The 60948-nt window shown below is 41.7% G+C and overlaps 2 protein-coding genes and 1 long non-coding RNA gene across 3 annotated transcripts; 2 read left to right on the top strand and 1 right to left on the bottom strand.

The window, feature by feature from the left end:
• Positions 1-15603: 15603 nt before the first annotated feature.
• Positions 15604-16191, bottom strand: LOC110674198. Its single transcript, XR_002498727.1, has 2 exons — positions 15886-16191; positions 15604-15790 (listed from the first exon to the last, which is right to left on the bottom strand). It is a non-coding gene; the product is annotated as an uncharacterized LOC110674198 (long non-coding RNA).
• An 8341-nt stretch (positions 16192-24532) lies between these two features.
• Positions 24533-26954, top strand: LOC5565926 (exocyst complex component 5). Its single transcript, XM_001650252.2, has 2 exons — positions 24533-24699; positions 24763-26954. The coding sequence occupies exons 1-2, from the start codon at positions 24667-24669 to the stop codon at positions 26872-26874; spliced, it is 2145 nt and encodes a 714-aa protein (XP_001650302.2). The 5' UTR covers positions 24533-24666; the 3' UTR covers positions 26875-26954.
• Positions 26955-53057: 26103 nt separating this feature from the next.
• Positions 53058-60711, top strand: LOC5565959 (serine protease easter). Its single transcript, XM_001650251.3, has 4 exons — positions 53058-53330; positions 53500-53823; positions 53906-54014; positions 60019-60711. The coding sequence occupies exons 1-4, from the start codon at positions 53270-53272 to the stop codon at positions 60635-60637; spliced, it is 1113 nt and encodes a 370-aa protein (XP_001650301.1). The 5' UTR covers positions 53058-53269; the 3' UTR covers positions 60638-60711.
• Positions 60712-60948: the final 237 nt, after the last annotated feature.

Here is a 60948-nt window from a genome sequence, read left to right on the forward strand (position 1 = left end):
TTGGTCAAGAAACAGTTTATTGAACAGTATTTAAAATCTGTCGCAATTTTAATACATTTTCCAATTTCCGTTCTCGAGAATTTTGGAAGCGGGGTCCATGACTGGTCCTGGCTGGAAATATTCATGGGGAGAAACTCGACCCTTTGCTGCAGGAATTTCATTAACAACCCTTTGGTAAAGCATAAATTTTCCGAGGAAAATTCTGCTAAAAGTGAACTTTTTCAAAACAACTCTTTTTGATTGGAATATTTATCAACAACTCTTTGTCAAGTAAAATCATTCTAAATAACTCTTTGCTCCATCGCCAAACCAAACCATTTCATTGAATTCATCAAGTACAAGGATAAGAATGGTAAGGAGAGGCAGATGGTGTATATTTCGCTGGCGTTAGTTTCCAACAGGTCGCCAGTTGGCGCTGACTACTAATCCGTCCACTGAATGTTTTTAAGTTGTTGCTTTCGCTTCGTTGCTCTCTGGTTCCGTTCGCTACTCGCACACTGCTGTGGCTTTCACGCGCTCTTCTTTGCTGCTCCGCTGCTTGATCCGTTCGTTATGCCGTTCGATTTGTGAATGAGCTGGGAGCAGAACAACCAGTGGTTTTATTTGCTCGAGCTCCGTTCACCGATGGCGAGTGGTGGGGTTCTCGCTTGGTTGTTTCGTCACTCCGTTCGCTACTCGCACGCGATTGGTTATTGCTTTCGCGCTATTTTCGTTGATGGTGTGATTCGTCGCTGAGAAAAAAAAACTGCAACTCTTTTGATTTTTCATGCAAAATGACCTACTTTGATAAACTATATCTCAGTTATTTATGGACCGGTTTGAATGAAATTTTCACAAAATATCAGACATTACTTAAATTTTAACATATATTATTGAGTGATTTTTCCAATCACACGTTGAAAAGCAGTAACGGTTTGACTAAAGTGAATTTTTTGACGATTTTTTATAATTGACATAACTAAACATATTGAAGGAATAGCTTCATGGTATCTTCAGCAAAGTTTCAGATTTTGACGAGATGAATAAGTTTGCTGAAGACAGTTTTTGTGTAAGGCTATCAGATTTTAAGATAAAAAGTTTTGAATTTTTCGTCGAAAATTACAGTTTAGTCAAACCGTTATTACTTATAAACTTGTGATTGGAAAAATTATTCAAAAATATATGTTAACACTCAAGTTACATCTGATGTTCTGTGAAAGTTTCATTCGAAAATATTTCCATAAATAACTGAGAGCTAACTTACCAAAGTTGGTCGTTTTGTATGGAAAATTGAAAAAGTTTCAAATGCATGTGAATAAGTTGGGGCCTTCCTTAGCCGAGTGGTTAGAGTCCGCGGCTACAAAGCAAAGCCATGCTGAAGGTGTCTGGGTTCGATTCCCGGTCGGTTCAGGATCTTTTCGTTGTGGAAATTTTCTTGACTTCCCTGGGTATAGAGTATAATCGTACCTGCCACACGATATACGAATGCACAAATGGAAACTTTGGCAAAGAAAGCTCTCAGTTAATAACTGTGGAAGTGTCATAAGAACACTAAGCTGAGAAGCAGGCTGTGTCCCAGTGAGGACGTTAATGCCAAAAAGAAGAAGAAGAAGAAGAAGAAGATGTGAATAAGTTCTCAGTTTATTCGACAAACCAGCTAAATATTTCATGGGTGCACAACAGCAACAGGGTAGCGGATCACAGGGATTTAGTTGAAATCTGGAAACGTAGCTCAATTTTAAAATCTTGAGCGATTTCACAAACCAGATTCTGGATTAACAGCTCAGCAGGCTTCTAGCAGCGAGGTACTTCTCGCTAAGCAAGTTCGGAGGAGCTCTTACCAGCTCGAAAGCGGAAATGGAATGAAACTGAATCCAACGAAGGCAGCATGTTTTATAACCTTGGAATAGCAGATCATGCTCCTCCCTTTTGTGCTCTTCGCTTTCTGATCGACCAATCTGGGAAATGGGTATGTGCTAATAATGTGTTGGGCTTGGAATTACTTGAAAATTGTGGAGAATACTAATACGTGAGAAATTGGTCGAACATGAACTGTTGGAATGATTGGAATTCCCTAAATATTCAATACGAGCTATTGATAATCAATAGTTTTCTTTATTATGACGGTAAATTTCGGATCCATGGGTGCCAAAATTATTACAATTGTTCAATGAGAATGTCTTATCAAAAGCTTTCTAGATATGTCGCAATTTTGTTACATGGGATAATTTTCCTAAACAAAGTGTTCCTATAAAATATGGAACATAAAAGGCGCTGTTGGAAATGCCACTCTATTTTACAATTGTTGTGGAATGTTGAGCACTCACCCCGACGGCACTGCAGCAGCGTCCGCGATTACAGTCTCAAAATGTTTAGTCATAAATTATTCATGACAAATGAAATTTTGTATGAAGCTGTGAAATTGATTTAGGAATATTATAAGTCATATATAAAGTCGGAAATATTTCTCTTTTAACTCTTTTCCACAAATTTGATGGCTCTGAAAAGAACCGATGGCTTTGTTAGCTTCGATGTTGTTACGGATAAATAACACTGCTCGGACCAGCAAAACTCAGGGGGCTTCTGGTATTTGCTCCTAACAGGATTGCTTCTTGACCGCCAATGATGATTTCATCACGAGTCGAAATTTTGAAGCACGGGTCAACAGCTACTCGGCCGATGAAATTTGCGGCAGCGATGACGATGGCTGGGTGAACGCAAACAAGCGGTGAACCACAAAGCGAGAATGACTCGCCCGACCGTGTTCACAGTTCGACCGCAAATTCACCTGTGGACTGCTTCCTCTTCTTCTTCTAGGCGGCGGCAGCGCTGATGGGTTTAGCTTCGGACGGCATCTTCTCTCGCTCGCTCGACAGTTTGATTTGAGCGAACCACGACAAACGGGGGGTTCATCGCTGTCGATGTCTGTACCTGAGAAGCACGCCCGGTCAAAGCAAGCCGATCTGTCGCCTGCTGTGATGCGAGCCAATCGGAGAGTGAAAAGCAAATGACGTCAAATTTTCTCTAGCCACCCCTATTTATAGATTTGCTTGAAATCAACGTTCTATTTTAAAACAGTTATTTAACTATTTGGACAGGTATCTGGGATTCAGTAAGTGAACGACATGAAGCTTTGATGTCTTATCTTTCGATTGAGGTGCTAATCAAGAAATTTCGTTAAGCCAGGAAAAAGTTATAAACGTTTAAAATATTTCATGCCAGCGTAACGCTCTTGGTTTTGAAATTCCAATTTCACTCCTGTATAGAGAAGAAAGACGTACTTCTACGTCAAAAAAAACTGTAGCACTACGCTCCCCATCATCAACATCATCATTGTTTCTCCTTCCACCCATTCACATCTTCTTGCATCTCATCAATCTACGCGCATCGTTCAACAGAAGATGTCAGCGCATGAGGCACGTCAAATCTAGAATAATACACTGATCTAAAAAATCGGATTTTATCCGAAAGTGCATCTAAACGAAGATCTGAGAGTGTCCGCCCCCCTCGTGTAATTATTAATCCTGTGCAAAATTTTCTAGATGTCCATATTCCTGGGCCATTAGGATCAGCATGGCCGTGCCACATTCCACCCAAGAATAATAGAGCCGAAGAATATTTAGATGGTATACTTTTTTGCCAAAACATTTAGTCATCGCAAGATATCCCAGCGACGCTTCATAGGGGTGATCGGGGCAATATGGGCCACCTAAGGAAAACGCCATGAAATGCATAGAAAAACAGCAAAAAATATCGTTTAAATGCAAGTGACTTATACTATAAACTGTTTTCTTCCATGTTATGTCGATTTTTATTATTAACATATACTTGCAAATTATTTTAGGAACGTTTTTGAAAACCATGTTTTTCTTCGTGTTCACCAACCATATGGGGCACTATGAGCCACCGGCGCGGCAGTATGAGCCACCTCATTCAATCATATGATTTTTATTTAAAACAATGTAGAGAAGAGGTAATGATAAACAGTAAAATATAAGAACGGAAATTTGAGTACCGTCGATGGGGGTGACAATGGGTCTGGGGGGTGAGATTGGGTCAAAACGGGAAAATATGATTTATGAAATATTTCAGCTAATAACGCTGATATTATTAAAATTTATAATTCACATGTTAGGGAACATATTATTGCACGTAATTAATCACAATATACATATAAAAAAATATTAGTTTTTGTTTAATATATCAACAAACTTGGATGTTGAAACTAGACAAAATTTACAACATTAAATTTCTCCTGTGCAAAGTATAACGCATGTATTTTATCATCTTTTGTTCTATAAGTAGAAGGTTGAAAGTCTTTTCAATACAACTCGCATGTATTTTCCGGAATTTATTTGATTTTTACACAAAAATATCATTTTTTTTTCGGTACGATGTCTAAAACATTAAAAATGGGGGTGAGATTGGGTCAAGGAAGAACGATGGTGAATGAAATCACCAGTCTACTTTTTTGTCGTTTTACGGTGCCATGTATACTCTTTCTTCATTAAGATGTGTTTGTTTTTTCAAAATACAGCATCGCTGAAACATCAAACAAGTCTAGTTGAGGATTCCGTGCATTGAATAACAATGCAACGCATTTTGACAATTTCTCAATCCAGCAACTGTTTTTCGTGCTCAACAACATTGTTATACTTAATCAAAGAGTTTTTTTATTTAATTATTTATTGGTGTTTTCATATTATAGAAACAACTCACGGAAGTATAAATGAGTTGTATCGCTGACATACCGATGAAATTATGATGTCAACATCTGCCTACAATGTATTGATCGTGGAATGTCGCACCGACATTTAACTACTTGCGAAGGTTTAAAATAATCACTGTTTCTATTAACTTTTGGGGAAACTGATTGACTTCGATCAAGTTTGAGCCTGCTGAAGGGTGTCAAAGCACTCTGATGGTCCACCTCAGCCCCTCTCCAAGCCAGTCATCGTATGCTGAGCAACATCCTCCATCAACAGTGCGTGCAGAGCCAACCAACCGGTCGAAGCGGATGGTCAGACGACCATTGCGGCTGGATGACTACCAGTTGGACGATTGAGTTATGTGGTGAGAGTCATCTTAAAGCAGAGGAAGGTGTTATGATACTGAATTTTACCCAAATATTATTACTTTGAATTTGTATTGTACAACTGATTAAAAATGAATAAAGCTGGCAGCATTGCCATTCGTTCGCGGTACACCGACAATTAAAAACAGTAACTGAAGAAGTTCTCAAGAACACAAGCTGAGAATCAGGCTTTGTCCCAGAGGAGGCATAATGCCAAAAAGCAAAAGAAACTGGACACATTATAATATCCGAGGAAGCAATAAAAACAAAAAATCCACTTACCTTCCAAACAACTGGCGACCTCCCCGCCCAGCTCTTCAAATGTTTTCTCCATTTGGTTTTGCTGTTGGAAGAAGGAAACAAGATAATTTCTGCAGATTGGGAACTAACCCCACTTTTTATGACATGAATTAAAACATTATCCACTAATCTTCTTTTAAAATTCTATATTCAATCCCCTTCTTAATAATCAAACAATCACTGTATTCTTTAGTTTCCACATGTTTCCACTGAATTGATTATGAGGCCGTTTAATTTTTTTTTTTTTCATCACGAGACGAACGCCATTTTGAGGCACCACTTCGGCTGCACATTCGCCGGGCGCCATCAGCGCTTTCAGGCCACTTTTTTCAGCTTTTGGCACTTACTTTTACAAAAATACACACTCTCGGATGCTCTAGCGGATGATGGACAAATCGTAAGAGACCGTAATCGTAATCGCGCCCGCGTAAATGGTCTAATCCACCGGTGTACTAAATTTGCTCGGTCTGAGAATTGTGACACTTGAGCGGGGCACGCTCCCGTATGGTCGCCACGTGATCTGGACCCAATGTGATGGATTTTACTAAGGTGGCGCAGATGATTGATGCGTGCCACTAGTCCTCTCTTTTATTCTCCCGCTGTTCTTATGCAGCGCAAATAGTGACGTCACTTACTGTTTGTATTGCTTGATCATTTTCACCCCGATCTCGCTTCACTTGATATCAGTAGGTGAATTCCGGCAAACAATTTCTTCGGAGAGAAGACATTTTCTTGTTGGAGATAAGTAGTGTCCAGGGCTGGCATCAACTCGCACAATGCGCGCAAAGAGCAGAATTTAACCACTGCACAAAGAGGAGACAGACGCACGCAAAGTGTAACAACACGAACACAATGAGGGCACGCAGTAGGAAAGAGAGTGTAAGCGATTACGCAAAGAGTAATGCTGACGGAGTGTGTTGGCAAAACATGCTCAAAGTGTACACAATTTGGCTCTTTTTACCTTACACTGTAAACTCGGCAGTACCCATTAATGTATAAAAAATGCCCACTTTTTCCTGATATATGGAGCTGTCAAAATAACGGGTAATTTTTAATTTCACATAAAGAGTATTTTTTGCCCATTTTCTTGTTCCAAAGATATACTCTTTAAAGGGTGAAAATTGTCTTCAGCTCGTGCAGAGCAAATGTTTCTCAACATTAGAATTAAAAGTTTCATTTGTTTAAGTTTTTGTGAGGAATCTAGGACCAATTGGCCGAAAAATGCAAGGAAATGCAGGTAAATGAAGCGAAATATATTTTAAATAGCATGAATGGGTTCACAAAATAAAATATTTTGGTTTGAACGCAGGAAATACACCGGAAGCCTTATCGGGACTTGGAATTTTTAGCCATGTTGACTTCGAGACGTTCCGGCGCCACATAATATGAATCAAGGTCCAGGAAAAAGAATTCATTTCGCTTCCAAAGCTATGTATATGCTGATTGAAAGCGCATCAATTTGTATTCGATGTTTTTATAATAAATAAAGTTAACTGGTGTTATTAAAGTTATTTTACATTTCTCAGCATCCTTCCTTCTCAATTAACCGATATCTCGCATTGGAAAATTTAATCAATAAAAAGGGGTAAAATTTACCCGTTATCCAAGTTAAATCAAATCCGAATAATGGGTAAAATTTACTCCTTAAACTGACGTACAAGCCGTTTACTCTTTAAAGAGTACAGGCCCTTTACTCTTTTTATGAGTTAAACTAGTTTCTTTCAAAGAGGGTACTTTTTTACCCTTTAAAGGGTACTTTGACCTTACAGTGTATAACATGGATATTTTTAAAACGAGACCAACGAATAGATGTCGGATATCGATGTCCGTAGTTGTTTTGGAATTCAAGATGGCGACTTCCGGTTTGTGAAAATCACTTTGAACCCATGCAATATGGGTATTTTTGGAACGGGGCCGACGACTGGATGACGGAAATCGATGTCCGACGTCATTTTGGAATCCAAGATGGCGACTTCCGGTTTGTGAAAAGCGCTTCAAACCCATGCAATATGGGTATTTTTGGAACGGGGCCGACGAGTAGATGACGGAAATCGATGTCCGGTGTCGTTTTGGAATCCAAGATGGCGACATCCGGTTTGTGAAAATCACTTTGAACCCATGCAATATGGGTATTTTTGGAACGGGGCCGACGAGTAGATGACGGAAATCGATGCCCGGTGTTGTTTTGGAATCCAAGATGGCGACTTCCGGTTTGTGAAAAACACTTTGAGCCCATACAATATGGGTATTTTTGGAACGGGGCCGACGAGTAGATGACGGAAATCGATGTCTGACGCCATTTTGGAATCCAAGATGGCGACTTCCGGTTTGTGAAAATCACTTTGAACCCATGCAATATGGGTATTTTTGGAACGGGGCCGACGAGTAGATGACGGAAATCGATGTCTGACGCCATTTTGGAATCCAAGATGGCGACTTCCGGTTTGTGAAAATCACTTTGAGTCCATGCAATATGGGTATTTTTGGAACGGGGCCGACGAGTAGATGACGGAAATCGATGTCTGACGCCATTTTGGAATCCAAGATAGCGACTTCCGGTTTGTGAAAATCACTTTGAGCCCATGCGATATGGGTATTTTTGGAACGGGGCCGATCAGTAGATGACGGAAATCGATGTCCGGTGTCGTTTTGGAATCCAAGATGGCGACTTCCGGTTTGTGGAAAGCGCTTCAAACCCATGCAATATGGGTATTTTTGGAACGGGGCCGACGAGTGGATGACGGAAATCGATGTCTGACGCCATTTTGGAATCCAAGATGGCGACTTCCGGTTTGTGAAAATCACTTTGAGCCCATGCAATATGGGTATTTTTGGAACGGGACCGACGAGTAGATGACGGAAATCGATGTCTGACGCCATTTTGGAATCCAAGATGGCGACTTCCGGTTTGTGAAAATCACTTTGAGCCCATGCAATATGGGTATTTTTGGAACGGGACCGACGAGTAGATGACGGAAATCGATGTCTGACGCCATTTTGGAATCCAAGATGGCGACTTCCGGTTTGTGAAAATCACTTTGAGCCCATGCAATATGGGTATTTTTGGAACGGGGCCGACGAGTAGATGACGGAAATCGATGTCTGACGCCATTTTTGAATCCAAGATGGCGACTTCCGGTTTGTGAAAATCACTTTGAGCCCATGCAATATGGGTATTTTTGGAACGGGGCCGACGAGTAGATGACGGAAATCGATGTCTGACGCCATTTTGGAATCCAAGATGGCGACTTCCGGTTTGTGAAAATCACTTTGAGCCCATGCAATATGGGTATTTTTGGAACGGGGCCGACGAGTAGATGACGGAAATCGATGTCTGACGCCATTTTGGAATCCAAGATAGCGACTTCCGGTTTGTGAAAATCACTTTGAACCCATGCTGTTGGAACGTTTCGGACGTTTTCGGAGTTTCTGTAGCACGCCGTTTTATAGGTTAAGCGAGCTCCAACTATTTATTAAGAATGGTTATAAGTAAGTAGTTCAAGTAATACATACAATTCAACTTACAATTGGTCTCCTAATTTTAGTTCAACGTTAAAGCAACAGGATGACGGTTCGAATTCACGATCTATATCTTTCTACAAATTCTGACTCTGCCTTGTTCGTGTGGTACAAATAATGGTTTAGAGAAGAATGGTTAGCGGATATTACGACAGTGCTATCTGTCAAGGTTTGACGGCTTGTCACTTGATAAGTGTTTGTGACGACGAGCAGGGTTGCCTGCGATCGGATTACAGTGGCGTAGGTTTGACCCCAACACATGCAATATGGGTATTTTTGGAACGGGGCCGACGAGTAGATGACGGAAATCGATGTCTGACGCCATTTTGGAATCCAAGATGGCGACTTCCGGTTTGTGAAAATCACTTTGAGCCCATGCAATATGGGTATTTTTGGAACGGGGCCGACGAGTGGATGACGGAAATCGATGTCTGACGCCATTTTGGAATCCAAGATGGCGACTTCCGGTTTGTGAAAATCACTTTGAGCCCATGCAATATGGGTATTTTTGGAACGGGGCCGACGAGTGGATGACGGAAATCGATGTCTGACGCCATTTTGGAATCCAAGATGGCGACTTCCGGTTTGTGAAAATCACTTTGAACCCATGCAATATGGGTATTTTTGGAACGGGGCCGACGAGTAGATGACGGAAATCGATGTCCGGTGTCGTTTTGGAATCCAAGATGGCGACCCGGTTTGCGAAAATTTCTTCAAACCCATGCAATACGGGTATTTTTGGAACGGGACCGACGAGTAGATGGCGGAAATCAATGTTTGCCACCATTTTGAAATCCAGTTGGCGAAATCCGGTTTAAAGTGATTTTCTCAAATCTTGGATTCCAAAATGGCGTCAGACATCGATTTCCGTCATCTACTCATCGGCCCCGTTCCAAAAATACCCATATTGCATGGATTTGAAGCGCTTTTCACAAACCGGAAGTCGCCATCTTGGATTCCAAAATGGCGTCAGACATCGATTTCCGTCATCTACTCGTCGGCCCCGTTCCAAAAATACCCATATTGCATGGGTTCAAAGTGATTTTCACAAACCGGAAGTCGCCATCTTGGATTCCAAAATGGCGTCAGACATCGATTTCCGTCATCTACTCGTCGGCCCCGTTCCAAAAATACCCATATTGTATGGGCTCAAAGTGTTTTTCACAAACCGGAAGTCGCCATCTTGGATTCCAAAACAACACCGGGCATCGATTTCCGTCATCTACTCGTCGGCCCCGTTCCAAAAATACCCATATTGCATGGGTTCAAAGTGATTTTCACAAACCGGAAGTCGCCATCTTGGATTCCAAAACGACAACGGACATCGATTTCCGGCATCTACTCGTCGGTCCCGTTCCAAAAATACCCATATTGCATGGGTTTGAAATGATTTTTGCAAACCGGAAGTCGCCATCTTGGATTCCAAAATGACATCAGACATCGATTTCCGTTACCTACTCGTCGGTCCCGTTCCAACAATTCTCCCATATATTCCAATAGAAGCTCTTATAGAAGCATTCGGTAGGTACTCAATGAGCCACACAATGAGTGTGTGTTCACCATTTTCCATCAACACTTTGTGTCGAAGGATGCATTGCAGCGAGAGCAGAAACACAAAGAGGCGTCAAAGAGGAAAGAACCAGTGAGAAAGTGTAGCTGTCGCACTGCACTCAAATTCATGATCAACACAAAGTGCGCGCTCTTTGTGTTTTTCTGTTTTCACTGAGGAGATGCCAGCCCTGGTAGTGTCAGCCCCCTGGTAATTGTGATAGAGTTAGCCCCTTGAACGATCTTGACAATTGAGTGTGTTTGTAGATGAGTGTTTCAGTATGCGTTTCAGACTGACGAAGCAATAATGTTGATAGGTTGATGTGTTTTGACTATGGATTGTTTGTTTATATATTAGTCCGTACTAGCTCTTTGAGCAATAAAGAAGTGAAACGCATTCCGAGTAGTTGGCTTTCATTTTCTTCTATCACGCGAATCCCGGGACGGTAAATGTCCAGTCGGTCGGTTTTATAGTGTAACCGTGTCCACTGTGCCTGGGTTTTCAACAGGTTATAGGCCCAGATGACGAGAAGAAAATGAAGTGATAGTGTCTAGTCGAAGTGACATTTTCGCGCGAAGAAACTGTGTTCATTGTGAACGTTCTGATTGTTTTGTTTTCCCCGGCGGATCGAATGTCGTAGTGGTATTGCAGCAAGAAGAAAATTATGCCGGGAGAAGTGCCGTTGGCGGGAATGTAAGGTCAACTGCGGAATCAGCACGGAAAGTGTGAGAGAGTTTCATTTGAGGAGGAGTGGCAGTAGCTGTTGTGCCGATTGTTGTTTGGAAACATCGTTTCACTGCGGATTCTTGTTTGCGTTTGTGTGAGAGCCTCAGTTGATTCGGAAGGAAAATCACACAGTGGTCCAGAAGGGTATTTTGTTTGAGACGATTTTTGAGCAACGAAAAGTATCGAAAAAGACCGAACCGAAGATAGCGTTTGATCGCTTAAATGATTTCAATTGGGCCACTTGGAGGTTTCGGATGGAATTGATGTTAATGCGAGAAGATATCTGGTCGACGGTGAAGGATGCGAAGCCCGAGGATGCAACATCGGCGTGGACGCGAAAAGACGAGAAGGCTCGAGCGCTCATAGGGCTAGCGCTGGAGGACAATCAGTTAAGCCACATCATGGATGCTGGAAGTGCAAAGGAGATGTGGGACAAGCTGAAAGGGTACCATGAGCGAGGATCACTATCCAATAAGATCCACATACTACGGAAATTATGTTCTATGCGCTTGAACGAAGATGGAAGCATGTCCGACCATCTGATGGAGACATCAGAGCTAGTTCATCGTTTAGCAAGGATGGGAGAGTCACTCAAAGAACATTTGGTTGTGGCGATATTGTTGTCAAGCTTGCCGGAGTCGTATAATCCGCTGGTTACTGCTCTTGAGGGTCGTCCAGAAGAAGATCTGAAACTGGACTATGTCAAGGGAAAGCTGCTTGACGAATGGAGGCGGAAAAGTGAAATCCGGAAACAGGATGATGAAAAAGCTATGAAAACTGCAGTTCACTTTGAAGACCGGCGAAGTGGAGTTTGGACGTGCTACTATTGCGGAAAAGCTGGCCATTTGAAAAGGAATTGTGTTGAATGGTTGAAAGAAATAAGAAGAAATGCAAAGAGGGAACGTGAAAACGAAGAAACGATGGCTGTACAACAAGATCTGGATCCGAGAAGCGGAGGAAGTAATAATCGAGGAGTCTGCTTTACGACAACTACCGAAAGTGATAAGTCAAGCGATGTAAGGTGGATAATAGACTCTGGTTGCACGAAGCATATGACGAGTACAACAGCAAGTTTAGGCTGGTGGAATCCTTGTGCTGAGAAGGTTTCATTAGCAGATGGGAAAACAGTAACGGCCAGAGGAATTGGACAAGGAAGAATAACTGGACGCGGATTACGAGGCACGTCAGTGGAAATTAAAGTGAAGGAGTTGTTGTACGTTCCTGGATTATCCGCTAATGTGTTGTCGGTCAGCAGGATCACTGATGAAGGATATAGGGTAACGTATATAACTTGGACATGCATATAATTTGGACAGGCTAGCCGTTCTATGCTCATTACCCATGAGATGGTGGCGAATATATGGACGGGAAATCATGTATTGCATCATTAATACACTAAGCTACTTATTAATGACAACCATTTTCATAGCAATCAGAAATTGGCTTCAAAAATATCAAAATTTTAAATTGTATCAACAGAACATCTGTGAAACCTACGAATGCAAGAGGATGTGCATCTCAAGAACATAAATTAAATGCAATAAAAGCCTTCAGAATTGGCGTTCATAAAAAGTTTAAAAGTGGAAACATAATGAAATATGTCTAAAATTTAAGCAAAGTTCATCTAAAATCTTAACATGAGTATATAAGGCTTACATCAGGTGATGTCCAAAATAGATTATGGTTTTTGTTCAGTTGATATAATTTGGTCATCCGATGAAACACACTGGAAAGTCGCATGCATGCATACTTGCAGGCGTTTTTCGTGGATCTGATGATATTTGATTACATTTAATGATATTATTGATTATCACTGATATACACATCCAATAAGCGAAAAAATTCATAAGTCACATGTAAACTCTTGAAATTTTATGATATGATCATCTTTTTAAGAAACCGTTGTATGGATATTGAGATAAAGCCCCTGTCCAAATTATATTCACATGAGGGTGTCCAAAATGTATATTAGGTGTCCGAAATGTATATTAGACAGTCCGCTGAAAATCGCTATTTTTGAAGCTAATGCTACAGTTTGTAAGATTTTTCTCACCAGAAACTCAAAGTACAATAGGACATTGAGCACATCAGTAACATTACACAATAAAATATTAGTATCTAATGCAGTTAATCGATCGCCGTTTCCAGACATATCCTTAGCCTGTCCAAAATACATAATTCACCCTACTGTACGATTTGGTTTGAGTGATTGTCACATAATGGATGGCGACACTGTGATTGCTGTGGGTGAGAAAAACAACGGCTTATATTATTTGACGCAGTAGGTGTAGTGCTTCGAGTCAGGAGGAGAAGAACATTGGTAGAGTTTTGAGCTGTATGTTTGTGTGGGCTGCACTAAGGAGGAGTGTTGGAGATAAGTAGTGTCAGCCCCCTGGTAATTGTGATAGAGTTAGCCCCTTGAACGATCTTGACAATTGAGTGTGTTTGTAGATGAGTGTTTCAGTATGCGTTTCAGACTGACGAAGCAATAATGTTGATAGGTTGATGTGTTTTGACTATGGATTGTTTGTTTATATATTAGTCCGTACTAGCTCTTTGAGCAATAAAGAAGTTAAACGCATTCCGTGTAGTTGGCTTTCATTTTCTTCTATCACGCGAATCCCGGGACGGTAAATGTCCAGTCGGTCGGTTTTATAGTGTAACCGTGTCCACTGTGCCTGGGTTTTCAACATTTCTTCCATTAAGCACTAGCAAGAAAATTTTCTTTTCTTTGAAGAAAATACGCGCCGGAATTCGTCTACACGATTAATGTACCAGTAACAATTACACATACTGCATGATTCGTTTTAAGACACTTGTTTAACAGCGATGTTTTCTCCTAAACTTAGAAGCCGAAATTTTCACACACGCTCGTTCAAATCTACTCAAAAGAGAGTAACTTTGACTCACTTTTGAAGTTTCAAGTTAGCTGTCAAAAGTGAGTAACTTTATTTTATCAAAGTGAGTAACTTTTTACTCAACCATGAAAGAAAACGACCTTACTCACTTTTGAGTAAACACAAACATATTTGACTCACTTTGTAAACGTCAAAGACTTGTGAAAATTTCGCGCGCTCGAACTGACAAATCCTCCGTTGTGAAAATTCTTCCGTCGACGTGATGTCGGACTGTTTTCAAAAACAGTCGAGACAAAAGCCGAGCCGACACAGTAATGAAGTTAGTTTGCTTGAAACTCCGCTTCGGAAGTCCAACCGGCGAATTCCAGATTAGTGCTGCGAAGTCAATAATCCTGATATCAAGTGAAGCGAGGTCGGAGTGAGAATGACCAAATCCTGGTTTTGATCGAACAACCGCAAGAAAAGAGAAAATAAACAGTAAGTTTTACCGTCGTACTTTTTATTGGACTAATTATCAATTCTTTACAGTCTAACTGGGAAGGCTACTGGCTCGGTCAAACTACATCCTCCATGACTTTCATCAATCCCCCAGAGATTTATAACATCCGGGGATTCCAGAGCAGCGAAAATTTCAACACAAATATATTTTTTTTTCACTTGTTATCATGTATTATTCATATAGTTATGTAAGAGATAATAAATAAATGTTATGCTCTTTGTATATTTCTTCTGATTTTATGAATAACATATTACATTTATTTCCAAAAATATTATTTCCTGAAGTGAGTGACATCTACTCACTTTCGCAAATTTCAGATTAAACGAAGTGAGTAAGTGTTACTCCCATATTGACATTTGACAATCCCGCATAATTGGGAACCATACAAGAGTCATTTCCCAAAACATCCACAACCATTTGTAACAATACCAGAATAATTTAGTATGAGATGCAAATTAACAATAAAGCAACCCTACCACGAACGGGTTTCACAGTTTCATAAATGGTAATTGGAAAAATAACAGTATGGGGAATAGGCGGTTAAGTTATGTAACCATAAAAAAACGACGATTTTCTCGAACAAATTTTTTCGTTTACAATTTACGAAACGGTGGGTATACTCTCCATTTTTTGACCTGTTTACTGTAAACCAAATAATGTTGATACATTTGAACCATTAAGTTGGATTCAAACCGAATAGTGTATGTGTTATTATTCATATACGGTGTCATACAGTACTTCCACTCTTTGATGTACTGTTCTTTTGTGCTTAAAACATAAGAGACAATATCCTTCTTCGCATCGGATTATGGATTATGCAATGGGCAAAAATAGATTTTTATACATTTTGTTGCGTTAAAGCGGTAATGCATATAAATTAAAAAAAAAAAGTTTCAAACATCAAAACTAAAAGTTTGAAACGCAACAAAACGAACAAAAATACTATTTTTGCACTTTGCCTAATACATTTTCCGACACGAATATGACAAATAAGAAACAATCAAACATCTTTAAATAAATGAATCTTACTTTTATTCAGCTGTAGGATTAAGCGTAGAATAAACTTGCCATGCTATTGTATTTTCAATGGGTTATTGTATTTTCAATGGGTTGATCGATTTATTGCTGCTTAAATAGAAGTATGATTAACCGAACACAGCTTCCCCTTCTAAATGCAACATGATCGCATCGGATTCGACGGCTAAACATTCTGAGGCGGGTGATTGCAATTTTCTCCGCAGCAAAACTCAGCTCTATATGGGAAAATCCTCCAGATGGGACCTGTCCTGCCGGTGTGAAAAGAAATGAAAATGTGATGGTAAATAGAGACATCGAGTTTTGGGCATTTTATTTTAGTTATTGATAGGATCCGTAAACTTACCTGATTGTTATTTCCGATGATTTCGGCTGATCCGGTCGCGATCAACCTTACCCTATTTGAAATCGAATTCCGTAGTGATTCTCCCATTGGGGGCACATTAAAGGCAGCAGTACGACCACCGTTCGGGCTAGTTTCACATAATTTTCTTTTGATAATAGCTTTAGCGCACCCATCAGAATCTGTATTACGTACCAAAATAACCGGGATTATTTTTGAAACATTACTTTCAACACATTTCAATACTTTCGATTTGTGCAATCAACCAATTATTTTTTTTTTATTTTTTTCTCAGACAAACCAAAACATACACGCTCTAAACAGTCCACAGGTTTTTGAATATAAGTATTTCATGCAGGATGAATAAAAGAATTTTTCATTTGAAAAAAGTTAAACAATGCGGATTGAATAACAATGTTGTTCAATTTTATTGTTAAAATTGTGTGAGAATGCAAATTATTGTTAATCACTGTATGAAATTCACTCAGTCGCTGTAGTATTTTTCAGATGTGTATTAATACTTGGAACTATTTGTCGAACTGTCGGATAAGAGTAACAAATAGTGATAGTTATCTGTGTAAGTTTGATCCGCAAAAATAGGCACAAACAGAATGACAAATTGTGATCTTATATTATAACAATATTTCGCGTGCATACATCTCTATATAATTCAACATTGTTTGGACACTGTAACGAACTGTCACTATTTGGTAGGGGTTACGAAAAACGTTTTATACAGTCGAAAGTTTTCGGTCTCATACTGTCCAACATCAAAGCAAATGTTTGTGGTACACTAACTTTTACAGATAAAAGAACCATACTGTTCAGAAAGTAAGGCAAACCATAATTTTCTATGCGGGATGTTACTCTAAAGTGAGTAACGATGGTGTTACTCACTTTTGAGCAGTTCCACTTTGTTCCGAAGTGAGTCGAAATCTACTCACTTTTGAGTAGATTTGAACGAGCGTGCAAGTCTTTGACGTTCACAAAGTGAGTCATATGTTTGTGTTTACTCAAATGTGAGTAAGGTCGTTTTCTTTTATGATTGAGTAAAAAGTTACTCACTTTGATAAAATAAAGTTACTCACTTTTGACTGCTAACTTGAAACTTCAAAAGTGAGTCAAAGTTACTCTCTTTTGAGTACACGGCGAAATCAGACTACCCAAAAAAAAAGTTCTTTTTACTCAAATTTGGGTAAACTGCATTTAGTTTTTATCCACGGTTGGGTTGTTTTGCTTCTCTCGCAACAGCAATGTTGTCAAAAACAGAGAGAGACGCACCGATCCAGCGTCGAAGTTCAATGGAATAGAGCTTAGTGACATTTGAACACACGTAGACTATCATACGCTCGTCATACACAGTTTATTTTTGTTTTCCTCACAGAAACTTGCACACGCTTTCCAGACTCATCAAAATGCATATGGAAATATTACCCAATTTGAAAAATTTACACCCGGATTCTGGGTGTTTTTCGAGACAGAGTGCATATTGTTTTCCTCTAAGGTTCACAACTACATCTACACTGATAAAAATCCACAAGCTCGATCTGTGTGTTTAAAATTATGGATCGATTCATGAACGTCCATATCGATTTGCTATGATTTTCTTGCAAACTTCGTGTGTGTTACACATGAAATTCCTGTGTTTTGCTTCATGGATTGATTCATCAACCGACAACAGGGATTCCACATTTTTTCCACATAAGTTCCCGAAGCTTTCTCTTCAGATTCGTATGTGTCAACCTATGGACGCATAGATCACTCCAACACGGATTCAGTGTGTTTTGCTTATGGTTATCTTGTGTCATAATCATCATGTTCAAGTTGGTCGATTCATTGATTTGCGCAATGAGATTGTTATGATGAAATCCATGAGCTACACTGAGAAAAATCTACACGTCAAGGTCGTGTGTTTTACTTATAGATTTGCGCAATGAGGAAAACCACATGATTTGAGTGTGGTAGCCATATGGATTTCATCATTGATTTCACGGTATAATAACATGTGTATCAACATTCGGTTGTCATGTGAAACAAACATGAATTTCCAAATATTAAATCATGAAAACCAACTGATTTGCTTATTGAATTCGAAATGTAGTAGCTTTAGATAGTCATGTGTGATAGAACATAAATGTCAAGGGACTGAAAGAAGAAATTTGGTAAAAAAACTTTTGCTCCCCAAAATATGGATCCGAGGCTCCTATGCTTGTCGCAAGCTTTCTTGATTTTTTTTTTCAAACTTGTGAGCCAGCAACAAGCGGGGCGCCGCAAATCCATAATTTGGGAAGCCAGGGATAACCATATTCCATATTTTTCGAAACTGAAAGCCAGGAAAATCTGTTAGTGGAATCCGATTTTTCTACTAAACTATACATTATAATCAATGTTTTCTTATAGAAAGGTAGAACTCTCGTATATCGGTCAACTTCACTAATAAAAGAAAAATCGAACTCACAAATTTTCTACTAACACTTTCAGCTTCAAAATTTGCTTCTTCTCTTTGGAAGCATGATGATGACTGTCGTTCGACACGAGGTCCAACCGCAATTCAGTTCACTATGCATCCCATGGGTTGATCACAAACAACTTAGAAGCTTTGAACATGGAAATCGATAGCATAGCTCATGGATTTTATCATAACAATCTCATTGCGCAAATCAATGAATCGACCAACTTGAACATGATGATTATGACACAAGATAACCATAAGCAAAACACACTGAATCCGTGTTGGAGTGATGATCTATGCGTCCATAGGTTGGCACATACGAATCTGAAGAGACAGCTTCGGGAACTTATGTGGAAAAAATATGGAATCCCTGTTGTCGGTTGATGAATCAATCCATGAAGCAAAACACAGGAATTTAATGTGTAACACACACGAAGTTTGCAAGAAAATCATAGCAAATCGATAAGGACGTTCATGAATCGATCCATAATTTTAAACACACAGATCGAGCGTGTGGATTTTTATCAGTGTATGCTATCGATTTCCATGTTCAAAGCTTCTAAATTGTTTGTGATCAACCCATGGGATGCATAGTGAACTGAATTGCGGTTGGACCTCGTGTCGAACGACAGTCATCATCATGCTTCCAAAGAGAAGAAGCAAATTTTGAAGCTGAAAGTGTTAGATGAAAATTTGTGAATTCGATTTTTCTTTTATTAGTGAAGTTGACCGATATACGAGAATTCTACCTTTCTATAAGAAAACATTGATTATAATGTATAGTTTAGTAGAAAAATCGGATTCCACTAACAAATTTTCCTGGCTTTCAGTTTCGAAAAAAATGGAATATGCTTATCCCTGGCTTGCCAAATTATGGATTTGCGGCGCCCCGCTTGTTGCTGGCTCGCGAGTTTGAAAAAAAAATCAAGAGAGCTTGCGACAAGCAGAGGAGCCTCGGATCCATATTTTGGGGAGCAAAAGTTTTTCTTCCAAATTTCTTCTTTCAGTCCCATGACATTTATGGTCTATCACACATGACTATCTAAAGCTACTACATTTCGAATTCAATAAGCAAATCAGTTGGTTTTCATGATTTAATATTTGGAAATTCATGTTTGTTTCACATGACAACCTAATGTTGATACACATGTCATTATACCGTAAAATCAATGATGAAATCCATATGGCTACCACACTCAAATCATGTGGTTTTCCTCATTGCGCAAATCTATAAGTAAAACACACGACCTTGACGTGTAGATTTATCTCAGTGTACACTAGGGCACCCATAGATCGTTGCACGCCTGACCTAACCTCGAAACTCCATATAAAAAAAATGTCAACAATTCCAGCAGTGAATGTCAACTCCATATAAAAAAAAATCTAAACAATTCCAGCAGTGAGTGTCAAAGAGCAGGACAGTCAATTGAGCGTTATGAAAGAGGGACAGAGAAGGAGAATTTTTCGTGACGTCACCATTGGGCGTGATAACCACTATGACGAGCGTATGCTAGTCTACGTGTGTTCAAATGTCAGTAAGCTTTATTCCATTGAACTTCGACGCTGGATCGGTGCGTCTCTCTCTGTTTTTGACAACATTGCTGTTGCGAGAGAAGCAAAACAACCCAACCGTGGGTAAAAACTAAATGCAGTTTACCCAAATTTGAGTAAAAAGAACTTATTTTTTGGGTAGTCTGATTTCGCCGTGTACTCAAAAGATAGTAACTTTGATTCACTTTTGAAGTTTCAAGTTAGCAGTCAAAAGTGAGTAACTTTATTTTATCAAAGTGAGTAACTTTTTACTCAATCATAAAAGAAAACGACCTTACTCACATTTGAGTAAACACAAACATATGACTCACTTTGTAAACGTCAAAGACTTGTGAAAATTTCGGCTTCTAAGTTTAGGAGAAAACATCGCTGTTAAACAAGTGTCTGAAAACGAATCATGCAGTATGTGTAATTGTTACTGGTACACACTTAGAAAATATCACCGACTCCGGTAATTTTTTTACCAGATTTTTTTTTTTTTTTTAATTTGAGTCAAAACGCAGCTGTCAAAATATTACAAATCGTTCGTGAATGTTTACCGAAGGATTTGTGAAATTTATTACCGAACGCATTGTTCACATCTGCAGGCAGTCAGGATTGGATAGGATGATTAAAAGAACAAAATAATGATGGCAATTCATTCTGATAATAAAATAACCTAATTTATTCCGAGATCGTTTGTTTATTCGGTTTTATATGTTTAATTTTTTATAAATATAATTTCACTGTTAGCCTACTGAAAAGCACTAATTTCACTGTAAATCAACCTTTGAGCAAGCTGCAAATTCACCACCATAATACACTTTATGAAAAGTCCTGTGGGGCATTTGCAGTTATTCACCCCTTCTAGTGAACAACACTGGTGCCGATTCCGTCTTGGATGGGTTCAGTCTACAAAAATATCAATTTAGATAATTGTGCGGTAACACTTATTCGATTTATTTACCTCGAACAATGCCCGAAAGTACATTTTTCTTTCTCACAGTTCTTGCACAAATAAACATGGCGGTCTGAAAATCTCAAATTACCATTTGTTCGGTAAAGCACTGTAGCACTAGGTACTGAAGTACGGTATAATTTTACTGGCTACGGTGAATCTAAACGATTTACAAGTTTTTCGGTAAATGAAATGACGACTTCGGTGAAAATGAACAAATATCCTTTGAATTTTCCTAATTGTTTACGGTTTTTCGGTAAAGCTTGTTAGGAATACCGAAACATCAGTTGAATATTTATTTACAGTACGTTTTCGGTAACAAAATTTACCGAACAACGAAATAATATCTAAGTGTGTACATTAATCGTGTAGACGAATTCCGGCGCGTATTTTCTTCGAAGAAAAGAAAATTTTCTTGCTAGTGCTTAATGGAAGAAAATGTCTTCTCTCCGAAGAAATTGTTCGCCGGAATAGGGTCCTAAAGCCCTGTTTCAATGTTAGTACCAAACGCTTAAGTTTAGAGCAGAAACACATGTTTACTCAATTTTTAATTGATTTTCATTGGTTTAAGTACAAAAAACATTTTTTTATGATTTTGTCACACCTTTTGGTTTAAACTCAAATGTTGGGTATATTTTGTTTTCCGTGTCCCTTCCGAAATGCCAGATAGGAACAACCCCAGTGTTCAAACTATATGCCCTGTGGCATTTTTGCCGAAAAGGTGAATGTCAAACAAGATCACAAGTGTCAAGGTTCATATTCGATACCATTTTTAAAATTGAAGTTTTAAAATGTTATAGCCGTTATTTGATCTGGAAAACTTGCTAAAGTAGTTGCAATAACATGCTCTTTCGTATTATTAAATAAAAACAAGAATTCATTAAACATTTTAGGACCCAATTCACCTACTGATATCAAGTGAAGCGAGGTCGGAGTGAAAATGATCAAGTCCTGGTTTTGATCGAACAACCGCAAGAAAAAACAATACAAACAGTAAGTTTTACCGTCGTAATTTTGATTGGTAGCATTTACTACAAAGCTACTGGTAGTTAGCTTCAGAGGTTGCTACACATGCTTTGAGATTGCGGAATTGAATGGAATAATTTAATTTTGAGTAAAAATCATACACGCAAAAAAATTATGTGGTAAAAACTACCATTTTAGGGGGTTAACTTAAGCGCTCGCGCCGGCAATTTTCAGCAGACCAGAAATGCGCTTGATTTTACCATGTCCGTAGTCGGAATCAGATTGTTGTAATTTATTTCTGTCAAATGTACCAGTAAAGTGGTGGGATGTACCTTAAACATAGTAAATAGGTCTGACATTCCATGATAGTTTCAAGAATGGGCGTAGTAAGCTAAAATAGTTATTTTTACCACAGATTTTTTTCCCGTGTAGAAAAACGATATGAGTTTTGATATTTCGGAAGGTATTTTGAGTTTTGCTTAGGAATTCTGAAAACATTCGCCCCGCCAATGCTGAGATTACGGTGAGATTACCGGCAGTAGCAATTTGTAATATCCGTGTGAATTCTGGCATTACGATAATTATGTTATTTTCTAGGAATTTTTGAATGTCGGTAGGAATTCAGGCAGGCTCGGGTGCCGTAGGGCATAACAGAGCCGAAATCTTTTCTTTTTTTACATTGTTTACATTTTGAATATTGTATTTATTTTAAAAACTGTGTTAGTTTGGGGAAGTATCAAGGTTAGTGAATACATTTATACAACAGGAAAGAAAAGGATTTTTCGGGATGTCTTAAGCTATTTAGTATACTATGTTGATGGGACCTAGGTATATGCCAGTAAAGGGCAAAGGGGCAAACATTCATTAATGTAACCTAAAGCACAGACAAACAGACGTAACACTTAGAACAAATTTCTTCAAAATCCATCGCCCAGTTTACACTATCATCATCTGGTGAGCATGTTGCACAAAAAGGTGTTTCGTGCAACAAGACCGGCAGATGGCGGTAGTGTGAAACGTCAAACGCGAAGAAAAACGATGCGCGCGCCTCTGGTTGTCAGATATGTAACATAGCGAATTTGAAATTATTGTTAAATGAGTGGTCGATGGAAATGGCGTCAGTGTTACGTCTGTTTGTCTGTGCCTAAAGGTTCTTAGATCAAAATAAAACATGTCTGATTATGATTATCGTTACAGACAGAATGAGGATTTATTCAAATTAAAATTCATGGCTTACTATGATAACAAAAAATCATGGAAAAACTATATGAGTTTTGATATTTCGGAAGGTATTTTGAGTTTTGCTTAGGAATTCTGAGGTTACGCCCCGCCAATTCTGAGATTCTGGTAACATTATCGGCTGTAGCAATTTGTAATATCCGTGTGAATTCTGGCATTACGATAATAATGTCGGCCAGCAAAAGATGTTCCGATAGCGACATTCTTATTCTATGGTGTATTATTGTACGGAGATTTCCAGATTGGACACGGCGGTTCTAAACCGCCGTTCCTCAAATCGCCGTCCAAATCGTCGGTCGATGAAAGAGAGAGATGTACCTATTCGAAATCGACTGATTCTCTGACATTTTTGTATACACCGTTGCCGTTGGTGAAACACGTACGCGAGATTGCCTTTTCACAACCACGATTTTTGTGTGGTTTGTTTTGATTCCTTTTGACAATTTTGTTTATGTTGCTTATGCTACGAGCTGGAGGGAAGCATATTTTGAGGGGCGTTTTGATGTATATTTGGAAAATTTTATTTTGGTAAAGTTTTCAATTACTTCAATTTCAATCAAATATTTAGAAATGTGTTCGAAACTGGACTTCAATGTAATGGATACATCTAGAATCGTCTATTCACAGATGTTTTATGTGAATTGTGAGTAACTGCGAGCCACAATCCTATTGAGTTAGAGGATACCCAAGTAACCATGGAGCATTATATAATTGCATATATAATGCAGCTGCATTGCCGTAAGCCTACCATTAAAGTAGTTTAAAAGTGGAAAAGGGCACTTTTACAGTTAAATTAATGCAAAAGGACGATAAAGCAATGAAGCAACTTATAAAGTAATATCAATGCAGCAGTACAATTTATAAAGTGATGTTAGTGCATTGATACATTTGTAATGTAGGGTTAATGCTTTATTGCTTGACAGCTCTTGAAATTTGTTGAATGAAAGCAATGTTGCATCAATGTGTTGATATGCAGTAGAATACGTGCAATGTTATAATGCTTGTGGTTACTTGGGTATTCATATCGCCTGAATGTATTGGAGTGCCCCTTGCAATTTACCGCTGATTTCAAACCAGCTGAAGCAATATCCCTTCAAATCCATCTTCCAAGGAAATTCACAATATTTCTATTGTTAGCGGTTATGACCGAAATAAACAGTCGTTACCCTTACTGGATAACTGGATACACGCAAAAAAATTGTGCGGTAATAACCTGTAAAAACTACCATTTTAGGGGGTTAACTTAAGCGCTCGCACCGGCAATTTTCAGCAGACCAGAAATGCGCTTGATTTTACCATGTCTGTAGTCGGAATCAGATTGTTGTAAATTATTACGGTCAAATGTACTAGTAATGCGGTGGGGTGTACCGTAAACATAGTAAATTGGTATGAATTTCCATGGTAGTTTCAAGAATGGGCGTAGTCAGCTAAAATTAGGTCCAGATAGGGCGAGATGGGCCGACCCTGGCCTTTGTCTGTCACATCAAGCGGATGAAAACATTGCGCGCATAGCATTTTTCAGCGCCAAGTTGTGAATAAATCGAACGACCGAAATATAAACAAACTGCCGTAGGAAAACAGTTTTCCATACAAACTGATCGCTTTCTAGTGAAAAAGTGCAATTTTCCTTAAGTTTGAAATGCTTTCTCAGTACGTGGAAGAACTGGAACAGGTTTGTAGCTTCCGTCAGATTGCAGTGTCCGAATTTCGTTTCTAATGATTGGCCATTCTTCAGGACCCCTTCGAGGTGGAGGAATTCATCGAACGTCTCTGCTGGCGCACCAACAACGAGATCGGCTCGGACCAATTCGACCCGGACCTGCTGCACGAGACGTTCGTGGAGACCATCAAGGATCTGAAGATCCTCCAGGAGCGGCAGCAGCGCAAGTGTGACAAACTGGAGGACGCCCTCAAAGACGAGCAGAAAGTGTTCGTCAAGGCGATCGATAAGTTTGTGGCCAAGCATCAGATCTCGGTGGATTATTTCCATCAGCTGGACGAGAAGATCAATTCGGTGGCCGGGAAGGTCATTCACCTGGGGGAGCAGCTGGAAAATGTGAACATTCCGAGGAGCCGTGCCGTGGAAGCGCAGCTCTTGCTGAGTCATATGGGGGACTTTTTGATGCCGGGGCCGATTGTGAATGACGTGTACAGCGATAAGGGGAGGCTGTTTGAAGCGGCGGATATCATTCAGAAGCTGTACATGATTTCGCAGGATTTGCCTGCGAGTCGATTTGCCAATGCTAAGAAGAAGATCGAGGGCAAATACGACGAGATCGAGATGCAGTTGATTGAGGAATTTGCCACGGCACAGAAGATGGAGAACATCGACCGGATGAAGGAGATTTCGACAATTCTTTCGCAGTTCAAGGGTTATTCGCAGGTTATTGATGTCTATATCGAGCAGAGTCAGGCCGTCACCTATGGAGGACGGGACGTTTTTGATGGGATTGTCCCTTTATGCCACAAAAACTACAAAATAATTAAGCAAGTTTTCAACGCACCGGATCAGGTGATGAGCAAGTTCATTCTAAACATCTACCAGCTGAAGATCAATCAGTTTGTTCAGACCAAGCTGGACGATCGGAAGGACGAAGGAAAGTATCTGAAGACGTTGTACGAACTGTACTCAAGAACATTGAAACTTTCGAACGAGTTGCAAGAGTTTATGAAGGAATCCGACGACGATTTACTTCAAAAACTCACGGCCAATATTTTCTCCTCACATCTGGCATCCTACATTGAGGTGGAAAGCCGCAGTTTGGAAGCGAGATGTCAGCTGGAGCTGCGGAAATTCTACGAGAACAAAAACCATCAGAAGAAGCAAGTTGAGAGGTTCCACGAACTTCGCCGCGATATGCAAGCTTTGATCGGAGCTCGTACGAACATTAACATTGCCCAAATAGAAGACTACGGAGGGGAAACGTTCCTATCGGAAGAGTTGGCCATCAATCTCCTGCAGCAGTCGTCTTGTGCCTTAGAGCGATGCTGTCTACTGTCCAAGGAGGTTGATCTTCCCCGAAACATCCTCAAACTGGCCGACATCTTGCTTAGATTCTTACTTCACGAGCACGTCGACTATGCCCTCGATCTGGGACTGCAGGCAATTCCGATCGCCGAGTGTAAGTCTACGCCACAGATCTACTTCTTCGACGTGGCCCAGAAGTGCAACACCATCGTCCATCTGCTGGAGAAAACCTACAATGCCAGTGTGATTCCCAATGTCCTTTCAACAGCCCAGTACACCGATTGCATCCAGAAGAAGCGCTTCTACCTTGAATCTATCGAAACCAAGATTGAAACTGGTTTGGAGCGCACCTTGAATGCCATCTTTGGCTGGGTCAAAACCTTCCTGCAGAACGAGCAGAAGAAAACGGACTTCAAGCCGGACTCGGACGTAGATACCGTGGCCTCGAATGCCTGCCTGTCCGTCGTTCAGTACGTAAACCCGCTGATCACCCTCATCCAGCGGACGATCGATGGCGAGAATCTGTCGGCGGTCATGACCGAATTCGGCGTTCGCTACCATCGGGTGATCTACGAGCATCTGCAGCAGTTCCAGTACAATACGGCCGGGGCGATGTGCGCCATTTGCGACGTGAACGAGTACCGGAAGAGTGCCCGGCCGCTGCAATCTCCGCTGGTGACGCAGCTGTTCGATGTGCTGCACGCGTTGTGCAACCTGCTGCTGGTCAAGGTGGAGAACTTGCAGGAGGTTTGCGGGGGAGAAACGCTCAACTATCTGGACAAGTCGGTGGTGATGAACTTTATACAGTTGCGCAGCGATTACAAGTCGATTAAGATCTCGAACTCGCTGAAGGGCATTTCCGATCAGCGACACGTTTAGGTGAGTTATATTATTAATATCGTTAATATCAAAGTTATATTCCAAGTATTTATTATGAACAATAAACAAAGTATATCACATTCTGTTGAAAATGTTATGTGAAGAAATCCTTTTCGGTATTTATAAGTAATACTCTAGAGATATTCTTTATGGAATTCTTCGATTGATGATTTTTAACTTTAACTACGTCTTACGGCAATATACTGGGTGCCAATTGAAAATCTAAAATATTGCGACCGTCACGAAATTACGTAAGATTTTGAATACTATTAACTCATTTATCGGTAGGTTTTCAATATTTTTCCACCAATTGGTCGGAAATTTATACAACATTTTACTCAAATGGAGAAAACTTTTGATTTTTGACGATAGACTATCGAAAATTGGGAAAATGTCGACCCCTTTCTTACGCAACCAAACCCACGATTCTTCTGGGTTGGCAAGTGCACTACAAAAGCAGACCGATTTCTGCTCCTTTGCGCATTTGTCTTTTGACGTTAACTACGTCTTACGGCAATATACTGGGTGTCAATTGAAAATCTAAAATGTTGCGACCGTCGTGATATGATGTTAGATTTCGAACTATAGGAAGGCTGCAATGGACCAATGCACGAGTTCACTAATTTGACGTTTGAGCGGTGCCGAATTCACTTATTGCCATGGTCACGTAAATAACACGGCACCGCTCAAAAGTCAAATAGTGAACTCATGCATCGGTTCATTATGACAATCAGGCGTTGCAGAATTCGCTCTAATTTGAGTATGAAGCACGATCAAAGCAAGCAGAGACAAACATCCCATCTGTTGCGGTCCACGATCGTCGTTGTATCGCAAGGTGTAACAAGTCTGTTAAATTGAAGCAGCGAGCGAGAGCTCCAATGAGAGAGCGATGATAAAATCCATTTTTCTCGCTTGTTTACCGTTGGGGATTATTTTTTTTACTGGCACGACAAACAATCCACGAACTTCCAATAGCAATAGTGTCCTCCAGGCTTGGAGCATGTTTAGAGGGGTTTTATCATGCACTACTATCCCCCCAATCTGATCAAAGTTGTAGCAGTATACGATAAAGTCTCTCATAATGTGCAGCATGTTATGATAGTTACAGAGAGCGATACGTGAGAAATTCTCTCATTTTTCTCAGGATTCAATCCCTGATGACAATCGACAAAAATTCAAATGTAAAAAATCACTTGGCGTAGTTAACGTCATGCGGTCGTGTCTTGTACACAACCCCCTCTGATTTTTTAAAGGAATTATAGGATTGGTAAGAAGAATAAGGGATCGAAAGCTGAGAAAATTGAGAGAATCTCTCACTTATCGCTCTCTGTAACAATCATGGGGGCCTAGATAGCCGTAGCGGTAAACGCGCAGCTATTGAGCAAGACCAAGCTGAGGGTCGTGGGTTCGAATCCCATAGAGTATCTTCGTACCTGCCACACGATATACGCATGCAAAAATGGTCATTGGCACAGTAAGCTCTCAGTTAATAACTGTGGAAGTGCTCATAAGAACACTAAGCTGAGAAGCAGGCTCTGTCCCAGTAGGGACGTAATGCCAGAAAGAAGAAAGAAGAAGAACAATCATGATCAGCAGCACATCATGTGAGTCTGTTTATCATCTTCTACTACAGCTCTGATTAGATCGGGGTGTGTGAAAAAAAAATTATCAAAACAAGCTTCAGCTTGGAGACAGCATTGATAGCGTATGTTCGGGAACTTATAACTTATAACAACTTATAACAATAAACAAAGTATATCATATTTAGTTGAAAATTGTGTATAAAAAAAATCCATATTCTCCATAGAATCCTTGAATGAATGTTTTCCCTAAGGGATTCTCGGATAAATACTAGAAAATTATACCCAGGAAAATCTTTCAGCAACTCCTAGTGCAATGCTTAAAATGATTCAAAAAGATAGCTGGAACGATAATTGTAGAAAATCCTGGAGGAATATTTGCATAGTAGAAGTATTTTTGTGCAAATAATTTATGTAGCAATTACTTGAGAATTTCCTGAAACAATCTTTGGAAGAATATCTAGAGCTTTTGGTGGAAGACTTGGTTGAAGAATCTAAGAATGAATACCAATAAAATTCTTGATCAAGTCTCTGGAGGCATGTTCGGATGAATTCTAGAGATATTCTTGAGGAAATCCGTTGAAATCTCCTTAAGCATGTCCGTAAAAAAAACATGATTTGTCACACCCTTAGTCCGTTCCTATTTTTATTCTCTGTGTAATCAAAGATTATCATCAAGTATACTTCTTACAATTAATGATAATCCCATAGCATTACTAAGGAGTGTATTGAAAAGTAGTCGCAAACATTTATAACAATCTCAAAAAAAAAAAAAAAAAATAGTTGAACTCACTAACAATTTTATGATTAGATATTTAGACAAATCCCTGAAAAAAAAACACTGAATAGCTCATGACGGAATCTATGACAGACTTAGTGAAGAAATGTCAAGACGAATACCTATAGAGTTGCTGTAGAAATCTCTGAAAGTGTGTTCGAATGAGTTCTAGAGATATTATTGAAGAAATCCGTTTTCTCAAGAAGGCCCGATAAAATATATGACTGGTTTTCGAAGGAAAGTCTGAAATTATGCCTAGTAGAGTATTTTGAAAAAAAAAATCCAGGATGAGTTACAGCAAGGACGTCCTTATGGATTTCGATCAAAGATATATTGAGAAATTGTTAGATAAAAACCTTAAAGGATTATCGGAGGGATCTGGATCTCCGAACTGAAACTGTCGAAGTAGGCAATTATCGATTGAATGAGCCAGCACCACGGCATAAAAATTAACAAGGCAGGCTCTTTACTGATGTAAACATCAAGTTTGATTGTAAACATGTGACGTCACTCCTATCGTACCATATACCATCTAGTAATCCGATCATTTTTTTCGCAAATTTGTTCGAGGTGGATAAGAATGACGTCGTCAAGCAGCTGTCAGTTTTTGGAATATATCTCCTGATTAATATAGTACACCGTGAGCCAGCACCGTTTCATGCGTAGTCACGGCAGCCACCGCGTGGTGACCACTTACGCATGTAGCGTGCTGCTTAGCATTTATTTTAGAGCGGACCCAAGAGCGAACCGTTGTTTGAATAAGTTGTTTATAAATTAGTTGAACTTACGTGTTTTAGTTCTTACGGTTTGGCTCATGACCCCAGCACATATTGTGCAGAAATAAAGTGACCTAAAATTTGGAAGAAATGGCAGACGCGAAGATTCTGATGGAAAAGCTGCGAGAAATCAACTATGTTGTTAAAAAGGTTATCATTTGTTTTTGCACGCAAACAAATTTTGTTGTGTAATCTACCGAATCCATGGTAGAATTAAGAACTGCACCAACGATTTTCAACCGACTACAAAAATCTGTTAAGTTTACTATAATCTGGTCAAAATGACTGAGCAGTGCAGTAAATTTGACTATGTTCATAGTAGCATCCACTACAAAGCATTGTATTTCAATCCGTGACACCCACCGTACAACACAGTGTGGTCAAATGTATGATGCTAAACTTCTCAAATCAAGAATGTTTCTAGTCAAAAATACTACAACTATGGTGGAATCAACAGAAGAAATTTTCTTGTGTAGTGATGTTGACTATGTTTTGGTAGAGTTAACAGATTAATGTAGTCGGTTGAAAATCGTTGGTGCAGTTCTTAATTTTACCATGGATTCAGTAGTTTCTACAATAAAATTCATTTCAGTGTGGCTAAAAGGTAGGGCTATAGCACGCATATCAGGGTGTTTTGGTGGCCTGGTCCTGAGAAATTGAATTACAAATTCCTTCTTGTTAAGTTTCTACATACACTTCTGGATGGATTCTTGGGGGAACTTGACAGATATTGATGGAAGTCCTGAGAGTTTTCTGAAGGAATCTCTTCAGAATTACACTCCATTTCTTTTTACGACCGTTTTTTTACCGACGGTTCTTTTTCCGACCACTTTTTTACGACCGAAATTCAGATAAACGACCGTTTTTATAAATGACCATTATCTTAAAAAGTATTCAAAATAGAGGATCATGATGTTCAGCAAAATTGTTCAGTAGTTCAAGGGCTAACATATGGTGGTCATTCAATTGTGGAATTCTGCCACTAGGCGGCGCTAGTGAGCATGAAACTTTTGTTTTGCGGATATCTCAGGATCCTGGCCACTTAGAAAGATGGCGTCTTCGGCAAAGTTGTTCAGTAGCTCAAGGACTATCATTATTCTGTCCAAGAGATTCGAGATTTAGCCACCAGGCGGCGCTAGTGAGCATAAAATTTTTGTTTTGCGGATAGCTCAGGATCCTGGCCACTTAGAAAGATAACGTCTTGGGCAAAGTTGTTCAGTTGCTCAAGGTTTATCATTATTCTAGCCAAGAGATTCAAGATTTTGCCACCATGCCGCGCTAGTGAGCATAAAATTTTTGTTTTCTCGATTGCTCAGGATCCTGGCCACTTAGAAAGATGGCGTCTTCGACAAAGTTGTTCAGTAGCTCAAGCGCTATCATTATAAAAGTTGTTCAGTAGCTCAAGGGCTATCATTATTCTAGCCAAGAGATTCGAGATTTTGCCACCTGGCGGCGCTAGTGAGCATAGAATTTTTGTTTTGCGGATAGTTCAGGATCCTGGCCACTTAGAGAGATGGCGTCTTCGACAAAGTTGTTCAGTAGCTCAAGCGCTATCATTATCAAAGTTATGAGATTCGAAATTTTGCCACCAGGCGGCGCTAGTGAGTATAGAATTTTTTTTTTGGCGGATAGCTCAGGATCCTGGCCACTTAGAAAGATGGCGTCTTCGACAAAGTTGTTCAGTAGCTCAAGCGCTATCATTATAAAAGTTGTTCAGTAGCTCAAGGACTATCATTATTCTAGCCAAGAGATTCGAGATTTTGCCACCAGACGGCGCTAGTGAGCATAGAATTTTTGTTTTCTAGGTAGGATCCTGACCACTTAGAATAGGCACGACTTCCGCTGATGATGCGCCTTCGTATTTCCCGACTAACATTGTTGTCAGCCGTCAACAAGGATCCGAGGTAGACGAACTCGTCCACCACCTCGAAGGTATCCCCGTCTATCGTGATATCTAGGCGGGCCCTGTCGTGCTCAGTTCCGCCAACCAGCATGTACTTTGTTTTCGACGCATTCACCATTAGCCCGACTCTTGTTGCTTCGCGTTTTAGGCGGGTGAACAAATCTGCCACCGTTTCAAATTTTCTCCCAATGGATATTGTCGTCCGCGAAACAGACAAATTGTCCGGATCGCGTGAAAATCGTGCCTCAACTGTTAAGTCCGGCTCTCCGCATAACACCTTCAAGCGCAATATTGAACAACAGGCACGAAAGTCCATCGCCCTGTCGTAGTCCCCGCCGAGACTCGAACGAACTGGAGTGTTCGCCCGAGATCTTCACGCAGTTTTGCACACCGTTCATCGTTGCTCTGATCAATCTTGTGAGCTTCCCGGGAAAGCTGTTCTCGTCCATGATTTTCCATAGCTCTACGCGGTCGATACTATCGTATGCCGCCTTGAAATCGATGAACAAATGGTGCGTAGGGACCTGGTACTCACGGCATTTCTGGAGGATTTGCCGCACGGAAAAGATCTGGTCCGTTGTCGAGCGGCCGTCGATGAAACCTGCTTGATAACTTCCCACGAACTCGTTTGCTATAGGTGATAGACGACGGAAGAGAATCTGGGATAGAACTTTGTAGGCGGCTGTAGGGGGTGGGATTTCGTCTCACTAAATCCGGATAGCAAACACCTTGATGTGGATTGTGTAAGCTTCAAGCTACAAATATCGTTTTATTATTTATTTGAAACATTTGATAAATACAATGTTTACTCACAATTTTAGTGAACGTTCTGTGGGTTTAGGAAGAATCGTATCAGCTACCCGAGATTCTATGTTTGCTATAAGTACAATTTGCATGTTAGTTTTAAGTTCATTGTGTTTGATTGAGCTACTTACAACAGTTTTTAATTTCTAGTCACTAGGTTTAAGTTCAAATTCAACAGCAATTCCGTACTAGTATTTATAAGATTAAGCAATAACTCAATTAGATTTTAAGTATAATTTTTAGGTGATATTTTCCACAACGGTAGATCAACGTGATGACTTGCAAAGATCATTTGCTCGATCGTTTGGCATTTCTCCTGTCTTCTGTCATGTATGACGGCTTGATCAGGTAAGACCAATAGCAGCGTCGCCGCACCGAGGGGTGTTGTCGGCACATACCCCCGCCCGTGAACCTAGGTCATGTCCCTGATCCTTCCGAAGTCCTATAGGTTCACGTTTCTCTTCGACGTCTAACACCGCTAGCCTCACAGCAGGTCGGCGCAAAACTCCGTTGGCTGTTCGCACTAGCGCTTGACGAACTCTTCCATCGGAACCGACAAAGGTTTTCTCTACTTGTCCCCTGACCCACTGAGTTCGTCCAGATCCGTTTACAACAAGGACCAGATCTCCTTCAACTATATCCTTGGTTTCCTTGAACCACTTACACCGGCGTGTTATTACTGGTAGGTATTCTTTTACCCACCTTCTCCAAAACTCTCCAACTATGTATTGAGCCATCTTCCAACTACTGCGGAGTGTAGCTCGTTCGGGTATGTCAGCTGGCTCTATTTTATTACCCGTGGAACTGCCCAAGAGGAAATGATTCGGCGTCAGTGACTCTTGGTCTGCTGATTCTAGCGGGATGTACGTGAGAGGTCTGGAATTTATCAGCGCTTCTGCGTCGTAAATAATTGTCTCCAGCGTTTCGTCGTTAGGTTTACGTGGATGTTCGAAGACTGAGCCTAAGGCTGTTTTTACCGACCGGACCAAACGTTCCCACACACCACCCATATGCGGAGAGGCTGGCGGGATAAACTTCCATTTGGTATCGGCGTTTGTGAAGGTGACCGCGACCGCTTTGTTCATAGCTTCAAGTTCCTCCTTAAGCTGATTGCTGGCCCCTTGAAAACAGGTGCCGTTGTCCGAGAAAAACACAGCTGGTGAACCACGGCGTGCAATAAATCTCCTGATAGCCATGACGCACGACTCTGTGGACAAACTAGGTACAACCTCCATATGGATAGCTCGGATTGAAAGGCAAGTAAATAGCGCAATCCATCGTTTCGCTTGAGATCGACCAACCTTAACATACAAAGGCCCAAAGTAGTCCACGCCGACGTACGTAAAAGGTCGCACGAACGGTTCTAGCCTTTCTCCGGGGAGCGGCGCCATTACCGGCGGATTCGGTAATGCTTTGTTAATCCGACACCATGTGCAGTTTTTCGACACTTTTTGCACAAGCGATCTCAGATTTGCTATTTCAAAGTGTTGACGAAGCTCATTGATCACGGTTTCGCGATTGGCATGGCGATAACGGCGATGAAACCAGTCAACGATCATGTTTGTTATCGGGTGCAGCTTAGGAAGAATTACCGGATATCTTGCTTGAAATGGTAGGTAATCTGCTGCTCCGATGCGTCCGCGCATTCTCAGGATTCCTTGGGCGTCCATGTAAGGCCAAGTTTTGTATATGGAACTGGATTTAGCAACATTACCATGTTTGGCATCCGGGGAACCAGCCGTTTTCATCAACTCTTTCCGTTCCTCTGAAAAGGTCTCTATTTGTGCCATTTTCCACAGAAGAACCTCAGCACGCGCTAGCTCTTCTTGGGTTAGAATTTCCCGCTGCAGCTTTTGGCCGACATTCTCTCGTCGTAGGCTGTTGATAAAACGAACAATGTATGCAGTTGCTCGTTGTAACTTCGACCATTTGTTGAATCGAGAGTATTCTATGAGGGTTTCAGGATTCCAATGTGTCTGAACTCTTCGTAGCTCTTCATGGGTTGTGGTTGTAATACGTTGTTCTGGCCACGATACTTCATTCCATCGTAGAAATCCAGGTCCCTTAAACCAGACACTATTAGAATCTAAGTTCGGTCCATCTTTCCACTTTGTGGCATCATCGGAAATGTTGGACCTTGATTGCACCCATCTCCACTCTTGCGGTTCGCTCAATGTTAAGATTTCACCAACTCGTACCGACACAAACTTGTGAAATTTGCGATGATCAGACCGGATCCACGCCAGTGTAGTGGTTGAGTCGCTCCAGAAGAACCTTCTAGATACAGGAAGCGAGTGATACTCAACAATCGTCGTGGCGAATCGTACTCCAAGGACTGCCGCCTTCAGTTCAAGTCGCGGAGTGGACAAAGTTTTTAGGGGTGCCACTTTGGTTTTGGAGCCTACCAGCGCTACCTGCACATGACCATCGTGTACCAGCCGAAAATAAATCGCGCAAGAATAGGCGATGTCACTAGCGTCCACGAACGTATGGACTTGCAGTTCATTGATTACTGACGGATATGGCGAAAAGTAGCACCGCGCAATCTTTAAATCGTTCAGTTTTGGAAAAAGTTCAACCCATTGCCGCCATTTTTTATTGAGTTCGTCGTTGAGAGGCTCATCCCATCCCGTTCCAGCCGCCCATGTTCCTTGTATGATAACCTTTCCGTGGACGAGGAAATGTGAGATAAGCCCGAGGGGATCGAAGAGACTCATTACTACCTTCAGGACCTCACGCTTGGTAGGAACATGTGTTTCGTCGAGAATTGAGTGGAGATCGTTTCGCAGATTGAAGGAATAGGAGAAACAATCATCGACAGGATTCCAGGTCATTCCTAGCACGGACTCAGTAGTGGAGTTCCTTTCTAGCATCAAGTTCTTCGGCTCGTCATCGGTTGGTTGACCTATTTCCCGGAGAAGTTCTGTTGAGTTAGAGCGAAAGCCTCGAATCTCGAATCCTCCCAGCGAGTGTACTTGAGTTACCTCCTTCACTACTTCCACAGCATCTTCAAGGGTCGCAAAGCTGTCCAAGTAGTCATCCACGTAATGTTTTTTTACGATTGCGGTGGCGGCACGTGGATAAACTTCGGAGAACTCCTGCGCGTTAAGGTTTTTTACGTATTGCGCGGCAGCGGGAGAACAAGTCGCGCCGAACGTCGCTACGTCCATGATGTAGAGTTGAATAGGTTCCGTAGAGTTGTTCCGCCATAGGAAACATTGTGCTAAACGGTCCTCTTCGCGAATTGAGAGCTGGTGAAACATCTCTTTGATGTCACCGCAGACCGCAATGGGAAATTGACGAAAGCCACTAAGCACTGCTGGTAATGGTGTTAAAAGATCAGGACCCTTCAAAAGCTTGGAATTGAAGGAGACTCCATCTACCATGGCTGCGGCATCCCATATTAATCTTATTTTGCTAGGTTTTTTGGAATGAATCACCACTCCAAGCGGCAGGAACCACATACGTTTGCGGTCTGCCCTTTCAAGCTCCGAATCAGTGGCAATGTGGGCGTATCCTTTTCGTAAGTACTCGGCAATTTGCTCCAGAACACGATTCTTCAGCAATGGGTTCTTTTCTAACTTACGCTCCAAAGACTTCAACCGCCGAACTGCCATTGGATAGCTGTCGGGGAAATTCGGATCATCTTCTTTCCACAGAAGTCCAGTTTCAAATCCCCGTCCTGTCCGTCGCGTGGTTCGTTGTAATATTTCAATCGCACGTCTCTCTTCATCAGACTCTAGTGTTTCGCTTAGCCCCTTTATTCCGGCATCTTCCAATGTAAAATAGTCTCGGAGCTGATCGTTCAATTGACAGTCACTATTTGCTGGTCCAGCTACATGAAAATGAACGACAGCTCGCGGTATAGATGTTCCAGCTAAACTCCCGTAGACACTCCAACCCAATCGGCACTTAGCAGCTATCGGGTCTTTAGGTCCACCTTCGCGGACTTTTAACGGAACGGCAAGGTGAAGATTATCCAAACCAATTAGTAGCTTTGGCTGGATCAATTCATAATCTCTCAGTGGAAGTCCCCGTAAATGTGGATAGCGGTTGCAGAGATCGTTGTAATTCATTGTTTGAGAAGGCAAGACTAAACAACTGACTGTCCTAACTTCGCTCAGCTTATAACGGGTTCGACCATTTTCACCGGTGATATCCAGCTGAATTCGTTGGGAATTTCGTTCTTCCCGTTTTATGTTACCCGTCCACTGAAGGGTCAACGGTTCTACGTGACCAGATACGCCTAGACGATCAGCGATGGTTTCCTCCAAAAATGTTGTCGACGATCCCTCATCGATGAACGCAAATACGAGTTCCTTCTGCGATCCCGCATATAGTACCACTGGGAGCACCCGAAACATAGGGTACGATCCATTGTTTTCCATGAGATGATTGACAGAGACATTACGAGGTGGAAACGCCGAAGAGGAGTGAAGGAGTGTGTGGTGTTTTTGGAGACATCCCTCAATCCCACACCCTTTCCAGGACTTACACGGCCACTTTCCGTGGCTATTAAGGCACGTACAACATAGTCTCTTTTGATGGACGACCTCCCACCGTTTACCGACATCCAGTGATTTAAACTGATGGCAATCCACTACGCGATGACCATCACGTTCGCATGCTGCGCATGGCTTACCTGATTTCACTGGTTGATTTACCATCCCTGGAGCAGAAGCTGCGATCGACGAATGGGTGTGTAACAGACTTCTTTCTCTTACTCGTTGTTCACCCTTGGAACGGCCGTGGTTCGGCAGTTCAAATGTTACCTGACTTGCTGCGTCTACTAATCCAGTCATGAAGTCACCAAACGTAGATAACGTCGCATAAGGTTGTCGGCTTTTATAGATGGCCCAGTCCATCTTCAGTGCTCCGGGAAGCTTTTCTACCAATTCTTGCATCAGCACAGGGTTTGCCAAGTGCGTGTACTGCTCCGCTGCCTTCAAGTGGTCCACGAGATTTTGCACCACTAATCCGAATTCTACCACAGTCTCCAAGCGATCGTGTCTGGGTGCAGGAGTACGATGAACCTTTTCAATAAGCGTCCGTATGAGAAGCTCTGGTCTACCATACAGTGTTTGTAGGGTGTTGATCACTTGACGGACGCTCGATGGAAGTAGAAGTCTACTCCGTACAGACTCAAGCGCATGTCCTCTTAAACATCGCTGCAGTCGAATCAAGTTTTCGGCATCGGTGTAGCCGCAGGCCGCTGTAGATTGCTCAAAGCTACAAATGAATATTGGCCAATCTTCGGGATTGCCAGAGAAGTTCGGTAATTCCTTCCCCATCACTTGTCTGGCAGCTAGTTGGCTCGCACTGAGCGTCACAGGAATCGTAGATGGGTCTGGATCCATATTTCGCTGAGGCAACGAGTATGGCAATTGTTGATATTGCCTGTCCATATTTTGTTCTAGTTCCGGTTCTGCAGGAGGCATCGGAAACTGTCGTCCAGCATTCGGAAGTGAGTCCATCGGATGATTGACATAATATGAATGGAAATCGTGGTTGAATCGTTGACTGGCTGTGTTTGCATTTGTTGCTTGCTTCTGCGGTACGTCTTGATTCGGCTTAGGAATCGCACGTTCGTGAACGTCTTCAAATCGGTTGTAATTTGGAGCGCCGATCGAGAGCCGAGAAAATTGCTGGTCTACATGCGACTGCTCATTCGGGTTTTGATGTTCAGCTGTGTTGGTGAATGACGGTTTTTGATTGATCACCGGTAATGCTTCTCGGGGTACACTCCTTAAGGAATCGATTTCATCTTCAGCTCGTTCGGGGGAACATCGTTGCAACCACAGGGATACTTGTTGTTCAGAATCCGGAATTGTGCCACCTCTGCTGCTGCACTCACTCAGTTGTCGTGCAATGGTGTTTTTTTTCTCGAGCGATTCCTTCCTAATCATCTGCTGCTTCCTTTGGTACTCCCTTTCTTCCTGCAATTTACGTTGTCGTAGCTTGGCTTCAGCTTGCAAAAGCACCTTTTTCTCCTCAAGCTGGCGTTCCTCTTCTTCCATCTCTTTCTTCCTAATCGCTTCCTGCGCCTCCAACTCTTGTTCCTTTAGCAATTGCTCTTCTTCGACCAGCTTCATTTGAGCCTGCAAACGGGCAGCTCGGACACTCGAAGTCGTGCTGTTTGCGCTTCGAGAGAATTTCGATGCCAGTTGAGTAACCTTATTAACCGGCTTCAGTGCAGATTTGGCAGAACGTAGGGATCTGCCTTTCGATGGAGGTCGTTTGTGTGTAAGAGATGAGGACGTACCGTAAGGGGTTGCTTTCGTCTTTGCATTGCACTCCTTGCAAAGGTAGGTTTGGTTCTTCACCGACTCGTCTACCCCTGCGCAGTCAAAGTGTTCCCAAAGATTACAGCTGTCACAGGCAACCCACTTCTCGTCTTCAGCATCTGCCCTGGTGCAGGACTTGCAGCTGTATCCAGCGGGTCTCTGATGTTCCTCCATTCCACGACCCCGCGTACCATAAAATTCTTGAAGATTTTGTAGGGGGTGGGATTTCGTCTCACTAAATCCGGATAGCAAACACCTTGATGTGGATTGTGTAAGCTTGTGACAAAATTCCTTTTGGGGTGGGAATTAGTCTTGGGTAATCGAAAAACGCTATAAATTGCTGGGAATGCTCACAAGGATGAGGTGGAGCCAACGAAAGTGGAAAGCTATCTATCGAGTGGCCTCACTCCTCTCAACTCAAACTTTTGTAGCCGGCTAGCTACTTGTGGCTGTTAAACTATAAGCCAACAGACTCAAAAATAAGAAAACATCATGACTCCACTAGTTAAGCTATTAGTTTTGATATAATGACTCATCTTAGTATCCTATTATCCTATCCACCAAATGGAATACATACATTGACATCCTCTCACAAGATTATCTTCTTCGGTGGGGGCCCCGTATGCTGCACTCACTGTGGCTACTGCCGATGTCTGCCATACGATTCACTGCGCTTGTCCGCAACATCCGATGCACTGTTGAATGTCGTGTCACCTCCTAACACTGACGCATCACTTGCATCCAGTGTCGTTGCAGGCCAAAGATGTCACGCAGCCCTTGATGTCGCAGGCTTCCTTGTCGCATGGCACAAGGCGACGTGTTGCACCGATGCAGGTGATCTTGTCGCACTATGCCGATGTCACTGCCCTGATGCACTGGTAGCTGGGATGCAATAACGAGAAGGTCCACCCCTCGAATGACGATTCTGCTTGTAGATCTTTGCGCTGGAATGCTAGGCCCTTTTAGAGTGATCTCCGGCGAAGCCGGATCGGTTTTTGGAACTTGAAGCTTGCGAAGGCCTTGTGTTCCGAACGATTAGGAAATTCGTTCACTAACCCATTCCACGTGTTGCGAAAATGAACTGTCGTGCTGGTTAGCTTAGGTCCCGTGAATCATGCAAGTGGCACGCCTTTGATGCAATCAACCGATCCTGGTTAGAGCCCGCCAATGGGATTCAATTAGCGTGGGCTGTGAACACTTGTGCGTTTTCAAGTCTGGTACCTATTTGATTGTAGGGTTTTTGGGCACTTTGCATTAATCAAGCACTGTTTCACCGCACAGTATTAAAGGCATGCACTTTTTAGTGGTTTTCGGGGCTTTCACTTGGCCATCCACACTCGAGTATTGTTCGATCTACAATAGCTCATTGTATTCGAGTGCTGGATTCTGGGCCTCGTATCGGTGCGACAATCTATGTGCGATATTGAGGAATGTCTTTGCGTGTGTTAGACAATTTAACGGCGTTAAGGTCATGGTGGCTGCAATTTATTCGGTTTCACTCAAGGAAATTTTTATTCCATTTTGTCGGCATAATTTCAAATTGTAACACAACATCACACAAAGGGTTACGAAATTTTTGCGAATGCTGCATTCGCAAAAATTTCGTCTATCTGCTGATGATCAGGTCTTGGAGAGGCTAATTGATTTTTATGCTATCTAACAATCTCGAACAGATCATCTTTTAGTTGTACATCGAGTATTGCGTATAGTTCTTATATATCTACGGTACTTCACTACACATCTTATTAGCTAACGGTATACTTGTTCTTGGTTACACGTTTCGTGCCAGATCAATTCAAGAAACTAATTTCTTCACCGCTGCAGCTGCGCTGCGGAATATCTCTAATGCTACTTCTAGTTCTACACTATGATTAGGGCCAATTGCGTCGCCAACACCTGAGTTACGATTTAGTTGTTGGGCGCCAGAAATTTTGCCAAGAAAATACATTTCAAATTATATTGGGATTATTGTGTGAGTTGCATTATATTTCATTACTAAACAGCATAGGATATATATATATATATACATATCTGAGTCATGAGAAGTTTGAGTTAGCAATAAGCGTTAATTTTGGCGTTCATAATACTCCAGACTTTAGTGAGTGATCTTTTTTCCCGGAGTGAGCGATTACTATTGTTGATATGGGATCGAAAGCGTGCATTGGAGTGTAGGCTTCCGTCCTGCAACCTCAGTCTGAATGCCGTGTAGTTGAGATGCTCAAGACTACTTGCTGTGCCAAGGATGCCTGCTTAGACGTTTCGCCTTCTCGTCAGTAGCAATCATGTTCTGGTGGCGAAATACTCGTAGTCGGGCAGTGTTGGTTAATCTCTCCGGATAATGGCAAAGTCGTAGACTGGTAGCTATCCGGTATCGATGTTTTCCTGGCAGATGTTGCTCCTTGTTGACAGTGAAGTGCTGTGGACATAGCTGAACGTTTTGGGTGGTTATGGTTTTGTTGCTTGCTGACGACGAGGTTTCTGTAATGTTGTAGGGCCTTCAAATTCGTCAGCAAACGAGTTCGTTGGCGTAGTCGCTCTTGGTCAGACTATGGAGAGTCATTTTCATAGCTGGTGCCTATGACGATTAGTCAGATTTGATGTCCTTCGAATGGTAAACACCAGATTTTGCGGTTCTGATGTCTTCCAACAGGTAATTGTTGCATCCTTGAACTTGACGTACTATACAGGGGATGAATTTTGCCCCAAGTTTTTTCGTCCGATGTTCAGCTGCATTTGACAATTCGAAGGATCTTCTCCATACTATCTCTCCAACCTCGAAGCTTCTGTTTCGTGCTCGTAAATCGTACCTTTGTTTGCTTGTGTCATGGGCGGTCTTGATTTTCGTTAACACGAAGTGTTGAATGTTCTGTATACACCGGATTCGTGCTTTCTGTGTGGCAGTTGGATCGTCTGATGAATTAAGTTTTGCTAACGGGTATTGGTCGGTGTATAATATGTGGTCCCTACCAAAGTTGCAAAAATAGGGACTGCATCCGAGGGTTTCGTGCTTGGCTGTGTTTATCGCACAAACTACTTGCTGAATGTGCACATCCCAGTCCCTTTGGTCTTCCTCAAGCAGGGCTCTTACACAAGTAATCAATGTCCGGTTGGTTCTTTCGGCGGCATTGCACATAGGTGTATAGAAGGCCGTCCTCATGTGGATTACATTGTAGCGTTTGAGCAGGCTCTGGAATACCTGTGATAGGAATTGTGAACCAGAGTCAGAAACAATGATCCTCGGTGTTGAAAACCTGAGAAAGACGTATTGTTCCAGGAACGTGGTCATTTTTTGAGCATTGGCCGTGCGAAACGGTTCGGTTATCACGAATTTTGTTATCCAGTCCACTATCACCAAAAGCACAGTATTTCCTTTCGTGGATCTGGTAAGTGGTCCAATCCAGTCGATTGAAATCAGCTCCCATGGTAATTGTGCAGGTTTTGGGTTGCCTAGATTAGGAGTTAGAGTTGTGTTGGGTGCTTTAATAGCTTTGCAAACTTCGCAAGATTGTACATATTTCCATATATCGTTGGCCATTTGGGGCCAATAATAATCTCGCTGGATACGTTTGACTGTGCGATCGCCTCCCAGATGAGCTGCCGTTGGAACATCATGAAATCGGTGTATTAAGTCAAGACGTTGACTAGTTGGAACGACTTTTTTCCAGCGATGAGCTTTGCTTCCCACCTCGTCCTTAATGATGCAGTTTTTGTACAGATGTTCACCTATGATCCTAAAGTCAGGGAATTTGTCTTTATTAGTTTGAACTTCTTTGACTAATTTGTCAAACCATGGATCGGCTGATGTAGAGACTGCATTCACGATTTCTACTCGACTGAGGCAATCTGGCACTATGTTGGCACTGCCTTTACGGTATTTAATATCGAAAGAGTACGCATTCATTCGTAAAATCCATCTAGCTAAAAGCGAAGTAGGGTTCTTCATCGTCTTAAGGTAAGTGAGACTTGAATGGTCGCAGTAGACTGTAAAATGCGTACCTTCGACGTATCCTCGAAACTTTTCGATGGAACGAATTACTGCAAGACACTCACGTTGCGTCACCGAGTATTTTCTCTCGGAGGATGATAATTTTTGCGAGAAGTAGCATATCACCTTCTCTTGGCCTTCAGTTTCCTGCGTAAGTACTCCTCCTATGGCGACATCAGATGCATCGCAAGCAATTGCAAAAGGCTTGCTGTAATCTGGTGTTGCGAGTATTGGAGCCGATGTTAGGTGAGATTTGAGGGTTTGAAAAGCTTTCTCGCAATCATCTGTCCACTTAAACTTGATCTTTGTCTTGGTCAATTCTGTAAGTGGAGCAGCCGTCTTCGAGAAGTCCTTAATGAATCTCCGGTACCCACCACACATGCCGATGAAACGTTGAATTTCCTTTTTACTGGTTGGCGTAGGAAATTTGCTGATTGCCTCTACCTTTTCTTCATCCACATGCCAGCCAGTTTCATCAAGGACGTACCCCAGGTATTTCAAGCTTTTCCGACAGAATACTGATTTTTCCGCATTTATGGTCAAACCAGCAGCTTTCAACCTGCGTGCGATTTCATGTAGCAGCTCTAGATGTTCTTCAAAAGAATTGGTGGCCAGCACGAGGTCGTCTAAGTAGACAAAAACTTTTGGTTCGAGATCTATGAATAAATGATTCATGACCCGTGAAAGTGCTTGACTAGCTGTTGAGAGACCGAAGGGCACCACTGTGAACTGGTAGTGCCCGCGCTGGGGAATAGTGAAAGCAGTTTTCTGTTTCGATTCCTCTTCAAGTGGTATCTGCCAAAACGCTGATTCTAAATCAATTGACGAAAGATATTTGGATCCACTCAGATTGTTCACGATGGATGCTATTTGGGGAATAGGGTACGCTTCCTGAACCAGAACAGAATTCAATTTCCGGGCATCCAGGCACAGCCGCATAGAGCCATCTTTTTTCTTCACAGCCACCGTTGCGTTATTCCAGGGACAGCAAACTGCTTCTTCTATTACCCCTAGTGATAGCATTCTGTCCACTTCTTTATTTAGGTCATCTAATACGAATTTGGACATTGGGTAATATTTTTGCTTGAAAGGAGATGCCTTCCCAGTATCTATTTTGTGGCAATATATGTTGGTCCTACCTAATCGACCCTGATTTCCTGATGTTGGAAATGTTCGAATTGCTTGCTGGAGATCTTGTTGTTGTCTTGTCGTCAGTGTCCCAATGACTGAGCATTCCGATGTCATGTTCTCCGTGATTCCACAGATGACAGGTTTTACCCCGAATTTATCCCAGAAATCCATGCCCAAAATCAATATGGGCGGCATTGATTCGATGAAAAGCATGGGCAATGTTACGTTCTTGTTATTGTAAGCGATCGGCACATGTGAATAGAATGAGACTGTATGCGGAGAATTGTCAGCTGTTTTTACTTCTCCTTTAACCGGAAACTTACTCAGGCCAAGTTCGTCAGCAATTTTGGATAGGGAACCTCCTATGAGACTGCATGTTGCGCCACTGTCAAGTAGTCCACGCAGCTTTCGTCCTAGAATTGATATTGAGGCATAAGGACGGTTATCTTTGTTGTCTGCATTTATGATTATGGATTCCGCTTTCTTGAAAGCGGGAATGTTGTTGAGTAAGGGAACGTCAGCCTTTTTGGGAGATCCCACCCCCTTTACTGCGGGTTCTCCCAATTCCGGTTTCCCGGAACCTGAGAGGCATTGTGCGCTTCTAATTGTCGCCAACGTAAGATACAGGCATCGCAGTTACGCGTAGTGCAACCCTTCTTGCCGCAGCTGTAGCAGAAAAGAAAACGTTTCGGGTTAGGGCATCTTAAGTAGGTATGACCAGGACTCTCGCATTGCCAGCAGACGATTGCTGTTGCTAAATCTCTGCTACTGATTTCTCCAGCCGATGCTTGAGGTACATTTTCAGACGATCGCCCTCTCCAGTTGGTCGCTCGCAGAGCGCTCACTTCTTCCACCGAGTTTCTCGCTGCTTCGTTTCGGAAAGCCAAATCTAGCTGGAAGGCTTCTCGTTCCATGATATTTGCTGAATCCGGTTCTTCCTCTACGTCTTGATTCAGTTCCATCATATTGACTTGAGCGGCTCCAAATTGTCTATTTTGCAGGGGCCGATTTACACTCTCCATTCTGTTTAAGACCGGCCGCTGGAATATGGTCTGTTCAGGGCGAGACGCTAACGCTCGTGCAGTTGTTGGAGCACGTCCTCGAATAGAGTAGGACCGTGACACCTCAAAATCCTTGCATACTGTGACGAGATCTCTGACACAGGTGGATCGCGATGCTGCAGCGATCGGCGAAAAATCCGAATTCAAATGTGATTTCAGAATGAACAGTTTCTCAGTTTCTGAAATTGCCGGTTCTACGATTTCGAATGCCGCCACCAAATCTCTATAAAAATTTGTGAACGGCTCATTCGGTCCTTGGAATCGTAAATACAAATCTTGTTTGACTATCTCTGAATAGTTTGGAGGCAAGAACTCCTGTTTGATCTCCGATTTGAAGATCTCCCATGTCGTTAGATCGAGGTACGAGCGTGTGTACCACTGAAGAGCACGGCCTTTCAGAAGATGCTTGATTGAGCGAAGTAGTGATTGGTCATCCATACCTTCCGTGACGGCATAGGTATTCACTTGATTCAAAAATTCTCCTAACTTCACGATGTTGTTTTCTCCAGCGTATTCGAATGGCCATTTGTGAACTGGTTGCTGAAACCGATTGGAAATAGGTTGTTGAAGGGATCTCGGTGTATTAGGCCTATATACGACGCCAGCCGGTGGTGTTGGAATGTTTCTGCGGGAATCTTGAGCCATCCCGGATTCTCGCTGTATCTGAGGACCCCAGTATCCAGATATGGATCCATAGGTGTAGTTTGGGGCGGGGTTCGCTTGCTGCTGCACCGCAGCCAAGCTTTGCTGTTGCTGCTGGTGTTGTAACTGCAATTCTAATTGCTGTCGTCTGTGTTGCTCCTGCTGAAGTTGCTGCTCCAACTGTTGCTGCTGCAATTGCATCTGATTCAAAAGTAGATGAAGGCTCTGCTCTTGCTGAAATCCTTGCTGTTGTTCATGCTGCAGACGTTGCTCTTGATGGTTTGGAGGTTGACGGAGTTCGGAAGGATCCTGAAGAGATTGCTGCGGTATGAACTGCTGCTGTTGTTGTTTTTGATCGAGGAACTGTTGTTGTTGATGTGTATCGAGAATCCTTTTATCCTGATTTGAAGAGCCTTGCTGAATGTTCTCATTTTGTAGTTCTTGTTGAAGTTCTCGTTCTAATAGTTTTTGCTGCTTCCCTGCTTCGTCGATGCTTGATTGGAGCTGAGCAATCTTCAACCGCTTCAGTGTTTCCGGGTCACTAGGAAGGTCTTCAGGATCTTCATTTCCATCGTGAACGCCTGTGGTATTCTCCTGCAGGAATTCCTCGATTTGTTGAAGAGCGTTGCAAACTTTTGCTGCAGATTTTTTTGCATTTTCTAAGATCATAGAGTCCGATATAAGCGAAAGCCTAAACTTGTAATGCAGCAATCTTGACCTCAATGATGCCACCTGGATTTTGTTTCCTTGCTTGAAGGCTGCGTTCAAGGCGAGAAAGATTGGAGAAAGTGTTGTTTGGCAGTGGTATATGCTGTCCATGTCTGATGCAACGTGAGATGAACAACTAGGTGCCGGCGTCCCATTTCTCTCTCGGTCGATAAGCTGTATCAATCTTGAAATTTTCCAGTCCAGATCCTTCCCTCGAATTCCAGTCGTGTTGCGTAAAAGAAGCTCGAAGTCTATCTCCTCCGGTGTAAGATGATTCCAGTCCATTGTGATGCACTTGCACTTGCACAGCTCACTACACTGTCCCAATCGCTGATCACTCACTTGACAGACGCGTACGCGAAGACAACCGAACGCGAATGTGGGTTTTTTAGTCTGGGCGCCAATGTGACAAAATTCCTTTTGGGGTGGGAATTAGTCTTGGGTAATCGAAAAACGCTATAAATTGCTGGGAATGCTCACAAGGATGAGGTGGAGCCAACGAAAGTGGAAAGCTATCTATCGAGTGGCCTCACTCCTCTCAACTCAAACTTTTGTAGCCGGCTAGCTACTTGTGGCTGTTAAACTATAAGCCAACAGACTCAAAAATAAGAAAACATCATGACTCCACTAGTTAAGCTATTAGTTTTGATATAATGACTCATCTTAGTATCCTATTATCCTATCCACCAAATGGAATACATACATTGACATCCTCTCACAAGATTATCTTCTTCGGTGGGGGCCCCGTATGCTGCACTCACTGTGGCTACTGCCGATGTCTGCCATACGATTCACTGCGCTTGTCCGCAACATCCGATGCACTGTTGAATGTCGTGTCACCTCCTAACACTGACGCATCACTTGCATCCAGTGTCGTTGCAGGCCAAAGATGTCACGCAGCCCTTGATGTCGCAGGCTTCCTTGTCGCATGGCACAAGGCGACGTGTTGCACCGATGCAGGTGATCTTGTCGCACTATGCCGATGTCACTGCCCTGATGCACTGGTAGCTGGGATGCAATAACGAGAAGGTCCACCCCTCGAATGACGATTCTGCTTGTAGATCTTTGCGCTGGAATGCTAGGCCCTTTTAGAGTGATCTCCGGCGAAGCCGGATCGGTTTTTGGAACTTGAAGCTTGCGAAGGCCTTGTGTTCCGAACGATTAGGAAATTCGTTCACTAACCCATTCCACGTGTTGCGAAAATGAACTGTCGTGCTGGTTAGCTTAGGTCCCGTGAATCATGCAAGTGGCACGCCTTTGATGCAATCAACCGATCCTGGTTAGAGCCCGCCAATGGGATTCAATTAGCGTGGGCTGTGAACACTTGTGCGTTTTCAAGTCTGGTACCTATTTGATTGTAGGGTTTTTGGGCACTTTGCATTAATCAAGCACTGTTTCACCGCACAGTATTAAAGGCATGCACTTTTTAGTGGTTTTCGGGGCTTTCACTTGGCCATCCACACTCGAGTATTGTTCGATCTACAATAGCTCATTGTATTCGAGTGCTGGATTCTGGGCCTCGTATCGGTGCGACAATCTATGTGCGATATTGAGGAATGTCTTTGCGTGTGTTAGACAATTTAACGGCGTTAAGGTCATGGTGGCTGCAATTTATTCGGTTTCACTCAAGGAAATTTTTATTCCATTTTGTCGGCATAATTTCAAATTGTAACAAGCTTCAAGCTACAAATATCGTTTTATTATTTATTTGAAACATTTGATAAATACAATGTTTACTCACAATTTTAGTGAACGTTCTGTGGGTTTAGGAAGAATCGTATCAGCTACCCGAGATTCTATGTTTGCTATAAGTACAATTTGCATGTTAGTTTTAAGTTCATTGTGTTTGATTGAGCTATTTACAACAGTTTTTAATTTCTAGTCACTAGGTTTAAGTTCAAATTCAACAGCAATTCCGTACTAGTATTTATAAGATTAAGCAATAACTCAATTAGATTTTAAGTATAATTTTTAGGTGATATTTTCCACAACGGTAGATCAACGTGATGACTTGCAAAGATCATTTGCTCGATCGTTTGGCATTTCTCCTGTCTTCTGTCATGTATGACGGCTTGATCAGGTAAGACCAATAGCAGCGTCGCCGCACCGAGGGGTGTTGTCGGCACAGCGGCGTTTAGGATGGTGATTGCACGATAATTTTCACACTCCAGTTTGTCGCCCTTTTTGTAGATAGGGCATATAACGCCTTGCTTCCACTCCTCCGGTAGTTGTTCCGTTTCCCAGATTCTGACTATCAGCCGATGCAGACAAGCGGCCAACCTGTCCGGGCCCATCTTGATGAGTTCGGCTCCGATACCATCCTTGCCAGCGGCCTTGTTGTTCTTGAGCTGTTGAATGGCATCCTTAACTTCCCCATCGTGGGAGCTGGTTGGTTTCCGCTGTCCACTGTGCTGACGTAGCCATCGCCTTCGTTGTCCTGACCTTCTGTGCCTGTGTTCTTTGCGCCATTCAGGTGTTCATCGTAGTGCTGCTTCCACCTTTCGATCACCTCGCGTCCGTCCATCAAGATGCTCCCGTCCTTATCCCGGCACATCTCAGCTCGCGTCACGAAGCTTTTGCGGGATGTGTTGAGCTTCTGATAGAACTTCCGCGTTTCTTGAGAACGGAACAGCAACTCCATCTCTTGGCATTCCACCTCTTCCAGGCGGCGCTTTTTGTCCCGGAATAGATGGGTTTGCTGTTTCCGCTGCAGTCTGTATCGTTCCACGTTTTGCCGCGTACCATGCTGCAGCATTGCAGCCCGCGCTGCATTCTTCTCCTCTATAACCTCCTGGCACTCCTCGTCGAACCAATCGTTTCTTGAGCTCCGTTCCACATATCCGACAATGCTTTCGGCAGCGTCGTTAATGGCTGCTTTGACTGTCCTCCAGCAGTCCTCAAGAGGGGCCCTATCGAGCTCGCCCTCATCCGGCAACGCTGCCTCAAGATGCTGCGCGTACGCATTGGCGACATTCGATTGTTTCAGCCGCTCGAGATTGTACCGGGGTGGGCGTCGGTACCACACATCATTGATGACGGATAGTTTTGGGCGCAGTTTCACCATCACCAGGTAGTGGTCGGAGTCAATGTTAGCGCCACGATAGGTTCTGACGTCGGTTATGTCGGAGAAGTGCCGTCCATTGATCAAAACGTGGTCGATTTGCGATTCTGTCTGCTGAGGTGATCTCCAGGTGTACGGTTCGGGAGGCTGTGCTGGAAATAGGTGCTACGAATGGCCATATTCTTGGAGGCGGCAAAATCTATCAGTCGTAGGCCGTTCTCGTTTGTCAGCCGGTGGGCGCTGAACTTTCCAATCGTCGGTCTGAACTCCTCCTCCTGGCCAACCTGAGCGTTCAAATCTCCTATGATGATCTTGACGTCGTGGCTTGGGCAGCGATCGTACTCGCGTTCGAGCTGCGCGTAAAATGCGTCCTTGTCATCATCAGTGCTTCCGGAGTGTGGGCTATGCACGTTGATTATGCTTAAGTTAAAGAATCGGCCTTTGATTCTTAACCTGCACATTCGTTCATTGATCGGCCACCACCCGATCACGCGCCTTTGCATATCACCCATCACTATGAAAGCTGTTCCCAGCTCGCGTGTGTTGCCGCAGCTCTGGTAGATGGTATGATTACCTCTAAACGTTCGCATCAATGCTCCTGTCCAGCACACCTCCTGCAGCGCTACGATGTCGAAACCGCGGGTTTTCAGTACATCGGAGAGTATGCGAGTACTTCCAATGAAGTTGAGAGATTTGCAGTTCCACGTACCGAGTTTCCAATCGCTAGTCCTTTTTCGTCGCTGTGGACTTTGCCGATTGTTCCGGTCCGTATTCTATCGTTGACGTTCCTGTGCTGATGTGTTTTTACGGTTGGTTTACAGGGCCTGACACCAACCCCCTAGATTTCCGGAGGACCATTACCTCTAAATGTTCGGAGGGCCATAGTGCGCAGTTTAGCTTAGAGTCCTTCTCTGGCACTCGGACGATGATCAGCCGCCCCTGACATGGGGAACAGACGCTGTTGTGAGCCGCTCCTAACATGGAGTACAGACGCTCCAGGTTTGCAAAGGCAAAAGCAAAAGCAAACCCCCCCTTCCCTGTCAGCATACGACCAAAGTTCCCACCGGGGGTTGGTTACCCGATCTTCCCCAAGGTTACTCGTACCCCGGCCAGTACCACGAGGAGGTAGGGATAGGAGTTGCTGGGCAAGAGGCTAAGGACCGCACAAAGGGCTCTATTTTATTCCTGCAGGTACGCGAGGTACCAATGGTACGCCATGCCCAGCCATTTACCGCGCCTCTCTTGGAAAATAAGACCCCTAGAATTGTTGCAGAAATACCTGGAGGAGCATTTGGAAGAATTATTGAAATGTTCCTGGAGAAACCCCTGCAGGTATGTCATGAGAAATTCTCAGGGCAAATGTCTCCCGGAGATCTCCAAGGAATTTATGAGGAACCTCTGAAAGTATTTCTTGAGTAATTATTTCAAAAAATCCTGTAGAAATTGCTTGTAACGTTCTTGTAAGATTTTCTATTGCGATTCTTTGGGTATTTGTTGAAATAATGTCTGGACGTATTATTGGATGAATTTCTAAATGTATTTGTAAAGAAATTATTTGATCGCATATGAAACCACTAAAATGGTTCTTCTTCATCTTGGCCTAACGTCTTCACTGGGACAGAGCCTGCTTCTCAGCTTAGTGTTCTTATGAGCCCTCCCACAGTTATTAAGAGCTTTCTTTGCCAAAGTTGCCATTTTCGCATTCGTATCTCATGTGGCAGGTACGATGATACTCTATGCCCAGGGAAGTCAAGGAAATTTCCATTACGAAAAGATCCTGGACCGATCGGAAATCGAACCCAGACACCTTCAGCATGGCTTTGCTTTGTAACCGCGGACTCTAACCACTCGGCTAAGGAAGGCCCCTTTTCGCGACATCTTATAAGTGAAATTTTACACATGCAAAGCCTCCAGATGATTTCGTTGTACGTACATTTTGGTTGTATAGGTTGTAAATAAAGCATGCTGTAGAAACTTTTTCATTTCCGTTAAAGAAATTGTTGCCTTTCTTGAGCGGAATAGCATACTTAGCTTAAGTAAGTGGAGAAGTAAATTAGGTAAAATAAGTAAAGCAAATGAAGTATGTAAAGTATGTCAAGTAAGTAAATTAAGTAAAGTAAGTAAAGTAACCAAAGTAAGTAATGTAAGCTAGGTAAGCAAAATTAGTAAATTAAGTAAAGTAAGTGAAGTAGGCAAAGTAAGTAAATTATGTGAATTAAGTTAAGTAAGCCAATTAAGCAAAGTAAGTAAAATAAGAAAAGTAAGCAGAGTAAAAAAAGTAAGCAAAGTCAGCCAAATAAGCATAGAAGACAAAATAAGTAAATTGCTTACTTTAGTGAGTGAAGTAAATGAAATAAATAAACTAAGTAAGTGACACTACGTAAATGAAGTCCCTGAACCATGTAAAACAAAAATGGCAGCCGACAATCAAACTTATTTTCGGTAAAGCTGATCAGTTCCTGAGATGTTCTATCAATCTTCGCTAAACTCCGTCTTCTAACGACAGCACTATATACTTTTAGTCGGGTTTCACCGGCAGACGGTTTGTAAACAAAAACTCCCTCCCCAATCAGATTGAGAGATGATAATGACCGATTCCGAGCAAGCAAGGTGGTCGAACCGGTTTTCCTGCAACGAAACTGTTTGCCCCTTCCACCCATAATACCTAATCTCGATTGCAAAAATACGCGGACAATTAAAGTGCCAAGTTCAAATAAAACCAAAACCGGTGTTTCTTCGATCCGGCGATCGAGAATGCAGGAAGAATTACTACTTTGTGATCAAGTTGCGCGAAGATAAACTTTAATGGGTGAAATCGCTATTTCATTTGGAAATTATCGATATGAAAACTTGATTAGAATACTCTGCTATAAACCATCAGAGCAGGCCATCCTTTTATGAGTATATTTCATCCTGAACGTACACCGTAATCTCTCGAATTTCTGTGTTTTCGTTAAGAAAAGATAGATATGGGAGTGTTTTGAGCTGAACATTTTAGGAATATGTTGAAATTTAGCTGAATTTGCTAAAATGTTCAATATCTGTAGATTAGCAATGGTTAAAAGAATAACGTTTGAAATTGGCTGGAACGAATCTGCATCGACTGCGTGATAAATCTATGCCTACTGAGTCGGGACGGGGACCATTCTGCGTTTTCATCCAATCATGATTCGCATCGCGATCGTACAAAAGTGGAACTGGATGATGATTGCGTATAGTCATCCTCTTCTGAGCGCAATGAGAGATGGAGATGAGTCAGTAAAAGTTCTGTGATTTCCTACAATACAAAACGCTTTGCAACAGTCAACCAGAACAACATGTATGTACAACACATTGAACGAGGCGCTTTTCGGAGACTGGTTGTTTGTTTGATTAGGCGCGGGATTCCCTTGCGAGAGAAGTCAAGTGTGTATGCGCGCGATCATCATCGTCGATGACTTCGCGATCGGCAGGTAACTCGAATCGATGCTCTGTTCTGATCCTACAGGTCGGCAGTCTAGTCGGGTTCGCGAAGCTAAACGGAGCTGATATACTCAGGTGTCGATCAGAGTCTGCAAAGTTACGTGTATGAGTGTTGATCTGTGCGGGGAGTAGCGTTTTCAGATAGATCTATAACATAGCATTGTGGGAGCCCAATGGTTGTTCCTCTCCTAGCCGCTGACTATTTACACTAGTAAGAACAATGAGATTACTGGAGAGTGGCTGCCTTCTGCTGTTGATCGTGACGATAGCGGTGGATGGCCGTAAGTAATACGATTCGGTTTCGGTACTTTCTACCGCACTGGAAGATCGAAGGTTATCAAAATTGTACGTGATATCACTTCGCTTCGTTTCCGCTGTGTATTAGAAGAACCGGTTCTCCCGAATGCGTCAATTATGTAAGCAGGTCTTTGCTTTTTGTATGAATTGTAGAGCAAACTTGTACCGGACCGGACGGAAGAGCCGGGAACTGTATACTGCTGCGATCGTGTGATAGCTTGTTCACGTTGATAAAAAAGAAGCCTCTCCTCCCGGAGGATCGTTCCTTTCTGAGCCGGAGTCAGTGCGGCTGGTCTCAGCAGGAGAATCATCCATTGGTGTGTTGTAGTGATCCTCTGGACACTCCGATCCGTGTTGGCGAGTCCTTGCTACCTCCGGTGGGAGTATGCGGTATTCAGACCAGTGATCGTATCGTCGGAGGCGTCAACACCAAGATCGACGAGTTTCCCTGGTTGGCGTTGCTCAAGTATGCCAAACGTAAGTTAATTATCGCTGGTGCGATAGAATTCGTTTTCTAATAACGGTATCTTGTTTTATGTGTGCGATGATGAAAATGTAGCTAACAACGTATTCGGATTCCACTGTGGAGGCGCGCTCATCAACAATCGTTACGTTCTAACTGCGTCGCACTGTGTTAACGGCAAGGATATCCCAACTACTTGGACTTTGTAAGTGTTTCAAATGTTTCAAATTATGCTCTTTCGAAAGCTCCTGTCGAGTAAATATTGAAACTGCATTCGGTTGGTCAATTGAAGGACCCCTCGGTAGTTATAACTCAAACCGTTTTTGAGGACCCCTCAATTTTTAACAATCTCGGTTCACTAAAACTACCATAACTCAGATATTTATTCGAGGACCCCATTATTTTGAAAAGAGGAACTTCGTTTGCAAAAATAAACACATTGGCAGCCATATTGGATATAACACTGCGGAACACGCTTTTGTCTCAAGCATCAAAATACTGCTATTTACTTAATTAAGATTTGCTGAATCCATTTCCGTTTTCAAAAATATCATAGCACGTCTAGTTTTTGAGATATTCACTGTTGAAAATGCAAAATTTGACTATTTCAGCCAACTTGCCTGCAAGTTTGCCAGCTTCTATGGAAATTTATTCGCTTAATTTGTCACAGAATTCGAACTTCATGTGTATAGCAACTATTATCAACAAAGTTCATAATGCTTTCGATGCTCAAAAGTTATTTTTTGACGTTTTCGAAAAGTATTGTATTCTGCCATATAAAAGAAATAAAGAATTGTGTATGGAGACTGCACTGCCCATAAATGCAAAACAGTCACATTCGACATTTTTTGACCAAATGGAGTTAATACCATGGAGAGTCATCAATTGATAAATACTTTCGATCAACTTACTGAAATCTGTGAGATTGTTCTAGAAAATTCGAAAAAAATACCAAGTTGTTTTGTCACATTGGTAATTGAAACCGCATAACAGTCACATTGAGATTATAAATGAGTCTTGTAATGTGATAGCTATGAAATTTCTATCAGAATTATTTTCTGACAATTCACCTAGTATGCGATATGAGTTGTACAAAATATCAGCCTCAAATAAGCATTGAGAAATTTTAGTTTCCTCCCATACTGCCATAAAATGCACACTTAGTATTCCATTTACTCAATGCCTACTTTTCGAATGTTACAAATAGGCAGTGCAAGTATGGTGAAAAAAAAAACGATTTCATCTAAATTTAATCCTTCAATTTCAACCAAATTATATCTAAAATGAAAGTTAAAGTCCTATTTTGCATGCTTAAGGGATTAGATATCAAATAAGATTGATATATCATACCTTAAATTGTATGTAAACATCAATAAAACCAGTATTTTATGCATCTTTGGCTACCTATAGCCAAAAATTGTGACTTGCTGGAACTTTTCTGAGAACGACATCAGATACAGCAACCCCAAATCTACTAGAGACACATACTTTGACACGCAAAAATGTCATTTTTGTTACGCTGTGTAATCAGAAAACTGAAATTTCATATATTCAACCACAGATTTTATAATTTTTTGTATAACTGTGAAGTTGAGCTAATTCTGCATACAATATTAAAAATCAGATGTGTATGTTTTTTGAATAGGGGCCCATATAGTCCTAGCGGTACATGCGCACCTATTCAGCAATACTAAGCTAAGGGTCAATGAGGGTTCAAAATCCGCCGGTCAGCGATCTTTTTGCGTTGGATTTTTTTTTTTCGAATTCCCATATGTTTATCGCGTGGCAAGTACAAAGATACTCTATGTCGTATCTTTGTACTTGCCACGCGATAAACATATGCAAAATCGGTCAATTGGCAAAGAAAGCTAACTAATAACTGTGGAAGTGCTCATAAGAACACTAAGCTGAGAAGCACACTCTGTTCCAGTTGGGACGTAATGCAAGAAAGAAGATAGAGTTTGAAATCCCGGGAGATTTCCCGGGATTCCCGTTTCCCGGGAAATGATTTTATGTTTCCCGGGATTCCCGTATTTCCCGGGTAGTTCTATTAAAAATTCTATTATTTTCAAACAAAAACCATCACACAATTTACTTTCCATATCATTCTAACTAATGACCCCACTGGATCACTGGTTATATTTCGATGTTGATTTGTTGTTTTTTTTTTGTAATCAAATACTTGTTGACAAAATGGATGTATCTATGACGATATGTTTTTCCAAAAAAAGATTATATGCTATACAAAATAAAGGATTTTTCGAAGGATCATCCATGAATTGAGTACGCTCATTAAGTTTTCATGGATGTACTCGTTACAAGTTTATTGTAAGACTCTAGTTGGTTTTTATTGTAGTGCTTGAAAGAATTGTTTCAATGTTCGTACCGTAATCCGGAGGGGGTGAGGTGGATCCACTGGGCGAATTTGCTCAGGTCGGTATCAAAAAACATTTCCTTCCAAGAATGCTTAAGATTTCGTTGGCACCAAAGACATTCCATGTTTTCTAGTTTAGAGATTTTCAATGATGATTTTGAACTATTGGATTTTTATTAGGATCCATTTTTTATAAGTTTTTGAAGGTGTAAGCAATACAGTTGGAAATGTCGGTGCTAAACAATTCACTGGTGCTATGCCTACAGGTTACCTTTGAGTGTTTAAAATGTTGTGTAAGCTTAAGTATGAGCTACTGAACTTTTTGTTGAAACCATACAGAATAGCAAATATAGTAGTTTTCTCATACAACGGTTCAATCTCGAAAAATGTGTTTATTTCAAGGGAAATTGCCTACATTTAGGCGTATTAGGCAGATTTTTAAAGTTTGCAATAAACTGATCAAATACTCGAGTAGTAAGAATTCTAACATCATTTTCAGATTCATGAGACCGAAATTTAGTAGATAGGGTTTTTTTTTATACTAAAAGTATTTTTAAGAAAAGACACTGACACTCTTCAGCCATTTAGCTGCACAGACTGTAACTTAACACTAGACAACGGACAAGCATGCTCCAATGGTACAGCCGAGAAACATTCCTGACGAAAAGTTTCAATGGCTGCAGCGGGAATCGAACCCATACCTCATGACACGATGCGCTCATTGCCTGACGACACTAACCGCACGGCCACAAAGCCCACAGAGTATTTTTATGACATGTTAAATGAAAAATCGATTGCATAAACTGATAAAGATCAATGGAGTCTGATTTTGTCGAAATTTATTTGACAATATTTGAATTCCGACGGACAACACAACAAAAAGTTGTAAAATAGTGATCAATTTGCCCCCAGATTACGGTACCGTAAAACGGGGTAACTTTGATAGTTTTTTCGAAGAAAACTTGAATATTTAAGCATGCTGTTTCAAAGAATTTTAATTCATATTTTTAAAACAAGTACTGGTATCCTAATTATCGATTCCAGTTGATAGATTTCCAAAAGATTTATTCTTAATGGATATTTAATTTTTCATATAATCGAAAGTCGGTTTTCTGTTTTGGGGTAACTTTGATAATGGAGCATCACTCGAACAAAATTGAATGAATTACAGAACATTTGTAGGGCGTTGCAAATCTTTAGGCGTTTAACGCTATATGGAAATTTCTGACTTAGATTACAAAAATGGTCCCAGTTTGTAAAAATAGTATTCGCTAAGAGTTTTGAGACCGAATTTGAGTTCTACTATAACTAGGCTATCAAGTATAAGTGACGAATTCATTATGACTTCATCAAATAGTGATCGTAGAACAGATTGTTTGAGAGCATTTCAAAATTGCTAAAATCTTATAAATTTTCCATATTTGCATATAAATCCTCAAATGTACTTGATTCCAACGGAAATAGCTTTAACATGAAGTGTCATACTAATACTCTTTACTTTTGCATTCGTTTTGCTTGACAGATTAACAGGAACTTTGTTATTTCGTTTAGTATGTTGAGAGTCTCGCATTATCAAAGTTACCCGCATTATCAAAGTTACCCCGTTTTACGGTACTTATTATTTGAACTTCATACCTCCATATGGACTTCTGTTCAATGTTATAATTTTCCTTGTTTTGAAGCCTAGCGTTAAAAACAAATTCAACAAATTTGTTTGAGGAACATGAATAAATTACTCCCATAAAAGAGAAAGAACCGTATTAGTTTACTGGTATGAATAAAATATATACATAAATACAAATTATTAAAAAAAAAAACGAAAATTCCATCAAATTTGCTTCATGAACATCGACGAACATCCTGAAAAAAATGCTGAATTCCTGCAGTTATTCCATTAGAAACCTCTGATTGATTATCTGGGTAAATTGCAGAATGAATCAATAAAAGGTTACCTGGGTTAATTGGTAAAGGAATCTTTGGAAGATTATCTGAGTAAATCGTTGAAGGGATCCCTGGAGGCATTTCGGAGAATCCCTGGAAAAATCACTGTGATTATTATGCGGAAGGGATCCCTGAAGAACTCCCTGTAGATATATCACTGGATAAATATATGGAGGAATCCCTGTAGGGATTTCCCTAAAGTAATCTAAGTAGTGGTTTTCCTAATTCCTGTAGAAATTCTTAGAGATTGTTTTGATAAAATTCCTAGAGGATTATTCCATGGTTAATCTCTGGAGAAATTTCGAGAGGAATTCTTAAAGGAAATTCCGCAAAATTTTTTTGACGGCCAGAACGAATCTCTGAAGAAATTTCTGAGGTAATCCGTGGAAGTTCACCCGGAAAATTCCTTGGTGTAATTCACGTTGCGATTTTCCAGTAGGTATTAGTTAAGAAAAAAAAAATCAAAAAATTCTATGAAGGAGTTTCTGATGGAATCCCTGGAATTTTTCCTGATGGAATCTTTGAAGCGAGCCCTTAAAAGGACTACCTCGGAAAATCCCTGCCTGTATCCTTGGAGTAATCCATGGAAGAATTTCTGATGAAATGTCTGGAGTAATCCTTGAAGAGATTGTTCTAGTGCAACCCCTGGAGAAAGACTTGAGGACATCTCTGCAAGGACCCCTATAGAGTTTATCCTGAATGAAGGAGTCTCTGGAGGAAACACTGAAATAATATCAGAATAAATAGTTTGAAGAATTCGTGGAGGAATATCTGGTAGGATTCGTGGAAGAACCCTTGGGGAAATTGCTGGAGAAATCCCAATAAAAATTTTACTTTAGGAATCTATGAAGCATTCACTGGAGGCATTCCTGCAGAAACTCTTTGCAAACTTTCTAATCCCTGTAGAGATTCACCTGCAGAAATCCCTGCAAGTTACTGTATTAAGGCACATCAATTTTGTCGAAGACGCCACCTTTGTCAGGATCCTGGAATATTTGCAAAACCAAAGTTTTATGCTCACTAGCGCCGTCTGGAGGCAAAACCTCGTATTTCATGGCTCGAACATTGATAGTCCTTGACTTACTGAACAAGTTTGATGAAGGTGCCATCTTCCTGAGTGTTTAGGATCCTGAGATATCCGCAAAACAAAACCTTCATGCTCACTAGTGGCGTTGGATGGCAAAATTCTTAATCACATGTATTTAATAATGAGCTAATGAACAAATTTGCAGAAGATGGCATGTTTGTAAGTGGTCAGGATCCTGAGATGAATCGAAGCCAAACCTCAAATTTTCAAGATCACGAATCTGAAGAACCGAACACCCGTTTGAGTTGAAAACTTAATCGATTGGTCACCACCAGCTAGTGACCAATCGATTAAGTTTTCAGCTTAAACGGATGTTTGGTTCTCCAGATTCGTGCTCTTGAAATTTCGAGGTTTGGCTTCGATTCATCTTTACCTTAAGATGTCGACGCATTGATAGATAACTTTTCAAACAGGGGTTACATGAATCGTATCACTTACCAAGGTGAACCCTGATCATGTAGCTTTTAAGCCCTCCCACTAACAAAACTCCTTACCGTGACAACCATGAAGATGCAGAGGTATACTCGGTCTTTAGCAACAATGGATGTCACACTAACATTCCTTCCCTTTCCCGATGACCGTAAGAACGTGGCTGGCACCGTTATTGACATTACTAATTTCAGAGTCCTCGAAAATGTACATTGTAGATGGTATGCTACAGCGTCCATCAATTTGACCATCCGAGCGCAGTTTCCATACTTACTTAACAGGGACATTCGAATAATTATAATTTTAAACATTTTGAAAGCCTAAAAGCCTGTATCAGCGAGATTTACTCAAACCCTGAATACTCATTCTAATTCGTAGAGCCGAAGTTCGCCTGGGAGAATGGGACACATCGTCCGATCAGGACTGCGAAGGCGTTGGAGTGGACGTTGATTGCTCGCCAGACCCGATCGACGTGGTGATCGAGCGCCGTATACCCCATCCGGAATACAACCCCCAGACGCTGGAACAGTTCAACGATATCGCTTTGCTGCGACTGGAGCAACGGGTAGAGTACACCGATTTCATCAAGCCGATCTGTTTGCCACGGACGCCCGAGTTGAAGGCCCGGGAAACCGTTGGTCAGAAGTTCCAGGTTGCCGGATGGGGAAGGACGGCCACGGCACGGTACAGTAGCGTGAAGCAGAAGGTCGGCGTCGATGGGATCGGTCTGCAGAAGTGCAACTCGGTGTACCAGCAGGAGCGTGTGACCTTGATCGAGCGTCAGCTGTGCGCCGGAGGGCAAGCGGGTAAAGATTCCTGTCAGGGCGATTCCGGTGGTCCGCTAATGGGCGTGGCGCAGAACGCAAATGTCCAGTTTTGGTATCTGGTGGGATTGGTGTCTTTCGGACCGACGCCATGCGGACAGGAAGGATGGCCCGGCGTGTATACCAATGTGGCAAAGTATGTGGACTGGATCGAGGCAACGTTGGAGCAGTGAGACGCATTTTGTGAGATTTTTTTTAATTATAACGAACAATAAATGATGTGACTATTCGTGTAATTTGTTTCGGAGTGTCCCCGATGTGTGTTATTTATTCCATTTGTTTTCTGTCATAGTTCTATGATATTCAGTAAAAAATGGCCAATGATCTGTTAAACGTAACGTTCAAAATCTTCGAAGGATCTCTAATCCCATTTAAGTTACTAAGAATTTCGAAGATTTCAATGAATGTTAACAAAACTAGGAGTTATAGTGTATGTAGCTTTAAAAATCGAAACAGAACGGAATAACTAGTGTAATCCTTGATA

Source organism: Aedes aegypti, chromosome 1 (assembly GCF_002204515.2).
Source record: "Aedes aegypti strain LVP_AGWG chromosome 1, AaegL5.0 Primary Assembly, whole genome shotgun sequence".
Taxonomy (NCBI): Eukaryota; Metazoa; Arthropoda; class Insecta; order Diptera; family Culicidae; genus Aedes; species Aedes aegypti.

Excerpts from the sequence above, each read along its gene's own strand:
- LOC5565926 (XM_001650252.2), top strand. The coding sequence starts at position 24,667 with ATGCTTTCTCAGTACGTGGAAGAACTGGAACAG. Across the intron at positions 24,700-24,762 it reads ACGTGGAAGAACTGGAACAG|GACCCCTTCGAGGTGGAGGA; the intron begins GTTTGTAGCTTC and ends GCCATTCTTCAG.
- LOC5565959 (XM_001650251.3), top strand. The coding sequence starts at position 53,270 with ATGAGATTACTGGAGAGTGGCTGCCTTCTGCTGTTGATCGTGACGATA. Across the intron at positions 53,331-53,499 it reads GACGATAGCGGTGGATGGCC|AGCAAACTTGTACCGGACCG; the intron begins GTAAGTAATACG and ends TATGAATTGTAG. Across the intron at positions 54,015-60,018 it reads ATCCCAACTACTTGGACTTT|AGCCGAAGTTCGCCTGGGAG; the intron begins GTAAGTGTTTCA and ends TCTAATTCGTAG.